The sequence below is a fragment of the Nelumbo nucifera genome, chromosome 1 (genome assembly GCF_055504915.1).
Source record: "Nelumbo nucifera cultivar China Antique chromosome 1, China Antique-T2T, whole genome shotgun sequence".
Taxonomy (NCBI): domain Eukaryota; kingdom Viridiplantae; phylum Streptophyta; class Magnoliopsida; order Proteales; family Nelumbonaceae; genus Nelumbo; species Nelumbo nucifera.
The window spans coordinates 69,693,873-69,765,649 of NC_142649.1; the positions used below are offsets into that span (position 1 = coordinate 69,693,873).

Consider the following 71,777-nt stretch of genomic DNA (forward strand, 5'->3'; position numbering starts at 1 on the left):
TGACTTTGTGTTGGCTTTGAAACGCGTCTGAGCGCGTTAAGTGTCAAATTACGAAGTTAAAATTTCAAATCTAAAAACAGATTTCAGATTGATTTTCAGACGCAACACCAAACAAATCTGGTGTCTGAAAAGCAAGTTTTTCAAACACCAGAACTCTAAAAAGTGTTATCAAACACCACCTAAGAGGTTCCTCCAACAAAGTTTTGATCACCACTAACACATTTCCCTTGACCAAACTCTCATGATACCTAGCTCCAATGTAGAAAACTTCGATCTCTATAAACACCATCGCCTCGTTTTCGGAATCCAGGTTTTGGCATCCTTACAAATTTGACCCCACACCGTTCTCACAATATTTTCAAACATGCATTCAGAACATCTTCCCACAAATGAAAGTATGTGAAGTAGAGATATTCTCTTTACACATGTGCAAATATTGTAATGATGGTGTGAGGACCGAGGGCCAATTTTGTATTCCCGTTTTTAGGCTCGGTGAGAAGCGAAATCTGCTCCTTACAAATGGACGCCTCACAGGCACATTCATTGTGCATCGGGAATCCGTAGATGGTAGGATGTGCGTATGAGTCCGGATCTGCTTCTCATGCCGACCTCACAGCATGTACCAGCCATATATCGGAACATCTTCCATACTACACGTTAGTAATATACGGTGGATGATGTGATTAACGCTCTGTGAGGAGAAGATCCCCTATTCCTATCGAAAGATCATTGCAACCATACATGATACATGGATAACATTTATCATCAATGTCAAAAGGAGATATTCCAATGTGTGGCCGCAGTGGTAGGTTGGGACAGTTTTGACAGCGTCTTATTGGTGGCAGATCCCACCTCGTTCGTTTTTTCGGTACGTCTGAGGAGCTGCTTGGTCCACCTGATTGATTACCATTTTTGTGAGACTGCTTGATATCATGGTGGGTGGAACCCACCACCAATCGCCATTCGCCAAAAAGGTAAAGAGAGAGAAAGGAAGAGAGGCAAAGCATAATGTGGTGTGGCGTGTGAAGTTACCCAAAAAGCCAGATACATGCTTAACCGACACGTAATCCATCGTCAGTTTCAAACCCAACCAACGATAAATAACGATAGTCGCGGGGAACGCCTTAAGGCTTAAGCATCGATCAGCCCAGCTCCAGCATCGAATTAAAACAAAATAAAATTGGGTTTCGTATAAGGAGCTACAAGATTATGTTGCTTCGTCCATCGATGCTCTGATTACGGCATTATAACCCAAGGCGGAGCATTTTATTAGTTATATACCGTTAGGTACAATATTGAAGCTCTTAACAACATCTTGTTCTTTGTCAGTTAATCTGACGGTTGAGATTGGAAAGTCTCCTCCAAGTCCTCCTCTTCTCTTACTAGAGGACTGGTAGGTGGTAGCTGAGCTAGGTGCTTTTGGAAAAGTTGTTTTCAGTTTCTCCCTCTTTTATCCCTTTGTCTTTCTTCCTTTCTTCCATCCTCTCCTCCTTCCCTCTCTTCGTTTTCCCTGCAAGACTTCTTCATCTTCAACGCATCAGATCGGTAATAAGCTTTCTTTCCTTCTTTCCCTTCCTCTTCCACTGTAACTGACTGGAACTCTTTTTTGTATTTTTAGTTTTTCGATTCGGTTCCGTGGGTTTTTTTACTTTTTTTTTTCTGTAATTTCTTTGGTGCTAACTTGCTTTCTTCCATCTAAAACTTTACTCTTCTTTTTTTTATATAATTTCTTTGGTGCTAATTTTTCTTTAATTTGCTTGAATTATCCTCAATTTCCTCTTTTCTTTTTCTTTTGCTTGCGAAGATGAAATCTATGCTTATTGAGTGGTAGTTACTGGTTTCCTTTTAATTTCTAGGGTTTCTCCACCTTTGTTCTGCTTGTTCGTGCATGTTTTACAGTAATACGTTACGGCCTTGGTTTCTAATTAGGACTTTGGCATTTTGCTATTCGTCGATCCTTCCTATTAAGCTCCATGGTGTTTATATTTGTTTAGTTTCTGAAAATTTTATTTTTTCTTTTGATCAGGTAGTGTTCGATCGCAATATGGTTTCTTCTTGTTTCCCTATATTTCATCGACAATTTTGCATCTGTCTTTTATGTTTTTCATTACGCAATTTCTTTTGGAAACCTTTCATGCTTCTCCGTTTAGTATTATGCGTCCAACGACCTTCCTGGGGTATGATAATTTGTGTCTGAGCTTGTATCCACGGATTAAGGTTTTCTTGTCCTGCATACTCTATTATTTGATGGCCTCTGATCATACTGCTGCTAAGCTTCCATTTTAACGTCTTCCCTCTTTTCCCTATTAGGGTTTTATTTTTATTTACTGATATTTTGGTTTATGGGTAACGGTCCGAGTGTGTTTTGCTGACCTTTAAGAAATAATTTTCATTTATTTGCAGGTTAATATGGGAACCAGATACAAAACTACCGTGGTCGCTCTTTTCCTTTCGTTCCTTTTGTTTCCTCTGGTCTTCTCTGCTTCTAATGATGGGCTGCTTAGAATCGGACTGAAGAAACGGAAATTCGATCAGAATAACCTGCTTGCTGCTCGACTTGAGTCCGAGGGAGGGGAGCCTCTGAAAGCTTCCATTCGGAAGTATCGTCTCCGTGGAAACCTTGGAGATTCTGGTGACACTGATATGGTGTCGCTGAAAAACTACATGGATGCTCAGTATTTCGGAGAGATTGGTGTTGGTACCCCTCCTCAGAAGTTCACTGTGATATTTGACACTGGCAGTTCTAATCTGTGGGTACCCTCTGCCAAGTGTTACTTCTCGGTAGGTTGCTGTAAACATGCATGCTTACTACATGGAATTTTCTCCTTTGGAAGTTTGCATCTTATCTCATTGGGTACATGAGAAATATATTCTTGTATTTTGGCACAGGTCGCTTGTTATTTCCATTCCAAGTACAAGTCTAGCCAATCAACCACCTACAAGAAAAATGGTTTGTTTTTCTTCCTTATTGCATTAACCACAATGATATTTTTGTTCAGTTCAGTGTTTTATATAGACTTCCAATTCCTTGAGTCTGAATTTTGGCAATTTTTGTTAGAAACGTATATTTTTTATACTCAGCTAAAAAATTAAAGAAAAGAAGAAAGTCATAACTCAGTAGATTGAAAACATTCTAGGTATAGTGATCTTAGTATTGGATAAGAGCTCAGTATGCATTATTTGTTCCTATTGTATGTCTGTGTACACAAAGGTCTGTTACCATGTATGTTATATCTTAACATGAATATTGGAACTTAGGTCAGAGATGCCCTTTATGATATAAAGTTGAAGTTAACCTCATTTGTACTCACCAATAGAAAAGGGGAGAAAAGAAAAAGTATGGAATCGAGTAATTATATATATATATACTAGTAAACGTGTACGTGCATTTGAATGTGGCAGTATCTCTAAGACAAAACTATTTATAATTCATGGGCAGTTTCTAAAGTGAGAATAAAGGACGTATATGCACTCTTTATGTTCGCTGTGTGCTTAGACAAGAGGGGTAGAAAACGTCCGATGAAAATTCCAGAAAAAAGGGGAATTCTCTCTTTTATAGGTAGTCTAGATATATATGATTATTAGTACCCTGGTGTTCAGCATTAATTTAGATGATGATATGAACCAACATAAGGGAAGAATTTTACAACTCTTCAGGTAATACTCTGACTGGTATCTTGCTATTAAGTTAGAATGCTTGATATCATGACTTTACATGCCTGGAAAACAAGGGGTTCAGATTCTGTGTCCTGTTAAGGAAGGATTGCTTGTACATGTAAGTTTTATATGGTGAATATTCAGGAATATGCATTTGATAGGGATAATTCTTGATTGGCCAGATGAATGGTTCCCTTGGCAAAACTCTTTCAACCTATCTATTTCTCTATGTACCCATTGTGCTGCTGTATGTCATATTTGGACAACTATTGTCATATGTAAAAGCCTTCCATAACAGGAAACAAGATTGATTGTGCCATGAAGTTCTTATGCATGCCGTCATCTCATATTATAGTTCATTATCACAACATTGTTCTTGAAGAAAAATGTTTTTAATATTTTATAGTCCAATTTATCATGTAGGGAAATCTGCTGAGATTCACTATGGGACTGGAGCTATTGCCGGTTTCTTTAGTGAAGACACTGTGAAAGTTGGTGACCTCATTGTTAAAAACCAGGTAAGTATATTTCATCTTGTTCAAGCCTGTAATTCATTTAGAGTTTGCCTGCACTAATATTTGTGATCCTTTACAGGAATTCATTGAGGCAACAAGAGAGCCCAGTATCACATTTTTGGTAGCCAAGTTTGATGGCATACTTGGACTTGGATTTCAAGAGATTTCAGTTGGGAATGCTGTCCCTGTTTGGTATGTTTGCATATTTTAGCTATTAATGTGTTAAAAGATCCTTTAGAAGGGCAACAAATCAATGTTTTTCCAGATATGGCAAGGACACAATTGGACAAGGTGTCAGATATGAAATTTACACTAAAAACTATAGTATATAACATGATATGACACCTTTGTACAGGTATCTGGTATCATAAAGAAAAATTGAAGAAAATTTAGAGAAAGTATATAGTATGGCAATACTTGGTTAAATATTTAATTAATTGGAGTTCTGATCTCTGCAATGTCTATGCCAGCTGGTTGAATCAGACAATTAGCTTCTCTTCATGAGCTAAAATTAAACTTGCAATTATTTATAACATCTGCTGATTTAACTGCAATTTCTTTAGGTACAACATGGTTAATCAAGGTCTTGTTAAAGAACCTATTTTCTCATTTTGGTTCAACCGAAATGCACAAGAAGAAGAAGGGGGAGAACTTGTGTTTGGTGGAGTTGATCCAAATCATTTCAAGGGCACACATACGTTTGTTCCAGTGACCCAGAAAGGCTATTGGCAGGTAGGCAGCATTACTCTGTTGCATTCTTACTCAATAAAAGATGAATTGTGTTGTTATGAGGAGCTAATAAAATTATTGCCTTTCTTTCTGGGCATTTTTCTAATCTTCTGTATCATCTTATTCTCAGTTCGATATGGGTGATGTCCTGATTGGTGGTAAAACAACTGGTATGTAAAAGAGAACTTCACATCATATTTTTGTCCCTTTTATAGACAGAGAATATCCTTTACTGCTGTTTCTGATATAATGATGTTGGTTTCAGGATTCTGTGCTGGTGGTTGTTCAGCTATTGCTGATTCTGGAACCTCTTTGTTGGCGGGTCCAACGGTATGTTTTTTATTCTGTTCAACGATTCTGAGTTTTGAAGACCAGTGATATAGGGTAGAAGGATACACAATTACACATAGACATGTAGAACACATACACAAAAAGAAAGACAAAGGAGAACAGAGAATAAAACAAGGAGAAAAAGAACCATGTCTTCGTTCCATTGGATTGAGAAAAAAATTTTTGTTAGCATTTCTTATAATCTGTCTCACTGTTATTGAGAATCAAAGTAATTATTAAAAGATAAATATTATTGGAATTAAGCCTAACAAATCCAGAATTATCACATAACCATTTATTGATGTGGCTTCCCTCTAAAATCAATTTTCGTAATATGGAAAGATAAATATATTGCTGAATAAATAAAATCTAAGTATCATAGGTGACATTCCATTATATCCAATGAACCCTTTTCTAAATTTTTCATTTGCAGACAATTATTACTCAAATCAACCACGGCATTGGAGCTACTGGGGTTGTTAGCCAGGAATGCAAGGCAGTTGTTGCACAATATGGGGAAACGATATTAGAGCTGCTATTAGCTGAGGTATGCAATATGCCATTGTGTCCAACACCCCCACCCTTGCCAAGAAAGAAAAAAAAATGCCCGTCTTTCGCTGTTTCCCTTTATTTTATACCATACTAAAAGTGCATATTCTACATATAAATAAAAGGATGTTGTCTTAAACAATGGTCTGATTTCTGTTCCATTGGCTGTATTTGACAGACACAACCAATGAAAGTATGTTCCCAGATTGGTTTATGTACTTTTGATGGGACTCGAGGTGTTAGGTCAGGGAAGCCATTTCTTTTCATTTTTATTATTGTTTTTGTTCATCAGTATTCCATAATTCTGTTTGAAGCAGAAATCGGTAAATTGGATTTTATGATCGTCTTTTCAGTACTGGCATTGAGAGTGTGGTAGATGAGAAGAATGGCAAATCTTCTGGTTTCCTGCATGATGCCATGTGCTCTGCTTGTGAGATGGCTGTTGTGTGGATGCAAAATCAGCTTAGACAAAACCAAACACAGGATCGTATATTGAGCTATGCCAATGAGGTGAAGTGTTTGACCTTATGGTTTGTATTTCTTAATGAGTTTTGATTTGAAGTGTTTCTCACACAATTTGCTGAGATTGCAGCTCTGTGATCGTTTGCCTAGTCCAATGGGAGAATCTGCTGTTGATTGTGATAAACTATCTTCCATGCCTGTTGTTTCTATTACTATTGGTGGTAAAGTGTTTGACCTCACTCCCGAGGAGGTATGTTCTCAAACTGGTTTTGTTTGAGAATCATGTGGAATTGGGATCATCTCATTTGAGTTCTTAATACCAATATGTGAATGCAGAACTTCATCATTGATGCATATTTATTACAGAGATTTAGAACTTCAACAATGACCATCTTTCTTGTTTACAATTTGGATTGGATCCAAATCCAACTTTATGTGCTCAAAAACTAGAATGAAATGATTGCTGTCCATGTAGTTAAGAAACGAGAAAAGTTGTCTGTTTTCATACGAGCATATGGACTTGTGATGTTGGTACAATTTATTCATGCTTATTCATGTATGGTTTCAAGTGGAAAGTATTTAGTGTCATGTTGGCCATCCCCTTTTCCCCTTTATGGATGTTTATTATATGGCTTTGTTCTTGCGTTATGACCTACTATCATCCGTGTTTATTTACTCGTTTATTTTGATGTGATCAGTACATCCTCAAAGTGGGTGAGGGACCTGTAACTCAGTGCATCAGTGGATTTACAGCTTTGGATGTTCCTCCTCCTCGTGGACCTCTTTGGTAGGGTTTCTCACTGCTGGTCTTTGATCTTCTTCCTTGGCGTTGCATATGTGCTGACCATGATATTGATGATGGTGCCGTTGTATTATATACTCGAAATCGTCACTAGCACTAGGGATATGTAATAACTGGTAATTATTCTTGAAGATCTAACCCATGGAGATTATAATATGCAGGATCCTGGGAGATGTCTTTATGGGCCGTTACCACACCGTATTCGACTACGGCAATATGAGGGTTGGATTTGCAGAAGCGGCATAAGTTGATCTGGCTCTTCCATGCCCCTCCTTGACTTGTCCTATTCTCTTCCCTGCTGTCATATATTACCATTACCATGCGAACTTGAAAAAACAGGCCGTCTCATCAAACACTAGCCCACCAGAGACATGGTGGCCTTGAACTAGGATCTTAGTGTTTGTAAATATTTTCAGGCGTGATAGTTGTGTTTATAAAATCTAAAGACCTACATTGCCACACTTGCTTGCTCTTTTGTGTATTCTATTATGTCGTCAGCTCTGTTTCTCCTATACATGCATCTGATTATATTTCATTACCACTGATAGCGTCATATCATTAAGTAGTTGTTTCGCGAGTATTGATTATTCATTTCACGAAGGTGATGTTTGGCATTGATGATGATTTATCTTTATTAATTATCCAGAAATCTCACCGGAATCAGTGACTTGAAAAATCATCAAAAATTGTTGTTTGGTATCATTTATGGTTTATGCTATGTAAGTTTTTTTTTGAGAAATGGGCTTTGAGTTTGTTTGGTATTTGATTTTAAAGACCAATGCCATGTTGGATGTCATGCCACTCATCCTCAAAAGATCAAAATCAGTTAAAAATCAAGAAATCACCAGAAAAGGTAATCCCTAAAAAGAGTTTATTTTAATAATCAATTTTTGGTTTATTTTTCAGAAATTAGCATAATCAGTCGACCAAACAAGAAAAAAATCATCGGTTCTTCAAATTTTGATATAGATCCTGTGTGGCACAGATTTCTGGCAAATCATCATTGATGTTAAACATCACCAAAAAATGGTTACTGTTGAGAGATCAATACCAAATCTTGGTCCCAGTCATCTGGGTTCTTGGGGAGGATATATTGGATGCGGTTTTTACCTTTGGCATTCTTGAAAAGACTACAAATGCAAATATGTACAGTGCAAATACAGTGCACTCTAAATGGTTGTATTTGTAATCCTTCCATGCTGAGCCTAAAGCTGTGTTTGGTTACAGCACGTTTATTTGTGCTAATGCAAAATTATGATGGTGCAAATTTAGTGTAAATTCTGATTTATTTTTGTTTCAAATTTTACTTATTTTGTTTCATTATAGTACAAATGATATAAAATAAGACCTGAAGCAGAATAAATTAAAACTGAACAAAATTAAATCGGAATTTACATTCTTTTCATTTGCACTCCCATGCATCTGTATTAGTGCAAATAAAATTGGACTGCAATCAAATGCAGCCTAAGGGAAAATCTATAGTACATAAACTGTACTGTAAATCAAAACAAATGAACCAGTGTTAAAATGATATTACAATTGACACTTGAGGTGTTTTTAACGTGAAACATGAATCAATAAAACATAAATTATGTGATGTTTTAACGTGCTTGCACCTTTACCACCTCGGCTATATTGTCATTTACATTAGTTTTGATTTGAAATTGAGGGATGAAATTCATCCAGAGTTTGATTCCAAACATAAGTGCAGTTTTTGCCATAGAAATATAAGTTATGCTTCACTAGGTTTACAGAAGTCTTGGCCATCACACACACACTGGTCATGAAACCAATATAATGTGTGATGATCCATACATGATACACCAAAAAGGAAAAAAGAAAAACTTTTTTGGCATGCGTATGCAGCATCTGGCCCCCAATGGGGCGGGGAAAAAACCAGCTTGATTGGATTTGGATGCATTTAACCAGCACATAAATAGATCCCTTTGTTGTAGAAATCAAACAAATACATCAGCTTTTGAAGGAAAAGAAAACTGAATCATTGTTTCTGTAATTAATGTTTTTTCTTATAAAATCAATTCCATATTGCAATTGGCTCAATGTGGAATAATCACATTGCGCCCACAGAAAAATGGATGGTCAAGAGGTTATATATCTCATAAAGAAATCCTACAAAATGTTTTCCCCTAATGTTGTAGAGATAGACTGCAAGATGACCAAAGACGATTTTACAAGGGGCAAAATGAAGTTCTAAGCACCATAAGGATTGTGATGTCCATATTAAACAAGGCCAAAACATTTTTTTGCACAATGGGAGAGATGGGAGAGAAAGGTGATTACCCTAATTAAGTAAAGAAATCACCTGATTGCAAAATTCATGTCATTTAACCATCAAATCAGCATTATCATAGTCCAATAAATTAGACTACCAAGCTGTTAGCAACCAAGGGGGAAAATGAAAAGGTCTTTTAGCAAAACAATGTGCAAGCATCATAGAAGATAGAGCTGTTCCAACTTCCAAAAGCATTTTCTTTCTGTTATGGGTACTGCAAAAGCATTTTCTTTGAAACAAAATGTATATTTTCTTCTTTTGATTCTAAAAGTATACGAGCATCCTTCTCTGGTTATTAATAGTCAGTCACGGAGTTCTTTTTCACCAGAAGCACCAGAATGATCTAATAGAAGTAAAACAAATGCTTCTAAAGAAAAGCAAGAATTTTGCTTTTGACTTTACTAGAAAAGGGAACTTCTATAACTATGAAACCAAATACATCTTTCAACTTTTTTTGCTTCTGCAAGTAAAATGTAAAATAGCTGCTTTTCATGATCCCAACAACTAGTAAGTGCAGCTGATGAAAAGGGATAGGATGTAAATCAATTGAAAGAGAACCATCAGAAAAAGTACGTTGACATTGCTTGCCTTGGCAAAAATCATTTCAGAATAAATAATTTCCCTACCTTTTTCAGTGAAAAAGGAAAGAATCAATTCTTTGTACAAACAGTCGGCAAGGCCTAACCTTCAGCTAGAAATGTATGAAACAAAACAGAAGAACCACATTTACCTCATTTGCATGATAAAATTACTATCATCCATGTAGATAGGAAGGTGGTTAAGATAGAAAATCAACCATATTCTCCTTGAATGCAGAAAATAATATTTTCACCTAACGTCGCCGCAGATCCCGCTGGAAAACAGAAAATGATCAAAAGATAGAAACTATGGTAGAGTTCTTTTTTATCAGTATAGCAGAGTTTTCATTTTCAACTCCATTATCTAAAATAGGAGCTAAGATATGAAGTTCCTAGAAACAAATGAACTGTTATTATGGCAATTCGGCAAAAGAAACAACCAGAACAAGAATAATAAACTTTACGTAAAATTAGGTATCAAACACAGCAACAACCATAGAAAGCCAAAATCTGAATTTCTGCATAATTTAATTAAATATAATGGGATATCTTCTAAAGTGTTCTGGTTCATGTTATTGGTTAAGAGATAGTAACTGAGATGAGATGATGCTCATAAAAGATTAAATACATGGCATACAAATTAGAGTTGGAAACAATAAATATATCATAAATTTTGTAATAAATCTGATACATGTATATATGAAGGTTGTCATGTCTTCCCAAAACTCTGAAAATATAATACCTTATATATAATCAAGAAATGCACTTTTAAGTTAAATGATACTCTAGGTTGGAGGCATAAATACTAGAATAAATGCAGGTAATTCCTCGGGCCTGATAGAGCCTGCAGATTTTTTTTTGTCAGAACATGTTATGTTCTTATTTTCTTTTTTTCTTCTACTCATTTCCTACATGTACATGCCACATCTCAGCAAAACCTAGTGACTCAACTAAGATTCTAGACCAAAATATTCTCATTTTTATTCTAGAAACTCATATAGACAAGATGAACTTTTCCGATGAGATTATCTAAAATCCCCCCAACTAGTGATACATCTAATACCAGCAAACCATTAAAGTCCCTTACAATTTCAATTCTATATTTTGTTAAATTTAAAATTTACTGGATATGTGAAGTGATGGTTGGAGATACACTGATGAAGTTTAAAACTTACTCTTGGACCCCGATCAGCTACTTGTGGCGGTCTGTTTGCTGCTGTGTCTGGATGTTGTATCATCTGTGGACTATCATGCTTATAGAAAGCCTGCAGGGTTCTCACAACAAATGGCCGAACTATATTGACTTCCATTGCAGATAGATTTTTAAGCTGCAATTTATGGAAATAACGGGTGTAAAGGAACAAATATATGAAGAAAAATATATAAATTAGTCTTTTGGAATATGTAGTCGGATAACAAAAAGCAGTTTGTGTATAGTGCACACTTTTTCATGGCTTCAACTAGAACCTCTTAAGTGTTAAAGTTGAGGTCCAGGTAGGAGAAAATCATGCATACTATATACTTCTAGGAAAAATACATGATATTAGATTTGATGCATTAGTAAAAACATATGTACAATACAAACCCCTACATTATAAAAGAAGCACATGTGCAACACAGAGAACACTATCATCATGATGATACCAAGGTATGAGACATCTTAGATCAATTAATTCTAGTTGTCAACCATCCAAGATAATCTCATTTATACTAGTTAACATATTTTACCATTTTGTACATCAAAGAAAACAAAATCATTTGGACATGTTAAATAATGCCAAAATTTACTGACAGTGACCTAAAAGATCCTTCCCTGTGCTACTTGAGCGATATCTCCATGTCTATCAGCAAGTTCCCCACATTTAAACACAAGTCAGAAAGTTGGGAATTGCTTCTCAGAAAATGAATCCAGTTTTCCTTGTATCAAGAAGATAACAGTAACATCTAATTTAATTTTCTTTTTTCACAAGACTATAGAAACCTTGCTTTTATATCATGTGTGATACAACCCTTCATTTTTCAAAGAATTTATGTGGCTAAGTGCCATTAAGTTAGAGTTCAGTCATCAATGAGCATGTATTTTGAAGGGAAAGACAAGCATACTTTGACAGCATGTGTACGACCAGAAATTGTCTCCAGCCCGGACTCAACCTTACTAAACCGTACATACCTGATGTCCTCAATTAGAGATCTCACCTGTAAAAAGGTATACATCAAATATGACCTTTGAAAAAAAATTCTAAAATGATGAATATAGAAGCAAAAAGTCCTCAAAACAATCTCTAAGCATACCATGTATACGTCTGGGATGTCATCACGCGCACTGTTGTCAGAAAAATAAATCAGAAAGATCCTCCAAGTAATTAGTGTCAAAAAGGTAAAGAGAGAAACATGTGTACATACTGGTCAAACAGAAGCCTTGAAATTTCCACATAATGGAATGGTAATGGCTGAAATTCTCTAGGAGAATCTCGTTCAGCTTCTAAGACCTGTGTCAACTTTTCTGCCCATGAGTATACAAAATAATAATTGTCAAACACAATAAGGAGATCTCAAATGGTATCTGCTCGTATATCTAGACAAAGCAGAGGAAATGAAAAACAGGTACATAATCCTCCAGGCAACATCCAAACATATGCACAACTTGCCCAAGCAAGCTAAAGATAATTTTGGTACAATATAGAAAACCTTCAAGCACAGTACACAAATTACAGATAGAATAAAGAAATACCATTTGAATCTTGACATCTGACTGAGGACAAAGAAAAAAAAAAGTGCCACCCATCTAAGAGCACCAGTCCTACTGGTTGGATTTGAATTTTCAATTTCCTTGGTTTCAACTTTTCTCAAACCTTTTTCCCTTGGGGAAACTTTGTATTTTTGTGCATGATCAATTCATATCCCTCTCAAATTCAGTCCTTTCTCATTATTGTCTATTATAATTCATCCTACAAAAAGAGAAAAAAAGCATAATGTTCAGAAATCTTGGGTTTCTTTCCTTGAAGAAACATTTTCATCCTTTTGTGCCCAAAATATTAAGTAGTCAGAACCCGTTCAAATTAAATCACCCCATGCATTTCCCTATTCCAAGTTTGTGTATAAAAAGTAGATGTTCAAGACTGCTATCAGCCTTGAACTCCCTTCCATGGGTGGGTACAAATATTTCTTGTTATTTGTTGATGACCATACCCGTTTTTCTTGGGTTTATCTCATGCGTTCACAAGATGAGGTTCCTGCCCTGACCCAAAACTTTCACCAAATGATCCTAACCCAATTTAATGCCAAGATCAAAGTTCTTCGATCCGATAACACAAAGGAATACTTTGCTGAACCATTGGCATCTTACCTTCTTAATCATGGGGTTATACACCAGAGCTCTTGCCCTCATACACCTCAGCAGAATGGAGTTGCAGAAAGGAAGAATAGGCACATCTTGGAGGTGGCTAGAAGTCTTATGTTTACCTCCAATGTCCCTATTCGCTTCTGGGGTGATGCTATCCTCACGGCAGTATATCTTATTAATCGGGTTCTTTCCCGAGTCTTTGATATGAGATCTCCTTTTTCCCTTCTATACCCAAGTGAGGAGTTGTTTTCTATTCCCCTTAAAACATTTGGTTGTACCTGCTTTGTTCAGCTTCTCGGACCCCATCACTCCAAGTTCGAACCCAAGGCCTCCAAATGCATTTTCCTTGGTTATGCACAAACTCAAAAGGGTTATTGCTGCTATGATCCTATCTCAGGGAGGAAGTTTGTCTCCATGGATGTCACTTTCTTTGAGGAGACACCCTATTATCCTCGGGTTTCTCCTCAGGGGGAGAACAGTGAGAGTGGGGGTTTGAGTCCTTTTCTTCAGGGGGAGAGTAGTGAGAGGGGGGCAGTTTCTTTACCTATTCCATTGGGCGATGAGAGCTGCAATGGTGAGGGTGGTCAGAGGGATCAGGAGTTGAGGGTCTATCACAGGCGATGCAGGCAGGTTGATCCTGGTCATTAGCAGTCCAGGCCAGCTCCAATCTCATCTGCAGCTCCAAGTCCAAGTATTACAATCCCAGGGCCCACAGAGACTTCCTCTATTGTTGCCATTTCACCTCCTGCAGATGACCTTGACCTTCCGATTGCCATCTGTAAAGGGAAACGACATTGTACCACATCTACAACCCATTGTATTTCCCAGTTTTTATCCTATGATCGCCTATCTCCTACCTACAGGTCCTACCTTAGTTCCATTGCCAATGTCCCTATTCCAAGAATAGTGCAAGAAGCCCTATCCGTCCCAGAATGGAAAGATGTAATGCATGTTGAGATGGATCCCCTGTTGAAAAATAACACCTGGGAGCTAGTTGATCTGCCCAAAGGAAAGAAACCAGTTGGCTGCAGATGGGTATTTACCGTGAAACACAATGCAAATGGATCCATTGAGAGGTATAAAGCTCGGTTAGTTGCAAAAGGGTTCACCCAGACTTATGGTATAGATTACTTGGAGACCTTTGCCCCGGTAGCCAAGATGACCACCTTCAAGTCCTATTATCCCTTGCAGCAAGTCACACTTGGCCTTTATACCAAATGGACGTGAAAAATGCTTTTTTGAATGGAGACCTGTAGGAAGAGGTTTACATGCGTTTGCCTCCTGGATTCTATGATGCAGAAACAGGTAAGAAGGTCTGCCGGCTCAACAAGGCTTTGTATGGTTTGAAGCAGTCACCTAGGGCTTGGTTCGATAAATTCAGACTAGCCCTTGTGAAGTTCGGTTACGTACAGGCCCAGTCAGATCATACTCTATTCATCAAGAGGGTAGAGTCCTCCTTGACACTACTTGCAGTATATGTTGATGATATTGTGGTGACAGGGAATGATAGCCATGAGGTTGAGTCCCTTAAACAGCTCCTTCATCAAGAATTTGAGGTGAAAGACCTTGGTGTACTTCGGTATTTTTTGGATATTGAGGTTGCTAGATCCAAACAGGGGATCTTTATCTCTCAGAGGAAATATGTCCTAGATCTGCTAGCAGAAACTGGAAAGTTAGGTGTTAGGCTGTGGATACACCCATTGAACAGAACCACAAGATTAGTGCAGAGAGTGGGGAGCCTCTTGAAGACAAGGTTATGTTCCAGTGATTGGTAGAAAAGCTCCTATATCTCTGTCTCACTCGGCCAGATATTACTTATGCTGTTAGTGTTGTCAGCCAGTACATGCATTCTCCTAGAACTACACATCTTGCGGCAGAAAGGATATTAGCATACTTGAAGAGATGCCCGGGTAGGGGTATACTGTTCAAGAACAATAACCACATGAAGGTGGAGGTCTATACGGATGTCGATTGGGCTGGGAGTGTTGATGACAGAATGTCTACCTCAGGATATTGTGCTCTTGTGGGAGGTAATCTTGTCTCTTGGAGAAGTAAGAAACAAAGTGTTTGTTAGACAGTTTTGTATGCCCTTAGCTTCAATCAGAATGATGTACTTTATGAGTTTATTGTAAATGAATAAAGATACATATTTGATTCATGTTCCCTTGGTATGTTTCTGTGTAATACCCTTAAACTGGACACTTAATGAGACTCGTGTTAGTTTAGAATGTTCACAGCCAGTGGGTCGGTCTGGGGAGACCTATCCTGACAAGGCTGACACTGTGGTGCCACCAAGTCGGTTGGGGTGGCCTGTCTCAGCTGCCAGGGTGAGACCCTAGGCACATACAGTGTAGGATTAATTGAATCTTTGAACTGGACCAGATTTCCAGTATTGCCCTGGACCTTGGAGATTGATGGGCAAAACTGGAAAGTTACACCCGACCCCTAGACTCGATTATGATACTACACTAGGTGTCGGATTGGGCTGTCTTTGATGTACCAATCAGTGAGATCCTTAGCGGGGGTCAAAACCTGGGTATGTTGGGACAGTCCAAGAATTCATCTGAGTGGGTGATCATAGTGACAGAATCAGCCCCTTTGTCGGACAAAGGTAATGATCGGGGATGCACTCTCACTGATGGAAACCAAGACTGCCGGCAGCCGATTTCAACCGTTGAGATTTGTTTTGCAAAATATATTTTATATAAGATATAAAAATATATATATTATGGTTTCTGAAATGTTTGCAAAAGGTTTTAATTCCCGGGATCCATATAAGTGGAGAGTGCAACACTGTTCCTTGCAGCCGAGGGAGAGGTCCTCTCTTGTCGGGCAGTGTATGATCATTATGGGCTGAGAGGTTTAAGTGTAAGACCATTGAGGATAATGCCTGATGGGCTAATCTTGCATCTGCCCACAGTCCCTGGGTGTTACAAGGTGGCTTGGCCCAGGGACCACTTAGTGTAAGTGTTGGGCCCATAGAGCTCATTTGATGGGTTTCAGGGGGTACACTGTCTTCAGCAGTGCATTCGGCCAGGCCTTGTAACAAAGGCTGGGCTGAACCCATGTGGCTAATGTGTAGATCAATGCTTGGGTCCCATGCCATACAAGGAAGCCCAACTGGGCAGCAATTTGGAAGCCTTTTGAGTACATAACCTTGAATGGGCCTTAAGCCCATTTCGAACTGGGCTGATTTGATCAGTCATTTAAAGGGGGCAAATTCTGAAGTGGGTCAGCTAAAAGGATTGGGCTTAGACCCTATCCACTCAGAGAGTCCAAGATCTAAATAAGATTTAGATCTGGAAACCTCCTAATTAGATTAGGAGACAGCTGATCTGATTTGCAGATAAGATAAGGATTATCCCTTATCACTAAGGGACTTCTAACCCAAATATGATTTGGATTAGCAGCTCCTAATCTGATTAGGAGCTGATCCCTTTGAGATTATAAAAGGGGAAGGGGGCGGCAGCCTTTTACATCATCAACAGCATTCTTCTCTTAAAGAAAGAGAGATTGAGAGATTTCCTGCATACTGCGAATTCTCTCCTACCGCCACCTTCCTGCCATTGCCATTCCTTCAGTTCGATCTCCAGTTCTTGGGAGCAATCAAGATTGGATCTTGATTTCAATCTTTTATGGAAAAGATTGGCTGGAGCTGTACTCAAGTCGTCCAGTTGATCCTTAAGAAGGGTCAAGTTCTTTTGGAAGAACGTTGCTGATTCTGCTCCACCCTGCACTGCGCCATCTTCAGTGGGAGCAGTCTTTGGATTCTTCCTTGGGCGTGAACACCTCCATTGGGAGATATTACATCTCTGTATCAGGTATATTCCTCTCCCATTATTTTTGGTTCAGATCTGGTTTAGTTTATGGTTCAAGATTGATCCTTGAAAATATGATTTTCTAAATAGGGAATACGATTCCCAGTTGAAGGGAGAGAAAAATTTTTGAAATTCGCCCCTTATTCCGCAATCTTTGGGCGTCCATAGGATGGATCTCTCATCCCTTCAGTGTTGTCTCCCGATCTAGTGCTGAAGCAGAATAGAGGTCAATGGCTAACGGAGTGACTGAAATCCTATGGCTGAGATCTCTACTTGAGGAGTTGGGTATTGAGTATGAGAAGCCCCTGATGCTGTATTGTGATAATCAAGCAGCTATTAATATAGCACATAATCCAATGCAGCATGACAAAACCAAACACATTGAAGTTGACCGACATTTTGTACGAGAGAGGGTCTCATCTCAAGAAGTATGCCTCCCTTACATCACGTCCAGTATGCAACTAGCAGATATCCTCACTAAAGCCGTATCAAGAAAGAAGCTAGAGGCGGATCTATCCAAGTTGGGAATGATAAACATTTATTCCCAACTCGAGGGGGAGCGTAGAGAACACTGATGTGGGCCCCACAACTATGGTCCCACTCTGTCCGTAGGGTAGAATGTGCCCTAGTCATCCTAGGGTTAGCTGATGGTCAATCTGTTATTCCAATTGTTATTTATATTTCGGTTTTATATTGTTTTATGTGTTATGTAAATACCAAGGGTAGATTTGTCCTTTCATGTAACTAGCATAACCTATAAATACTAAATAGAAGTGGCGGCGTCAGAACATTCAGATTCTGTCCTTCCTTTCAATTCTTGTGTTCTACTGCTCTCTCTCTACTCTTTCTCCTCTCTCCTCTATACCTTTTTCTCCTTTTTCGAACATGAAATCTATTTGGGGGCCCCCAAACATCAGTATGCACAATATCAAAAGAATTATTACTCCTTTTATTACTCAATAAATAAGACTTTCTACAATGTTTAGCAAACTCACAATTTTCACACTGCAACTGAGACAACTCAATAGACTCAAATAAAGCAGGAAACAGACTCTTTAGAGACCGAAAGGACAAATGACCCAATCGGTTATGCCAAAGCATAACCGAACTCACACTTGAGAAACAAAAGACATCTTCTCTACTGACTCTTCCTGACGAGACCTCTCCCTGAGCAGATAGATCCCATTCGTCTCACGACCAGTCCCAATCACCTTCTTCGTCTCCAAATCCTGAAAATCACATCGATCAGGGAAGAAGGTTACTGAGCAGTTCATATGCTTGGTAATACTACTGACTGAAAGAAGATTAGTGTCAAGCTTAGGAACGTGCAAAACAGATGACAGGGAGATAGTATCTGATAACTTGATTTCACCATTCCCAGAAATAGGGACCAGGGAGCCATCAGCAATAGATACTTTATCCCTACCCGGAGACAAATGGTAAGTGGTAAATAGTGAAGGCAAGATAGTCATGCGGTCGGATGCACCTGAATCTATTACCCAACAAGGTTCAGTAGTACCTGGAGCTGAGGCATGGTAGGCTGAAGCTCGAGTACCTGAATGTGCGAAGGCGGATGTGGCAGGAGCTGATGGTGACTGCGGTGGCTGAGCTGAACTTCCAACTTCCTTTTCTAACTGTATTAGGGCAGCCCGAACTGCAACTAAGGTCTCTAAAGGTGTTCCTCTTGTGCCAAATGAGGATGCTAAATCATTGTTCACGGCCACATGAGCATTGCCCTTCTTGCTTCTCAACTTTGCCGAAACCAAGTGAGGATGCAGTTTCCAACATGTTTCTTTTGTATGTTTGGGTTTCTTACAATGTTCACATACCACATTCCTTTTGTCTTCCTTCCTCCTGTCCTTCTCTGAATCACCCCCTGAGTTGGTGTGAGAGGCTGAGGTTGCATCATAACTTTCCTTCTGGTCTCTTCACTATCTACTAAGGAGTATGCCTGAGAAAGAGTCACACTGTCTCTAGTCAAAATCTGTTGCCGCACAATATCATACTCTGAATTTAGGCCCGCCAGAAACTCAAACACCCGGTTTGTCTCGACCTGCTTTCTATATATTTGTGCATCTTTGGGACTCTCCCACTCAAGAGTCTCTAAGTGATCAATCTCACGCCACAGAGACTGCAAGGTAGAGAAGTATATTGAAATCGGTTTCTCTCCTTGTTTAAGGTTTTTCACTTCACATTTCAATTCATATGCTCTGGCAACATTAAGGGGTTGGGAATAAGTTTCTTTCATAACATCCCATATCTCCTTAGCTGTCTTTGCCCACAAGTAATTTCGACTAATATGAGGCTGCATAGAATTACACAGCCATGTCATAACCAAGTAGTTTTCTTGGATCCACTTGGTATACGTAGGGTCTCCCTTGGGGGGTTCTTTCATATCTCCCAAGAGGTATCCTAATTACCTCTTCCCCCAATAGCCATCACGGCTGATTGGGCCCATTCCAAATAGTTTGATCCATCAAACTTTACGGTTGTAATCTGACCACCTGTCTCAGAAACACTACCATAACTGTTGTTCCCAAAACTGCCTTCTGCCTGATTTTTAAACTCCATCTCGGTCAAGTCTCAAAAACAGCACTTGGACTACCAATCACAATCAAAACAGTGTAGGACCAATCTATATTCACAGTGTATGTGCACAAAACAAGTATAAATCTGATCTGAAACCAACTAGCAAACACAACAGCAGCAGTCCGTACAGTTCTCACCCCTTAAGAGAGTTTGAAAACCCCAAAAGGATCTGAAAAATCAGCTTAGAAGCAGGTCTGATATGCTTGGCAGAATTAGGGTTTTAATCAGTCCTTAAAGAAAACATTTCAGTTGCACATTCCAATCAGTACCGTACAGATAGACTTGCAGTAGGGTTAATATGAAACCCTAAAAGCTGATCAATGCTAACAAAACTTGAGGACAGCTCCAGGTAAATCGCAAGGTTCAGTCTAACATTAGGGCTTGCCGCAAGCTTATTAGGGTTTGCCACAAGATCACTTTCAAACCCTAGAGTAGGAGAAAAGAACCCTAAGGCAGTTCGGCCCAACAGTATGGTTTGCTGTAAAACCCTAGAGAATAGAAGGGAGAAAACCCTAGAATGGTTCGGCCGCCCTTTCCAGATAGGTCCAACCTATCCTCTCTGATAGTACTTCTCTTAGAAAATAGATAACTTACAAGAAAAAACTGTTCGCTGCCTTCCAAGGTTACCCGAACCCTAGTCTTCTCTGATTCTTCCTGATCACCAACACTCTTCAACCGTGACAAGTCTTCAACAACTGCTAAACCCTCTGGCGATCTCCAAGAATCAGTCCACGAACTCCACTTTCTCAGCTTCCAACCCTAGGGGATTCTCATGTGGTCGGCTGGACTAGACTCACATGAGAAACCCTAACCTTGCTCTGATACCAAGTAGATGTTCAAGACTGCTATCAGCCTTGAACCCTAATAGATTTCAGGTTCGAAAAAGGAGAAAAAAGTATAGAGGAGAGAGGGGAAAGAGTAGAGAGAGAGCAGTAGAACACAATAATTGAGAGGAATGACAGAATCTGAATGTTCTGCCACTGCCACTTCTATTTAGTATTTATAGGTTATGCTAGTTACATGAAAGGACAAATCTGCCCTTGCTATTTACATAACACATAAAACAATATAAAACTGAAATATAAATAACAACTGGAATAACAGATTGACCATCAACTAACCCTAGGATGATTAGGGCACATTCTACCCTACGGACAGAGTGGGACCACAGCTGTGGGGCCCACATCAGTGTTCTCTACATAAAAAAATCCATAGAATGATTCCATTCCTAGACTTATTTTCTTAGCTCTTGCAATTTGTCGGTTCAGTAAGAAATCAATAAATTGCTGAATCTCACATCAAACCCTTGTTGAAACTGTCAGTCTTCTTTATTTTAGTGCCGCAGAGGCACATGTGTAATTTTCTTCCCATTTATTATTAGTGTGGACCGCCCTAATATAAATACTAAAGCTGGCACGCCAGTAGAGATTTTTTACTCCAAAGTCTCTTTCTCTCCTCTCTCTTCTCTCTGTTCTCATCTTCTACTGACATTTTACCAAGAAAACATGGTATCAGAACAGCAGAACTGGGATTAGCAGCAGTGCGATCAGTTTTTTTCTCAGAACCTTTTTTTTTTCTGTCTCTTGTGGATCGAATCCAAGAAAGGGTGCATTGGGTTGACCTGAAAGGAACTTCTGTGTAATTCTTCCCTTTCCCTCTTGGTCGTGTGCCAAAAAAAAACCCAAGGGAAGGGAAGTCAAATGCTGTGAAGGTGGATTCTGTCTGTTTTCTCTCAATTTTGTGGATTGAGTGATCCTTCTGTACCCAGGTAAGTAGGTTATGTAGGTCTGATGACCCATGGCTGCTGTGAAGGTGTGTTTTCTCAGCTTGTGTGGATCAAGTGATCCTTTTTGGTTCCCTGAAGGGTGGGATGTTCAGGTCTGAATGATCTGAAACTGCTGTAACAGCAGTTTTTTCTTCTTATGTGTTAAAGCTACAGTAGTCATCTGGCAAAAAATCTGGTGAGTTGTTACTTGTAGGGACTGTTCAGACCTAAAATACATCTGTTTTTTGTCTCTGGAACTGGTTCAGTAGTGTGGTAGTCTGAGAACAAGTGTTGTGTGATACTGTGATCATATAGTGCTGTTGTGTGAGAACAAGGACTGAATTGTGCCTAAACTGTGACTGAACTGAGAATAAGTACCTTGACTGAACTGTGAGTCTGTGACTGAACTGAGAACAAGTACCATGTCTTCTGAGGATTCTAGTATGTTTGGTGTGACCTCTAGTCAAGATGGAGTGAGTGGAGGATTTGACATGAGTTTTCCCACAGCTGTGATCCCCTTTGATGTTCTCAATTACCTATGGTCAAGGGGAATCAAGCTTTACATAACTGCAAGGGGGGAAAGTTGGGTATATTAATGGTAAAGTCAAAGAACTGAAGTCTGGAGGTGCACAACATGATAGGTTGGACCAGGAAAACAGCATCATGATGTCGCTGTTATTGTCTATGCTGCCACAAGGAAGACCTTCATGTGGGCAGAAGCAGCTCATGAGATTTGGGAGCAAGCTAAATCTACATATTCAGAACAACGGCATTATGAAAAAATCTATCAGTTGGAAGCTGCATCCTCAACTTGTATGCAGGGGGAGATGAGTCTCTCTGTCTACTATTTAGATTTGACCTCAATTTGGAAAGAACTAAACCATTATCAAAACATAGACTGGAAATGTGATGCAGATGCTAAAGCCTACAAGTCTCTGGTTTCCCAACAACGGGGCTTTGCCTTTCTCTTGGGGCTGAACTCTACATATGAATCTATCAGGGTTCAGATATTGGGGAGTAAAGATCTCCCATCAGTGCAAGAAATGCATGCCCTAGTACAGTCAAAAGAGAGCAGACAGAATGTGATGAATAATTCTGAGGGGGAGCAGATTGCCTTGATGCAGATGCTAAAGCCTACAAGTCTCGTGGAGGTAAGAAGTCAAGAACTCTTGATCAAGGAGAAATGGGGTTCGTGCAAGCAGGTCGGTGGAGGAGATCTTTGAAGGTAGAAGCAAAAAACATTTTGATCGAAGAAATGAGAATCAAAGGGAAGGTAAGTCTGAAGGTAAGGGAAGTAAAAAAGGGTACAATACTGCTGGAAGGATTAGAAGTGGTTTAGTGGCCAAGAGTTTTCATAGCTGGAGCCTGCTCAAAAGGCAAGCAGATAAACTGGCAAGAACTTAGTACATTAGAAGGGAGAAAATGTAAGAGGAATACAAAAGGATCCTTCATAGCTTTGACTGAATATTTTGGCAAGGGACAAAGGCAACTGGTGTGTCTGCTAGCAGGAAAACAGAGCCAAGGATGGGGAGAAGTTGACAGGTTGCTCAAAGAGCATCAAATGAAAAAGAAGCTTTCACAAGGGAGGAGAAGGAATGCCAGAGCAACAACAGGGTAGAGGAAGAGCCAGTGATCACGGCAAAAACAAAAGGCCAATGCAGAATGGTGGGTGGTCTAGAGAGAAAAGATTGGGACAGTAAGTTTGTGATACAAGCCAAGGAACAGGTCAGTGATTGGAGGAGGGTAGTTGATTTACTGACAGCTAGGTTGAAGCTGAAAAGAGTCTTCATAGTAACCCCCTTCAATAACTGTAAAGCCCTCTTAGATCCAGTAGAGAATGAAGTGGAATGTTTAGCCCTCAATGTTCAGGATGAGTTCAGATCATTCAGTCTTCAAATGGAGTCCAACATCCAACTCCAAGGACTTCTTTGTCAAAGATGGTGTGGTGGTGCGTGTAATAGGCCTGCTATTTCATCTGTGGAAACAAGTAGCAGAACCTATAGCAATATTGTGTGGAGGAAACTTAGAAGGAGCATTTTGGGATGATCTTTATTCAGCAGCAATTATGCCAAGTGGTGTGAAGCCAGAAGATATTCCACGAAAGGTAGAGGTACGAACAGAGGGAAGTTTCGTCTCTGTGGCTAGCATCCTCCATTGAAGCAGGGTTGTGGAAGGAGACTCGCATGGAAGGAGGTGAAAAGGAGGAAGAAGAAGCTTTACGTGGATTTATGAGATTGGCTAGTTCAAATGGGAAGGAATGTTTCACGAAAAAGGGCCAACAAATTCTAGGAAGCCAAAAAGTTTTGGGGCAGATGGAAGGTCAAACCCATAGAAAGCAAGGAAACCTTCTGACATCTGGCAAATCTTATGTGCAGGTGGCTTCAAGGGAAAAAGACAAAAATTTCCAAGTGGGTGAGGGGGGAGGGTTGAACCAGCAACCTCAAACTGGTTCAAAAGGGAAGGTTGCTGGTTCGACTTTTAAAACAGGGGGGTGTGACCTTTTAAAAGGTCACGTGGGAGGAAAAGAAGTAGGAAGTGGGCCCATTCGAGTGGATCCCATTCCTGGTGGGCCGGAGAAAACAGCCCAAGTAAAATCAAGTGCTCCATTTAAAAGGTTCGAGCCCAAGGCCCAATCCAGGAAAGATGGGCCAAGGTAGACTTTAAGTACTCACGTGATTGGGAGGAGGGATGAGTTGATGGACGATAATAAGCGTCTATCTTCTTCTACTTCAAATCCCTCCTTTCGGTTGAATGCTTCAGGCACAAGGTCTCAAGCTTCTCAGTCTCAAGGCTCTCTACAGTGGGTCCCCTCCAACACGGCGAACCATCTCTCACCTGATGGGCGCAACCCAAGATGTCTGAAACTTAGAGATACTAACAAAACAGAGTTCGAAGACTGGTCAAGTGAACAAGACGGCAGTGACAATTCTGATAGTGATGAAACTGTAAGTTTGGGAAGTGTGACTCTGAAAAGCAACAACGAGCTACTTGAAACAGAAAGTTTGCATACAGAGTTACTGTTCATAGAGGAAGAAATCGAAGTTGTAGGTCGTGGGAAGATTAGAAATGGTGAAGACATTGGTCCTAAAGCTGCGCAAGCTCCCCTCCCCTCCACCGAGGGAGCTGACCCTGAGTCTAATGAAATGCAGGAAATTGGTGGAGAGGGACAAAAATCTGCTGTGAGGGTGGATGTGGGTAATCTAGTGTCGAAAACACAGAGAAAGGAATTCCAAGTGGGTAGGTTGTCAGGAAGTGATACTTTCACTACGTCTACTTCACAACATTGTCCAGAAAGGGGAAAGGCCTTTAAACCAAATGAAGACTGTCAGCAACTCAAATCCAGTGATCCTAATCCTACCCTCGTCCTACCAGGTATGGGTGTCATTTCTTTTTTGGGTACTGACTTGTGTGCTATATCTATAACAGATATTCCAGCTTCCCATCCAGGAGGTGTTGATGTAAGAGAGACAGTAATAGTGGAAGGAGGAAAGAGGATGGTGGAAGGAAGTAGTAAGAGGGAGGCAAATAGAATCTGGAATTTGATTTGTACAGTGCTGGAGGAACTAAAAAAGAAGGAAGAAGTAATAGAGAGCTGTTATAGCCAAAATGAGTGTGAGCATGGTAAAATTCTACTTCAGACAGTGGCTGGAAGGATGGAGAGAAGGAAGAGGATGCTTATTGTATCAGGAAGGGGGGGAAGGAATAAAGAAGAAAAAAATATCTGAAGTGAAAAGGCTAATCTCAGACATTGAGGGAGATTTAGAATTTAGTGGCAGAGAGGAGAGGAGGAAGGGTCTAAAATAAGGAGATTAAGGCTTCTTCATGGGTGTTTTGCTATTTTTGTCTCGATGAAAATTATCAGCTGGAATTTAAGAGGTCTAGGGAGTGCAAGAAAGAGAAGGGTGATCAAAGATTTACTCCAAAGGGAAAAACCCGGCATTGTGCTGTTACAAGAATCCAAACTGATGGAATTAGACGGGAGATGGGTTAGGAGTTTCTAGAGGTTTAGAGGTGTAGGTTGGACTTCGTCTCCTTCCTGGAGAGCCTTGAGGGGGATCGTAACACTGTGGAGGGAGAATGTGGTGGAAGTAGTGGAAGAATTGATAGGCAGATTCTCCGTTTCCATTAAGTTTAAGAATGTAGAGGATGGGTGTGTATGGGTTCTAACCAACGTTTATGTCCCCAACTCCTATAGAGAGATAAATGAGATGTGGGAGGAATCATATGCAATCAAGGAGTTATGGGATGGCCCTTGGTGCCTAGGCGGGGATTTTAAGGTCATTAGATTCTTTGAAGAAACTAGTAATCCCCAATAGGTAATCACAACAAGTATGAGGAAATTTAATGGTATCATTGAAGATTGTGAGTTAAAGGAAATACCTCTGCTACAAACTAGTTTTACTTGGTCCAGCCTTCAAGAAACCCCTTTGTGTTCGAAGTTGGACAGATTTTTTATTTAACCCTGCCTGGGAGAATTGTTTGGAAAACTTGGTTGCTAGAGCATTACCTAGGGTCACCTCTTATCATTGTTCTATCCAGATAGGCACTGAGACTTTTCCTACTGGACCCAAACCTTTTAGATTTGAAAATATGTGGCTTACCCATCCAGATTTTGTGAAAAAAGTGAAGGAATGGTGGGATGAGGAGGTGAGGGGGGTAAGATGGAAGGGGGTCAAGTTTCATAAGAAGTTAAAGAGGTTGAGAGACAAAATAAAAGAATGGAATAGAGAACATTTTGGCAGAATTGAGGAGCAAAAAATGAGCCTAATCTTTCGAATAGAAAACTTGGATGTAAAGGAATCTATTAACAACCGAACAGAGGAGAAGAGAGGAAGAGAGGAGAGAAGAGGAAGAGAGGAGAGAGATTTGGAGTAAACTACTGTTATTGGCAGCACCAGTTTATATTAATATATAGGGAAAGGACCCTTATGCCCCTACTTAAGTTACAACATAAAAAACAAAAAAAATTGCTTTAACTAGCCTAAACGGACCCTAACTCAGCAGAATACAAAGATAAGAAATAAAACTAATTCCAACACTCCCCCTCAAGTTGGGACATGGATGTCAATCATGCCCAACTTGTCACACAAATTATTATGTTGCACGTGATGAAGGCCCTTGGTGAAGATGTCGGCAAATTGTTCCTCTGAACTGACATAAGGAGTGCACACTTCTCCGCTCACAAATTTTTCTCTAATAAAATGCTTGTCCACTTCAATATGTTTTGTTATATCGTGGAGGATTGGGTTAGCAACAATATCGATAGCAGCTTTGTTGTCACAGTAGAGTGACATAAATTTATTAACTACAAAACCCAGTTCTCCAAACAAGTTTTTTATCCACATCATTTCAGCAACTCCATGAGACATGGCTCTGTATTGTGCCTCAGCACTGGATCTAGCCACCACACCTTGCTTCTTACTTCTCCAAGTGACTAGGTTTCCTCCCACAAAGGTACAATACCCACTGGTAGATTTTCTGTCATCGATTGCCCCTGCCCAATCAACACCTGTATATGCCTCCACTTTCAAATGACTATGTTTCTGGAAAAGCAAACTAGCTCCTGGGAACTTCTTGAGGTATCTAAGGATTCTTTATGCAGCTTCAAAGTGAGTTGCCTTAGGATTATGCATGAACTGACTAAGAACACCCACTGTATAGGCAATATCAGGTCTGGTCATAGACAAATATAAGAGTCTCCCTACAAGTCTCTGGAACTTCTTCACATCTTTGAAACGCTCCCCCTGACTGTCTCCTAGCTGATGGTTGGGTTCAATGGGTGAATCAATTGGTTTCACTCCCAACTTGCATGTATCCTCTAATAACGTAAGGGACCTAGATCTTTCACCTCAAATTAAGTGGCTAGGAATTTCTTCAGCTTCTGTATTTCAGTCTTCCAGTCTCCAGTGATTACTATGTCATCAACATACACAATTAAAGCTGCAATTTTCCCTTCACCTTTCTTCACAAATAAAGTATGACCTGACTGGCATTGTTTGAACCCCATCTGTTGCACTACTAAATGAAACCTACTAAACCCTACTCTCCATGGTTGAACCTGAGTGTGTTTCTCCTCAACCCTACTCTCCCCATGAGGAGAGACCAAGAAGAAAGGTTGACTCTCAAAGAATGATACATCCATGGAGATATAGTACTTGCGTGAAGCAGGATCATAGCAACGGTAACCCTTTTGAGATAATGGATAACCAAGAAAAACACAAGGAGTAATACTACTAATGGAAACACAAGGAGTAATATGGATAACGTAGAGGCCATCCACCATGCTTCTTCTACCAATCGTCTCCCCCGAGGTCAAATCCTGAAACACGCACAAAGGAAAGAAGGTTACTGAACAATTCAAGGAATGAATAATACTACCAATGGAAACAAAACTAATAGGTGATTTAGAAACATGCAACACATTAGAGAGGGTAAGACCAAGAGGAAGGGAGATGGTTCCTTGACCGGCTATGGTGGAAAAAGATCCATCAACTAGTCTCACCTTATCTCTCCTAGAGAGGAAGTTATACGCCTGAAATAAATTTGACTTACCAATTATGTGGTTTGAGGCTCCAGAATCAATTATCCAAAGGGAATCAGATGTATGAGATGACACATGGAAAGTAGTGGCAGTGTTACCTGATGTAGACACAAAGGAGGTAGGAGTAGGGCCAAAATCCATCTGGTGAAGTATCCTACCATATAATTCCAAGTGGTCACGAAAGGAATTGATGATCTCTTCCTTAGGGTCAGAACTAGAGTGTCGCTCCTGGGGTACCATGGGACTACTCTCTTGAGATGCCACATTTGCTGAGTTATATTTCTTCTGACTCTGTTGGGTTGGCTTCTTACTCTGATCAAACTTCTTACTCAATTCTTGAGCCCATTTAGGCTTGCCATGAAGATCCCAACATGTGTCTCTAGTGTGCCTGGATTTTTAACAATGACTGCACCAAAGTTTGCCTTTGTCATCCACTCTCTTCTTTGAATCACCCTTTCTAAAAGAACCTCCAACATTTGAACTTGTACCCCCTTGGACAGCTAGTGCAATCAGTTCCCCTTTTGTACAATTCATCACACTTCTACTCTCTTCAGACTAAACTAGGGCATAAACTTCTTGAACTGAAGGTAGGTTCTTACTTCCTAAGATTTGTACCATCATGGATTCATATGTAGGATTCAGCCCCAAAAGAAAAGCAAACACCCGTTGCAGGGAAACAAGTGATTTTTAGGCCTTTGCATCCTCATCACACTTCCAATTCACATTTTGATAATGATCCAGTTCCTTCCAAATTGATGTCAAATCTGAATAGTACACCGAGAGACTCCTCTCCCCCTACTTGCAAGTGGAGGATTTAGTTTGTAATTGATATATCTTTGCATAGTGTCTCTGTTCCGAATAGGTAGATTTTGCTTGTTCCCATATTTCATAAACTGCTTCAGCCCACATAAGTCTTTCTTACTTGTGGCAGCATGGAAACCAAGAACCATGACATCACCATACTACTTTCTTGGTCCCATCTGTCATGTTCAGCACTACCAATCTTTGGTTCCTTGACTTTACCATTAATATACCCAATTTTTCCTCTAGCAGTACTATAAAGTTTAATTCCCCTAGACCATTCAAGATAGTTCAGTCCCATCAAAGGGGATTACAACCATGGGGAAAATCATATCCATCCCCCCACTCGTTCCATTTTGACCTCTTGAAATTCCTGAAGTTGCAGAAATCTCAGAGGACATGATTCAAACACCTTTCAGACCTTACACACACCTTATGATCCCTCCTATCACCAGAAAACAATCCTAGAAACACACCAAGGATGAAGCCCACATGTACACACTGCAATCTGGACACAATCTGACCACAAACCAGCTTAGATTGTCTAAAAAAGGCAAGATCTTAGGGTGATCTCAGAGCTGAACCTAGCAATCACACTCCACCAACTTCCTGACCACCCAAACACATCAACTGCTAGGAGGGGTCATAAACCAGTATGGTTACACCACAAGGGGTAAAAAATCAGGTCATCCACGACCTACAGATCTGAATTCTCAGATATGATCACATGATCCATAAAAAAAAGTTCGAACCTCATAGCTTCTCAAAAGACATTCAGCAGTCTAGATTCATATAGTTTCTTCTAGGTACACGACCAACGTAAAAAAAATTTGTACCAGTCATAAGTCTATACTTTTGATCTCAGTTGAAGAAGACAGCAGGTTGAAACTTGTTCGATCTACTCACAAGCCTAGCAGAACCGCTCTGATACCATATTAACAGCTGAACAGAGGAGAAGAAAGGAAGGAAAAGAGAAGAGGAAGATGAAGAGAGGAGAGAAGAGAAAAGAAAGATTTGGACCCTTATGCCCCTACTTAAGTTACAACATAAAAAACAAAAGAAAAAACCGCTTTAAATAGTCCAAACAGACCCTAACTCAGCAGAATACAAATATAAGAAATAAAACTAACATTCCAACAAAATCCCAAAATGGTTTGACTGAGGATGAGAAAGTGTTAAGGAGATAATCGAAAAAAGATTGGGAAGAGGCGTTTTTGAAGGAAGAAATTAGTTAGAGACAAAAATCTAGACACAAGTGGATTAAGGAAGGCGATGGGAAAACTAGATTTTTCCATGACTTGGCCAATGGGAGACGAAGAAAGAATTTTGTGACCAAGCTAGAGATAGGAGAGGAGATGATTACCAACCAGGATGATATAGCCAGAAAATTTGTGGACCACTTCAAATCGATCTATAGAAGACCTTTAAGTGAGAGAGCAGTCGTGGGAGGGATGGAATGGCCAAGAATTGAGGACAGAATGGCAAGGTGGTTGGAAAGGAATTTTGAGGAAGAAGAGAATAAGAAAGTTGTCTTTTTAATGGATAGGTCCGAGGCTCCAGGTCCAGATGGCTTTACAATGGGCTTTTATCAAGATTGTTGGGAGGTGTTGAAAGAGGATTTAGTTGAAGTGTTTAAGGAATTTGCAGATAATCATGTAATAAGCCCTGGAATCAATGCCACTTATTTGGCCTTGATTCCTAAGAACATTGATGCCAACCACCCAAAAGATTATAGGCCTATTAGTCTGGTGACAAGCACCTATAAAATTCTGGCTAAAGTGCTTTCTTTGAGGATCAAAACAGTTCTCCCTTCTATTGTTAGTGAAACTCAAGGGGCCTTCATTCAAGGGTGACAAATAACAAATCAGATCCTAATTGCGAATGAGTGTGTGGAGGAATGAAAAGGTCTAGGCAAAGAGGTTTTATTTGTAAATTGGATCTTGAAAAGGCCTCTGACTTGGTAGATTGGGAGTTTTTACTAGAGGTGATGAGAAATTGTGGATTTGGGGACAAGTGGTGTAGTTGGATATCTGGGTGTATCAATACCTATCACTACTCCATTCTAGTAAATGGTGTGGTGAGGGACTTTTTTCCAGCTTGCAGGGGTGTCAGGCAAGGGGATCTACTCTCACCCTTCCTTTTTACATTAGTAGCCGATGTGATTAGTAAGATCATTACTAAGGTTGATAGTAAAGATGCCAATAGGGGTTGAAAGGACTTCTAATCTGAAAATAAATCTGGAAAATAGTTGCATAGCGGGTGTAAACTTGGAGGATGGGGAGGTCGAGGTTATTGCGGAATGTCTTGAGTGTTCCATCTCTACCTGGCCTATGTCATACTTCGGACTTCCATTAGGGGCAAACCCTAGGGAGAGCAGATTTTGGACCCCAGTGCTAGAAAAGTTTGAGAAGAGACTAGCCTCATGGAAGAAGAATTATCTCTTTGGGAGGGAGAATTACTTTAATAAGAGCCACGTTGGCTAACTTACCTACTTACTCTTTGTCTGTCTTCAGGATACCAGCTAGGGAAGCTAGGAAATTGGAGAAGCTGATGAGAGACTTCTTGTGGGAGACGGGACGAGAAAAAAAGGATCATTTGGTTAGTTGGGAAATTGTTTGCAAAAGTAAAGAAGAGGGGGGTTTGGGACTTGGGAGGGCGATTGAAAAAAACCAAGCTCTGCTAGGGAAATGGTTGTGACGATGGTCATTGGAAAGTGAGAGGTTGTGGCATGAGGTGGTGGAAAGCATTCATGGGAGATCAGAGAATGGATGGGATGCTGGTGTATCAAGGCAGGCTAACCTGGCAGCACCTTGGAAGGCCATTCACAACACCCTTCCTCAATTTTTTAATTTTATCAAGTATGAAGTTTGTTCTGGCAATGTTGTTCACTTTTGGGAGGATATCTAGTTAGGAGATACCCCCCTAAAGGACCTTTTCCCTTTGCAATTTTCTATTTCCTTGTATAAAAAAGAGGTGGTCTCAAAATTTGTCTCATCATTGGGAACACCCTTGGCTCCTAATTGGGATTTTGGGTTTCGTAGGGGACTAAGGGATGATGAAATTGAATCTCTCTTTGACTTGCTATATTGCCTTAATCAGGTTTGCTTGGATCCCTCCAAGCCCGATAAAAGGGTGTGGACTCCTAGACCCAAAGGAACCTTTACTTGTGCTTCTTACTTCAAGTCCATCTCTCAGCATTCTGCTTAACATCCTTTTCCGTCAAAGGAAATTTGGTGTAGGCCCATTCCCCCAAAGATTATGGCGTTCTGTTGGGAAGTATTCTATGGGAAAGTAAACACTCTTGATAACCTACGAAAGAGAAGACCCTTCCTCTGTATTTCTCCCAATTGGTATATCCTCTGTAGAGCTCACGGGGAGGATTATTACCATCTACTAATATCTTGTCCTTTTTTCTGTAGACCTTTGGGTTTGGCCACTTTCGTTGTTTGGGAGTACTTGAAGTATACCAGCAAAAGTTCACATGATCTTTAACCATTCTACTTTCTCTTGGCCTACAAAAAGGAATGCTAGAATCTTTGGGAAGAAAGGAATGCTAGAATCTTTCAAGAAAAGGAAAGGAGCAATCAGGAATTGAAAGACTGTGTGTTGCATAGGGCAATCTTTCATCAATTCTCCTTTAATGACCTTTGGAGAAACTGGTCAGCAGTTGCAAGGTGTTCATCCTTGAAGGATAAGCCAATTACAAGCTTGTCTCCATCTGAAGGCTCATTGAACCTGAACTTTGATGGAAGTAGCATGGGTAACCCAGGATTATCCGGAATGGGGGTGTCTTGAGAAATGAGAAGGGAGAGATTTTGTTGCTCTACTTGGGTCCTTTAGGAGTTGGACACTCCATCAGGGCAGAGCTATTAGTTGTTGCCTGTACAAGGAGTGCAATTTGCAAACCAGTTTGGGGTACAAGAATGAAATGAAGAAATTCAATTGGTTGACAAGGAATATGTTGGTCGCTTTCAGTGTTTTAAAAGTCGCGCCTAGGCGCAGAGGCGAGGTGCATTCTAGGCCTTGCGCCTTGCCTAGACTAAGGCACATTCACCTCACGAAGGTGCTCGCCTTAGCGCCTAGGCATGCGCCTTGGGCCAGGCGCCAAGCAGCCCAGGCGAGCGCCTTATCACAATTTTCAGATGTTTTTATATTTTTGTTAAATAGATTATCGTTAGCATCTATAAAAAGTGTTTTTCTTTTATTTTTTTTAATCCTATTGCATATCATATAGTAAAAATAATAAAAAATAGGGGGAAAGTATAAAAAAAAAACTACCTAAAACAAGAAAAAAAGGAGGCATATGAACCGTTTTCTTCGAAAGGCTGGAAGAGGAAGAAACTCTCAGGAAGAACAACAATTGCATGGTCAAACTCCAGGAGGAACAGCAGCGTACTATTGCCATATTCAATCAAAAATAGGTATTCTCCTCCTCCTCCTTCTTCTTCTTCCAGAACTGTTTTGGATTGTGAAACAGGGGCTCTGCCCTAGCCTTCTTCTTCTTCCAGTTCATTTGTGTTTTTCCAGTTCGTTTTCTTCGTTGTGTATTTGCTTTTTTTTTCCTTTTTGCTCTCTGGTTTGCGCCAAAAACAGGGGCTCCGCCCCTCCTCTTTCTTCCTTAATCATCATTGATTCATTTCATTGTTTTTTTTTCATTGCTGTTCTAAACCGAAAACAGGGGCTCCGCCTCTCCTCCTCTTTCTTCCTTATTCTTTGTTTTATTTCTTTTTTCATTGCTGTTTTAAACCGAAAACAGGGGCTCCGCTCTTTCTTCTTCTTCACTGTGTTTGTACCAAAAAACAGGGGCGGAGCCCCTTCTTTTTCACTGTGTTTGCACCAAAAACAAGGGCTCCACCCCTTCTTTTTTGCCCTCTGGTTTGTGCCAAAAACAGGGGCTCCGCCTCTCCTCTTTCTTCCTTATTCTTTGTTTTATTTTTTTTTTCGTTGCTGTTTTAAACCGAAAACAGGGGCTCCGCTCCTTCTTCTTCTTCACTGTGTTTGTACCAAAAAACAGGGGCGGAGCCCCTTCTTCTTTTTCACTGTGTTTGCACCAAAAACAAGGGCTCTGCCCCTTCTTTTTTGCTCTCTGGTTTGCGCCAAAAACAGGGGCTCCGCCCTTCTTCCTCTTTCTTCCTTAATCATTGTTTTTATTTTATTTTTTTCATTGCTGTTTTAAACCGAGAACAGGAGCTCCGCCCCTTCTTCTTCTTCACTGTGTTTGTACCAAAAAACAGGGGCGGAGTCCCTTCTTCTTTTTCACTGTGTTTGCACCAAAAACAGGGGCTACACCCCTTCATCTTCTTCACTGTAACATTGAATTTTTCTAAAAAAGAATAAACAGCATACAACCTTTTCATATAACTTTTTATCAGTATTATTCATCAAAAGCAGCACTCTGGGCTTCACAAGAACTTGATTCTGTTTTTTTTTCTTTCACAATTCCACACTTCCACTTTATTTTTATTTCTTCCACAGTTGCTGTTTGCACTGAAAACAGCCTCCTTCTTCTTCTTCCTCCCTTCTTTCTTTCTTTCTTTCTTAGTTTTTTATTCTTTCCACTGGTTTCCTGTTTCCATTAATTTTATCATTTTACACATTATTTATTTATTTCTTCTACTGATTTATTTTAATTTTATCATCAATGTTTTGTAGTTCCGTGCAAGAATATTTCATAAGAAATGGCTGATGTGAGTGCTAGTCAGGAGGAAAGCCAAGGAACTCAAGTAGAAGGGATCCAGCTTGGAAATATTGTCACTTGCAAGATCCCAAAAATACCAATGCAGTGACATGTAATTTTTGTGGAAAAATTACTAATGGGGGAATTTATAGAGCCAAGGAATACATCATTTGTAGTTCCGTGCAAGAATATTTCATAAGAAATGGCTGATGTGAATGCTAGTCAGGAGGAATACAAAAGCTTGAACAAAAAAAAAATCTGTAAAAGAAAGAATGAGTGGGGAAGAAAAGGGCACTTGCATCTTAGATTTTGATGACTTTGAGAATATGATTGAAGATGAAGATGATTTGGGAGATGATGTTCACATACTTGGAACTAGTGGCCAAGGGAGATCTGGTAGTGGTGTAAATGCAACTTCAAAAACTAGGCCTTTGGGGTCTATGACCAAGGAATCAACTTCTAAACCCAATAGGCCACCACCCATAAAACGACAAAGAGGCCCCATGGATAGATTTATTTCTACACCTAGCCCAAAACAAGTTGTGGAAATGAGAAGAGAGCAGAAGAAATTAAAGCAAACAACCATTAGTGATGCATATAACAAAGAGGCAAGAGAACAAGTTTCTATACGCATTGCTAGATGGTTCTATCAAGCAGGTATTCCCTTAAATACCATTCGTTTAAAAAATTTTGAGGCAATGTTGGAGGAAGTTGGGCAACATTGGCTGGGATACAAACCCCCAAGTTATTATGAGATGTGAGTTGCTCTTTTGAAGAAAGAAGTGGAACACACAAAGACATTTACTGCAACACCACAAGGAGGCGTGGGAAAAGTGGGGCTGTTCTTTAATATCTGATGGGTGGACGGACAGAAAAGATAGGACCCTCATAAACTTTTTGGTCCATAGTCGTGCTGGGACCATGTTTATAGAAAGTATCGATGCTTCAAATGAAGTGAAAACAGCTGACAAGTTGTTTTTATTACTTGACAAGATGGTGGAGAAAATAGGGGCAAAAAATGTTCTTCAAGTGATCACAGACAATGCTTCAAACTATGTTTTAGCTGGTAAGATTTTTTACTTTTATAATTTCTTTATTGTTATTTGTTATTATTTTTTGTAGTCTTTAACTTTTCAATTTACACATGTTTGACTATTTTATTGTGTTATTGCCTTTAGGGAAATATTTAATGGCAAAACACCCACATTTAACTTGGACCCCATGTGCTGCTCACTGTCTGGATTTGATTTTGGAAGATACTGGAAAGTTGCCAGTTATAAGGAAAACAATTGAAAGGGCTATTGCACTTACAGGATATATTTATAATCACCCGGGGTTGTTAAATTTAATGAAGAAGTACACAAACCAGAGAGAGTTACTCCAGCTAGCAAAGACCCGCTTTGCCACTTCCTTTCTCACTCTGCAGAGCATTTATAAACAGAAGAACTTGAGAGATCTTTTTAATTCAAAGGATCGGAATGAAAGCAAGTGGGTGAAGGAAATAAAGGGGAAAAGGGTAGGGGAAACGGTGATGATGCCCACTTTTTGGAACGTCATCTTCACACTTAAGGTGTGTAGTCCACTTGTGTGGGTCTTGAGATTGGTGGACCATGGGAACAAGCCTTCAATGGGTTACATTTATGAAGCCATGGATAGGGCAAAGGAAGCCATTGCAAGTGCATTTGGAGGACATGAGGAAATATATAAACACAGTTTTGAAATCATTGATAAGAGGTGGGAGTGTCAACTCCACCAACCATTGCACGCAGCAGGCTTTTATTTAAATCCAGAGTTTTACTACGATGATGCTGAAAGGATTGATTCAAATGAAGAAATCATCACTGGGCTTTATAAAGTAATTGAATTGTTTGAAAAGGACAGAAACAAGATCAATGCAATCACTGATGAGATAAACAAATATAAAAATGCAAAGGGTGTTTTTGGTCTTAATATGGCTATTTGGCAGAGAAAGGTGAAAGCACCGGGTAAGTAACACTACTTAATAGTTTGTTTATTTAATTATTTAGTACTTTTTATGTATTTAAATAAAATTTTAATTAATATTTTGTTATTATTTAATTTTTTACAGCTGATTGGTGGGTTTCATATGGTGTTTCGGCTCCAAATTTACAAAAGATTGCAATCAAAGTTCTTAGTTTGGCATGCAGTGCATCTGGATGTGAGAGAAATTGGAGTGTATTTGAGCATGTAAACAAAACTTCACTTATGTTGATACTTTTAGTTTTTAAACTTATTTTTATTAATCAATCTTATGTTTTATGAATTTATGCAGATCCATACCAAAAAAAGGAATCCGTTGGATCAAAAGTGCTTGAATGCCTTAGTCTTCATTACATTCAACCAATTGCTTAAAGAGAACTTTGATTCACGTAGTGCCATTGACCCTATATCTTTGAAAGATATAGATGAAAGTAACAAATGGTTATTAGGGGAGATGACACATGAAGATGGTGGAGCTGAAAATGATTTGGTATTTGACGGTGATTCTTTAACATGGGGAGATGTGGCTCTTGCTTTGGGAGTTGAAGAGCCAATAAGGACCACAAGAAATAGAGGTTCAGGTGTAGCATGCAAGAGCAACAACATCAGCCAATGCAAGAAGGTCTAGAGGGGGTTCAAATTCTCAACTTTGTTTGGAAGATGAAGAATTTGAGGAAGAAGAATTGGAAGAGAGGTTGGGAGACTATAATTCTAATGAAGAGGATGATGAAGTTGAACGTCCGAATGAAGAAGATGATGAGGAAGAAGATGATGGAAATGAAGAGTGTGTTAAGAGTGCTCGAGTCAGGGATATTTTGGTCATTCTGGTTTATCTTCTTGAAAGTGAAAGGTCTATTGTATCTGAGTTTAAGTTATGTGTCCCATCTTATATGAGGGACAAAACTATCTTTCTTGTAACTCCAAGTTTTATGAATAAAATCCAAGTGGGTTGGCTAGGAGAGTGATTTTTTCATATTCTCTCTTCTAGTCTGGCCGAACATTCTTCTCCTTCTTTCTCTTTCCTTTCTTCTTCCTTCTTCTCTACTTTGACCTAGAATCAACTAGGGTTTATTCACATGGTATCAGAGCTGTAAGGTCGTATCCTTATTTCTTTATTGTTGCTGTTCTCTTTCTGGGTTCGCCGCCAGCTTTCACAGTCGTCTTCTTTTTCGATTGACCTGAGTGGAGGTTCGATAAGGGGCTGAAAAGGAGCTGTCGTTTTGTGGGTCTGGAGGTGAGAATGCTTCCAGTCGTTGCTGTGGTGGTCGTTGAAGTGGTATACTAAACCCTCTATTCAGTATCGAAGAGGGCTGAATGTGGACAGGTATGAACACTACTGTTGTTTGTCCAAGTAAGGAACTGTAAATGTTTTCTTGTTGCTTCAAAAGTTGGTTGTGGTGATGCTCGGTGTGACTGATATGCATTTCAGTCGTATTCCTCTGCATTTCTCTTCATATGTATGCTAAAAGAAGAGTTGTCGACTGCTGAAGTTCACAACAACAGTAGATTGGTGGTGGTTGTGTCGTGGTGATTGGTGGTGGTGGTGGTTGTGTCCTAGACCTTGTGTGTAATCAGTTCTGCAGTGTGCAGGCCAAGTGTTTGATGTGAAGACTGAGTGATTTCAGTTTTAGTGTGTGGTGGTGAATGGTTTTGCAGTGTGCAGCTCAGGTGTTTGATGTGAAGACTGAGTGATTTCAGCTTTAGTGTGTGGTGTGTAATGTGTATTTAAAGCTGAGGTTGGTGGTGCTATAAGTGAGATAAGCCGTGTGAAAGAGTGTGTGGTTGTGTTGTATACTTGAAGGTGAAATAATGGAGATGGCTTCTTCCGTAAATGGGAATGACAACAAAACCAACATCATGCTTTCTTCAGATTATATAAGTGTTCAAATGACATCCATCAAGTTGAATGGTGAGAACTATGTACCATGGGCAAAATCTGTGGAGGTGTTCTTGAAGGCCAAGAGGAAAGTAAAACATGTGAGGGAGGAGAAACTTTCCTCTAATTCTCCTGGGTTCGGTGATTGGGAACAAGATGATGCACAGATAATGACATGGCTTTGGAACAGCATGGAACCAAAGATTAGTGTGAACTTCATGTTCCTAGATACAGCCAAAGAGATCTGGGATCATGCTAAAAAGTTGTACTCTGGACAAGACAACACAACTAGGGTATATCAGTTATACCAAGAGTACTTCAATTTGAAGCAAGGAAGTCAAAGCTTAGAGGAGTATTATGCAAGTTTGAGGAACATCCGCAATGAGCTAAATGTGTATCACCCTCTAACATCAGATGTCCAGATCCAACAAAAGCAACGTGAACAGCTTGATGTGACTAGGTTTCTTGTGGGCTTGAAGGCTAAGTATGAGCCTGTTAGAGCACAAATATTGGGGGGATCAGCTCCCCCTTCACTTGAAGAAGCTTTTGCCCGTCTTAAAAGGACATCCATTGAGCCGGTGGAACATTCTTCCTTCTCTGATAGATCTGGTTTGGTAGTGACTAAAGGGAGTGGCCGTGGAAGTAGAAGTGGTGGTGGCAACAGTGGCCCTCCAAGCAACCGTGGTGGACACATGTTTAACCGGGCTAGTGGCCGGACTGGAGGCCGAGAGTCAGGGGGAGGCCGTGGAAGAGGGAGTAATGCTCAGAGAAAATGTACACATTGTGGCTTAGAGGGGCACACAGTTAATTTCTGCTATGATTTGCGTAGTCCACCCAACACTTGGGCTAACCATGCTACATCTAAGAGCAGTAGCACATTTACTGAAAGCCAGCAAACTGCCCCAACCCCCTCCACACCCGCTTGTGCTTCCGGGCAGGAAATGGTGAGTGTACCACGGGCAGTATATGAGCAGTTCCTTCAAACATCTCAGTAGAACACAGCTACACTTGCCAATTCAGGTATGGCTTGCTTAGCTTCCAAAGCCTCACCCTAGATCATTGGTTCCGGACCATATGTCTGGGACTCTTGATGTATTTTCTTCCCTTTCTCGCTCCTCCACATCTCAATCAGTTACTCTTGCTAATGGTTCTACATCTCCTATTTGTGGTGTTGGTGATGTTGATTTCTCCTCCTTGTCTTTAGCATCTGTTTTATATGTTCCTAAGTTCCCGTTTAATCTTATGTATGTTAGCAGATTAACCAAGTCTCTATATTGTTCTGTAACCTTCTATCCTTCTTCTTGTGTGTTTCAGGATCTCAAGACGGGGAAGAAGATTGGTGGAGGGCATGAAGCAGGTGGTTTGTATTACCTTGATGGTGGTGGCCCCCCAATGGCTTTTCAGTCGTCTCTTACTCCTCTCCAATGGCACTGCAGACTCAGTCATCCCTCTCTCAAGGCTTTGAAGCTGCTAGTTCCTTCTTTGAGTCATCTTTCATCGTTAGATTGTGAGTCATGTCAATTGGGAAAACATCATTGAGTCTCATTTAGTCCAAGAATTGATAGTCGTGTCTCTGGTCCTTTTGCTTTAGTTCATTCTGATGTATGGGGTCCAGTTAAAGTTGTGTCATACAATGGGTTTAAGTACTTTGTAATCTTTGTTGGTGACTTTTCAAGGATGACATGGATCTACCTTATGAAAGACCGCAGTGAATTGTTCTCTATTTTTCAGAAATTTCATGTTGAAATACGCACTCAATTTGATGTTCATATGAAAATACTTCGCTCTGATAGTGCCAAAGAATACATCTCCTCACCAATTCAGCAATACCTAGAACATCATGGAATAATTCATCAAACTTCTTGTGCCTACACCCCGCAACAAAACGGTGTAGCTGAACGGAAAAATAGACATCTTCTTGAAACTGCTCGGTCCTTGATGATCAATATGCATGTCCCAAAGCATTTTTGGAGTGATGCCGTTCTTACATCCTGTTTTTTGATAAATCGGATGCCCATGTCAATCCTTGGAAGTCAATCCCCTTTCTCCGTGTTGTTTCTCACTTTGTCTCCATTTCCTCTCACCCCAAGAGTCTTTGGTTGTGTTTGTTTTGTTCAACACTTGGGGCCTGGAGTAGACAAGCTAGATGCTCGAGCTACGAAGTGTATTTTTCTTGACTACTCGAGGACTGAAAGGGTATGTGTTATAACCCAAAATTTCATAAATCGTTTGTGTGCTCTGATGTCACCTTCTTTGAATCAGTTACATTTTTCTCAGATGTCGGGGTCTCTTCTTCTCCCTCTGTGGTTCCTCTTCCTGTACCGGTTATGGACCCTCTCCCCATAGCTCCCATTCCTACTGCAGATGCACATCATATGCCTATTACTACAGAGAGGCCGCCAATTACTCAAGTGTATACCCGCAGAAGTGCTTCGGCCCCTCCTCCACTTCAGCACCTGTCGACAGATCCTGCTACTACTCCTTCTCCCTCAGATCTTGATCTTCCTATTGCTTTGTGGAAAGGTAAACGTACTTGTACTTCTCATCCCATTTCAGACTATGTTTCCACTGCTCACCTTTCTGCTTCTCATTGCAAATTTATATCATTACTCTCATCGGTTCCCATTCCCAAGACTACAGGAAGCCTTTACCTCCCCAAGGTGGAGGCAAGCCATGGAAGAAGAACTCTCTGCTCTACAACATAATCACACGTGGGAACTCACCACCCTTCCTCCTGGTAAGCACACTGTTGGGTGTAAATGGGTCTATACAGTGAAGCATCTTCCTGATGGCAGTGTGGAACGATTGAAGGCACGGTTAGTGGCCAAGGGCTATTCTCAATTATATGGTGTGGACTATATGGAGACATTCTCTCTTGTGGCTAAAATTGGTTCAGTTCGGGTGTTAATCTCATTAGTTGCTATGTATGATTGGCCTCTTGTGCAACTTGACATCAAAAATGCCTTCCTACATGGTGATCTTGTTGAGGATGTGTATATGGTGCAACCACCAGGGTTTGTTGCTCAGGGGGAGGCTGGTAAGGTGTGCAGGCTCAAAAAGGCAATCTATGGACTGAAACAATCTCCACGTGCATGGTTTGGCAGGTTCAGTGAAGTGGTGAAGGCCTTTGGGATGAAACAGTGTCAGGTTGATCATTCTGTGTTCAGCCATAACTCAAAGGATGGGACAATCTTGCTAGTCGTGTATGTAGATGATATTGTCATAACTGGAAGTGACAACAATGGCATTGACAGGCTGAAAAAATTCTTACAGGACCACTTCAATACGAAAGATCTAGGGAAGCTAAAGTATTTCCTAGGGATTGAGGTTGCGAGGTCAAAACAGGGGATCAACCTATGTCAGAGAAAATATGTTCTTGATCTACTTGAAGAAACAGGGTTGTTAGGTGCTAAACCAGCAGAGACTCCTATGGAACTCAATGCCAAGTTAAGTGTGGATGTCGGTGAAGAGTTTGATGATCCTGGAAGATACAAAAGGTTGGTGGGAAAGTTGAACTATCTGACCATTACCCGACCAGATATATCATTTGCTGTGAGTGTGGTGAGTCAGTTTATGCAACGTCCCCGGGTTCCTCACTGGGAAGCTGATATGAGAATTGTTAGGTACCTAAAGGGTGCTCCAGGTCGTGGTTTGTTATACCAAAAGAGGGGAACTCTTGAGATAATAGGATACACAGATGCTGACTGGGCTGACTCTATATCAGACAGGAGGTCAACCACAAGGTATTGTACCTTCCTGGGTGGCAATCTTGTAACTTGGAAGAGCAAGAAGCAAACAGTGGTGGCAAGAAGTAGTGCAGAAGCAGAGTACAGGGCTATGGCCCATACCACATGTGAACTAGTATGGCTGAAGAACTTACTACAGAAGATGGGGTTCTAAATTGACAAACCCATGAAACTATACTGTGATAACCAAGCTGCTGTTCACATCTCATCCAATCCCGTCTTCCATGAAAGAACTAAACATATTGAGGTGGATTGCCACTTTGTGAGAGAGAAAGTGATAAGTGGGGTAATTACTACATCTCATGTGAGCTCAGGAAATCAGTGGGCAGATCTCTTCACAAAGGGATTGTCTCGGGGAAGAATAGATTACATTTGTAACAAGCTGGGACTATATGATATATACTCTCCAGCTTGAGGGGGAGTGTTAGAGTGCTCGAGTCAGGGGTATTTTGGTCATTCTGGTTTATCTTCTTGAAAGTGAAAGGTCTATTGTATCTGAGTTTAAGTTATGTGTCTCATCTTATATGAGGGACAAAACTGTCTTTCTTGTAACTCCAAGTTTTATGAATAAAATCCAAGTGGGTCGGCTAGGAGAGTGATTTTTTCATATTCTCTCTTCTAGTCTAGCCGAACATTCTTCTCCTTCTTTCTCTTTTCTTTCTTCTTCCTTCTCTGCTTTGACCTAGAATCAACTAGGGTTTATTCACAGAGTGAATGAGTGACTTGTGTTTTTTTTTAAAGGCTTGAAGAATGAAGATCAACTCTTTCTTTGTTTGTTTTGTTTAAGATTGAGTCTGACGTGTTTTTTTATCCATATTCCATACTTGTTTTTTGTTAATAATGAGTATTGATCTTGAATCTTGATCAACCATCAAGTGATGTGAATGTGAATTTGTGTCATGTGTGAATTTACTGATTTTACTTACTAGATATTTAATATTAGATTAGATGTAGTGATTTCAGATTTAGTGATTGTGATAAGCAGCTAAGTCATAAGTGGTATTGAGTATTGACTATTGACTACTAAGATTTGGGGCTTAATTTTTAACTTTAACACCATGAAGAGTGGAGACTTGGACTTGGAGACTTAGAGAGGTAAGTGTCTTTTTAACTTCTTTTATATTTGTATTTTTGTATCTTATCTTATTCATGAATCATGATATTTAAATTATTTGTATTATAAAAGCACATTGGTGACAATGGCATTGCTTTAACATCTTTTTATATTTGAATAATATGATTATTTTTATTTCATTATTTGAATCATTGATAGTTTGATTGTTTGAATTTGATAATTGACACTATGTTAGACACTTAGACTAACTATTAGTTATTAGTAACCAACTTAGTATGTTATTTTAATTATTTAATTGTTTAAAACTTTAGAGTTTAGACTTTAGACTTTAGAATAGAAATTAGAATTTTAGATTGCATTGTCATACTCATATCTTAACTCTCAACTCATGGAAATTTAGATTGTATTGTTTTTGTATTTTTTCTGATTTTTTTTAATTTTTATGTATTTTTTCAATTTTTTTACATTTCCTAAAAATTCTGTGTGCCTTTTGCGCGCCTCACCTTGCGCCTTGCGCCTCGGGCGCAAATTGGCCCCTACATCTTTTTTGCGCCTTGCGCTTTTAAAACACTAGTATCTTTACAGTGGGTGGGGAGATCAGCAAATACTTTATCCAATGTGTTAGCTAAGCAAGTGGTAAATCGGGAAGAATTGTTTTGGGCTCAGTTTGATTCTTGTATTTCTTTCCTAGCTTACTTGTAAGATTCAAGGAGGGGCTGCAGCTCGCACCTCTGCTTGGGATGTTGTATAAATTCACAACTCTAAATCAGCTTTTGAACTAATAAAATTTACTATTATTCATAAAAAAAGCCTACAAGTATTTGGTTTCCCAACAACGGGTTTTTGCTTTCCTCTTAGGGCTAAACTTTACATATGAGTCTATCAAGGTTTAGATATTGGGAAGTAAAGATCTCCCATTAGTGCAAGAAGTGTATGCCCTAGTACAGTCAGCAGAGAGCAGACAGAATGTGATGAATAATTCTAAGGGGGAACAGATTGCCTTAGTAGCTAAAGGGAGTGTAGTTGGTGGTAATTCCTTTAAGAAGAGTGACTTCCAAAAGAAAGCTAATGACAAGGATAAACTATGGTGCACTCATTGTTAGAAGTCTAGACACACTTGGGATACATGTTGGGAACTTCATTGGAAGCCAAAGTGGGCCAAGAGCTAAGTAAAAAATCAAACCAGAAAAAGAAACTAGGACAGCAAGGTCAAAAGAAGTTTAATGCAACAAATTTGGCCTCTCAAGAATCTCAACCATCAACCACTGCCTTGAGCCAGGACCGCCCCACCGTAACTGATCCCAGGGGAGATATCGTTAATTCTTTCCGTGACCATTTGGAGTTGTATGGGAAGGCAATCCGCCAGATGGATTTTGCTCCTCCTCCCTCGACAGCTCAACTTCCTTTGCATCTACATCAAGTAATGGTAATTCTACTACAGCTTTCCATGTGTCCTCTCATCCCTCAAACTCCCCTTGGATAATAGATTCTAGAGCCTCAAACCATATGACTGGTAAGTCAAATTATTTTCAATCTTATCATCTTTTATCTGGCAGGGACAAGGTGAGACTAGCTAATGGCTCTTTATCCACCATAGCTGGTCAAGGAACCATCTCCCTTCCTCTTGAACTTACCCTTTCTAATGTGCTACATGTTCCATAACTACCTATAAATTTGTTCTTTGTTAGTAGTATAACAAATTCGTTAAACTGCTCAATAACATGTTTCTCTTATTCTTGTGTGATATAGGATTTGGCCTCGAGGAAGATGATTGGTAGAGGTCGTATGGTGAGTGATCTCTACATGTTGGAGAATAAAGCCAGTCTTGTGATTATTAAGCCAAGAGCCAGTCTAGTAAGAGTCAAGTCTATTTATGGCATAGTCGTTTAGGTCATTTCTCTTTTGAGTTGTTAAAAGTTTTGTTTCAAGATTTGTTTAAATCAATGTTAATGTCTGGTTCACATGTCAAACTTGTCAGTTGAGCAAACATTGTAGAAATCATTTTGCTTCAAGGAATAATATATTTGATTTTCCTTTTCATATTGTTTATTTTGATATTTGGTGCCCTATTACATTTACTATCTGAGACTGGCTATAAATATTTCATTACACTTATTGATGACTACTCCAGATATACATGGGTGTATCCCATGCGGTCCAGAGATGAAGTACCCAAAATTATAAAAGATTTTCAATGCTTGATATTTACTCAATTTCAAACAGATATCCAAATTTTCCAATCAGACAATGCCAAAGAGTATTTTCATAGTGATCTCACGGGGTTTTTGGCTTCGTGTGGGTCCATCCATCATAGATCTTGTGCTAAAACCCCCCAACAGAATGGTGTTGTAGAAAGAAAAAACTGTTATCTCCTTGAAGTTGCTCATGGGTTATTCATACACATGAATGTTCCAAAATGTTTTGGTTCAATGTTGTATTATGTGTTGCCTACCTTATCAACCATATGCCATCTCGCTTGTTAAGGTACAAGGCCCCTCATAAGCTCCTATTTCCCAAAGTTCCCTTCTTCTCTATTCCTATCTGTGTGTTTGGTTGTCGTTGTTTTGTTCAATACTTGTTTCCTACTCATGGTAAACTTGATCCCCGTACTATTCCCTGTGTATTCTTGGGTTACCCTTCTTCTCAAAAGGTTATCGGTGTTTCAACCCTATTTCAAAAAATAATATGATTCTACAAATGTATCTTTCTTTGAGAGTGCTCACACTTTCCCTATTTCTCCATAGGGTGGAGGAGAAACAAGTCCAAATTCTTCCTCCCCTGCTTGACCCTCCTCCGTTCTGTGTTTTCCTTCGTCGCAAGGGCTAGCCGAGTTCAAGAGTTGTAGGGCAACTTGAAGTTGTACCACCAACATCATTAGTTTCACCGAGGATAAATCCTATCCAACCAGGTACTCTTATTCTTGTTGATGTTTCTAACCCTATTGCAATTGATAATTCATCTGCTAATAACCTAGACATCCTATTACACAAAGGAAGGGAGTTAGGTCTTGTACCACAAAGCATCCTATCTCCCATTTTGTCTCCAAGGAGAACATCTCATCCTCATTCTATGCCTTCCTTTTTTTTTTGATAAATCATTTTATGCCTTCCATTCTTCCATTGGCAATGTCCCTATCCCTAAAAATGTGGCAGAGGCCCTCTCAGTACCTAAATGGACAGATGCAATGAAAGAAAAGATAAATGCCTTACATAAAAATGGTACATGGGAGTTAGTGGATATTCCTGAAGATAAGGGATTGATAGGGTGTAAGTGGGTGTTCGCAATGAAGCACAGGGCTAATGGCACAATAGAAAGGTATAAAGCCTGATTAGTGGCAAAAGGGTTTACTCAAGTGTATGGAGTAGATTATGCAGAGACATTTTCTCCTTTTTTTTGAAAAGAGGTAAGGTAAAATTTATTTATGATGAGAAGATAATTATACAAGAATGGGGGAAACCACAAGCCAATTAGCCCCCAAAGGATATGATCATAACTCCCACAGACTAACTGAGACTTTTGTTCCAATAAATAAGATGAATTCTATCAGAGTTCTTTTCTCCCTTACTACTAACCTTAATTGGGATCTTCATCAACTAGACATTAAAAATACCTTCTTGAATGGTGACCTTAAAGAAGAGGTGTACATGGTACAACCCCCTAGCTTTAGTGCCCAAGGCAAAGAACATAAAGTGTGCAAGTTAAAGAAGTCCTTGTATGGACTAAAACAATCACCAACTTGGTTTAGCAAGTTTCATCTGGTTATGCACATAGTTGTCAAGGCGACTAGGCGGTTTTTGAAGGTCGCCTCGCCCAAACGCCATAAGTTTTGCGCACTAGGCACCCACCCAAAGACTTAGGCGGGCGCCTAATGTATTTAAAATAATTATTTTTTTTATTTATTAGTTTGATATTTCATTGGTTGTTGTATTCCTTTAAAATAAACCTTGTTACACTGTATCAGTTTAGTATTAAGACAACTATAGAATAGTGTATACAACTAAACTAAGACAAGGGTTTTGGTTCGACTGGAGAGGGAGGAGAACCGAATAGGCGAACTCTGCAAACTCAAGCAGCCCAGCTCCATCGCACTCGCACTTGCACCTTAGTTCAAGCAGATACTTCTTCAGATTTCAGAGTTTCAGCATTTTCTACTTTTTTACTTTTTTTTTTCGAAAAACAGAGGCTCCGACAGTCCTCCCTTCTTCTTCTCCTCCTCCTTTCTCTTCTCAGATATCAGTTCAGTTGAGAAAACAGGGGCTCGCCAGTCCTTTTCTTTTTTTTCGAAAAAAAAGGCGTTCCGCCCCTATACTCCTCAGTCCTCCCTTTCTCCACTTCCACCCACCCCATGAGTGGTGTTCTCGGTCAGTCACTCTCACTCTCAATCATCAGTCTGCCCCATGAGTCCCCGTTTTTTTTGAAAAAAAAACAGGGGCTCCGCCCTACTCTTCTCCTCCCTTCAGTCATTCACAATTTCACACTTGAAGTCTTGAATCATCTCAGTTTTTAATCTCTTCTTTAATTCTTCTTCTTCTCGTTCAATTTTTTTTGTTTATATCAATAGTATATATGATTATGTGGCTGATTTTTTTATGGCTGAAATAAATGTCTTGAATCTGAAACTTGAATAAAATGTTTATGGCTGATTCTTCTTCTCATTCAATTTTTTTATGGCTGATTTAGTGATTGTATGGCTGAATTGAATCAAATGTTTTTTTTTATGGCTGAATTACATGTCCGAAAAGCATATATAAAGTAAAAACTCAATAAAACAAGCATTTTAAAATTCCAACGCCTAGGCGCCTGGGCGCCCTGTGGTCACCTAGCCTCGCCTAGGCGCCTTGAAAACTATGGTTATGCAGCAGATTGGCTACAAACAGTGCCAAATTGACCATACATTATTTGTGAAAAGAGGAGAAGGAAAGATTGCAGCCTTGATAGTGTATGTTGATGACATAGTGATCACAGGTGATTGGAAAGTTGAAATTCAAAGGCTAAAGGACCTCTTGGCCACTCAATTTGATTTGAAGGATCTAGGTCCCTTACGGTATTTCCTTGAAAGTCAAGTGGCCCGCTCACAAAAGGAGATCTTTATTTCTCAAAGGAAATACATCCTAGGTTTGTTACAGGATTCGGGAAAACTAGGGGATAAGCCAGCTAACTCTCCCATTGATCCAAACCACAGACTGGGTAACTGTTGTGGTGAGATTATCAAGGATGTAAATCAATTCCAGAGACTTGTGGGAAGGCTCTTGTATTTGTCCATGACCCAACCAGACATTACTTATGCCGTGGGTGTTCTTAGTCAGTTCTTGCATGCTCCTAAGACCACATACTTAGAGGTAGCTGAGAGAATCCTTAGGTATCTAAAGAAGTTTCCAATAACTGGTTTACTATGGGCATTTGAAGGTTGAAGTATATACAGATGTTGACTGGGACAGATCAGTTGATGACAGAAAGTCCACTAGTGGGTTTGTACCTTTGTGGGAGGAAACCTAGTCACATGGAAAAGCAAGAAACAAAGTATTGTGGCTAGGTCTAGTGCTAAGCTAAGTATAGAGCAATGTCCCATGGAGCAGCTGAAGTTATGTGGATAAAGAATTTGTTGAGTGAGTTGGGTTTTACAGTTGAGCCCCATGTCCTTGTATTATGATAACAAGGCTGCCATCAACATTGCAGTCAACCCAATTGTTCATGATAGAACTAAACATATTAAGGTAGACAAACACTTTATCAAGGAGAAAATTATTAATGGGGAAGTGTGTACTCCATATGTTAGTTCCAAGGAGCAACTTGCAGACATATTTACAAAGGGCTTACATCACTTGCAACACAATGACCTATGTGACAAGTTGGGCATGATTGATATCTATGTCCCAACTTGAGGGGGAGTGTTGAAACTGTCAGTCTTTTCTTTATTTTAGCGTCACAGAGGCACATGTGTAATTTTCTTCCCATTTATTATTAGAGTGGGTGGCCCTAATATAAATACTAAAGCTGGTGCCGCCAGCTAGAGATTTTTTACTCCAAAATCTCTTTATCTCCTCTCTCCTCTCTGTTCTAATCTTCTACTGATATTTTACCAAGAAAACAACCCTTTATATGTCAAATCAGGTGTCTTAGGTAGCTTCAATAAACTCATCTAAAGATGTAATTTATCCCCTTGAGACATTCCTTTAAGTTCCTAGCCCACTTAGCTCGCATAGGGCTACCCATCCAATATCATAATAATTTTGAAATCTGAATTCCATTGGATAATTTATTGTGGACATTTCAAGCCCATAGAAAGTTGGCAGAAGTGAGTCTACTCACTAGTTCTCAATTAAACCATTATGGAGAATGTCAAAGCAACAAAGTAAAACTGCAAGTCTGTAATATAGAATATCTAAGAGAAAGAAGGGAAGAAAGAACATAAACAGTGAATGTTATACTGATGCCACACTATATTATCTGGTAATCATTTTATATTGATATTTTGAAGAAAAGCATGTCAGTCTAAGAGGATCTATCATTGTTGTTAGATCTTTAAAAATACAAACAGGTAAAGAACAAGAAAAAGAGAAGAAGTGTCACCCTCAATTTCTGTAACACAAGAGGTTTAAGCTTTCCAGGAAAGGATAAATCACAATATCTTTCTTCCAGAAAGCAACAGAAAAATGGCAATTTGCAATTGAGTTGTTTGAGAAGAATGGAACCAAGGCGTGGTAGCTTCCATAAAACAGTAAAACAGAACCACTAACTCCATGCCACCAAAAACCAAACCAGATCATAAATGATACTTAAAACCATGCTGAAATGATGAAAAGACATACCATATGGCACAAAAGGTCACATTCTTTCCTAAACCTATAATCCAGCAATAGACAAACCCAAAGCTAAGTTGGCCTTAGTGCTGTACTCAAGGTTCAAAGTATCGATACACCTCTGTGTGTTGGCAGAGGTGTATCAGTACAAAAATCCTTGTGTGTTTATATTTTTTTAGCTTTTTTTTCAAAAATTATTATATATATATATATGTATATATATATATATAAGAGGGGTCTCAAAACACCTGTTTTGATCCTTGGCTGTAATATGCACCTGGTTAAACAAGTAGAGTTTTATTTAAGATTTTGTGGTTTCTTCATATATCTCCTTTTTTTCTTAAGAAATTTAACAGGTATAAGGGAGATATTTAAATACAAAACAGTTTATAATCTTTTATATGTATATAGTCAAAGAAAAGAGCTGTTACTCGCTCACCAGATTGATCCACAAATAACATGTATTCTTCTTGGTTGAGAAACTAGCAAAATAAAGTTTTGCTACATCTGCTACTGAGTTTTTCTTGAGGTGTAATTCATCCATGTTGATTGATCCAGCATCATTGATCACTATTTTTGGTTTGACACTGTTCCAAGTCCATTTTGGTTTGTCTTTACTTAATTCCTTTATTGATCATTTAGCTGAAAAATCTTATCCCTAATATTTTTTTCCAACCCACCCTCTTTCACAAACAAACACTCACAATATGATAGTATGATAGATCATAACAATTCTTCCACTGCCATTAATTTCAAGACATCAAATCCATGACAGTGTCAAGCAACTTTATTTGTAAATAGGCCAACTGAATTATGGTTGTGCAAAGGGTACATGCAAGGATGTACAAAGTTACACAAAGAATGGACATCCAGCACCTACTAGTGCAATTGAACTTCTGACTGTTTGGTTATGATGTAGTACATTAGCCACGTTAACCAATTTATCTAAAGGTCTAACTACAGCCTTTCTTTTTTAATGTTTATAGTGATATTTTTAGAATATAACATCCAAGCGCAAGTGTGATGGGAATGGAAAAGAAAAATAAATTAAATATAAAAATCTCACCAACAGACAACCACTGGGGTGGTCGAATTGTACATTTTCCCCTCTTCTTCAAAGCTACTGCAAGCCATAGCGGCACTTCAGTTGCAATTTGTGGACGAAAAGGACCAAAGTCACCCTATTAATGGATCAACTCAATCGTCAATTGAAAAAATAGAGAGTCCAAATTCCAAAATGAAAAGAATAAAAGAAATAGATAAGAAAGTAGATAATTACACAAATAAAATTTAGAGGGCCCATTTTCATGTTGGGAACAATCTCTACCATTTCATCTTCTGCAAGAAACTCTACCTATAATACCAATTCCTTTCAAATAATCAGCCTCAGAGCCTAGCATCACTCCAATACGTAAGAGAATAACAGGTTTTCATATAAAAGATGAAACATTAGAATCCAAATCTAAAATGAAGGGTGCTAAGAAAGGAGAGAGTAAAGGAAAGAAGAAAGGAGAGAATGTCAGAGACCTCAGCTGCAGAAAAAACTGATAAGTGAGGGTCAGATTGTCCAGCCATTCCTGAAATTTGGTGATTGAAGGAGTCTGCGTCTACAATGCTGCAACTATATGATTGCACTAACCTGGAATAATGACAGATGAAATGGTATGAAATCCTCATAAAAATTAAAGAGAAAGCAAGGAAATGCAGATGAGGAAGTAAATAGAAGAAGGTGACAGTAGTTGCACAGACGACGGGGTAGAAGCAAAATCGATACCAGGCTTACCAGCAAGGGTTGGAGGAGAAGTGATTTCAGTCCACAGTCCAGACAGTTTCGGAGTTTAGGGCTGCAAACAGTGAGCACAAATTATCTAAACCTGATAGCTGTGTCAAAAGCTGTGTAACTAATAATAACGCCGCACGTCAGAAGCTCTGCAACCATAATAACGTCCCACATCAGTCATGCATTTGAAGAGAGAAAGAGAGAGAGCTCTAAAATTTGATACACTTGGTTAGTCTCGGGTGCAGCTGGGCATGGGTGGGTTAATTAGTCCATACAAAAAATTGATATATGTGTGTGTATATGTATGTATATATGTATGTATGCATACATGTATAGTTTATTGAAAAAAAAAAATATATGCATATATGCACGTATGCATACAAATATGTATCTACATATGCACATATATATGTATATAGTCGGGTCAGGCTTGGGTTGGGGTAAGGTTGGGCCGATTTGGGTTGGCTTCGGGCTTCTAAGGGCTATGCCCTAGCCCCGCCCAAAAAATAAGCCAAAACTTTTGAGCCCAGAACCAGCCCAAGGACCAAAAATTTAAGCTTAGCCTGTGTAAACTTGTGGGTTGGACCGGTCTAGGTTCGGATTGGGCCCACCCAAGTTGCACCCCTACTGATAACAACAGCTGTTTAGCAGGTTATGGAACCAATAATAACACTCCACACCAATCATAAAATACAAGACTCACAACCATTCAACAGTTCACTATGTCCCATGTAATTTTCTACTTGCGTAGGGTGTTACCCTTGGGCCCTGTTCTTTTTTCGGAAACATATTTACCTGGGTAAATGTACTTACCTAGGTAAGTGTTTCCCATGTTCCTTTGCAACACCCATGCACTTACCCAGGAAACACTTACCTAGGTAAGTGCATTTACCCATGTTCTTTTGCAACACCCACTTTCCTGGGTAAAATGGTAAATTGTTATTTTTTTCATCTCTTGCCAATTTTACCCTTTGGCCCAGATCTATGTTATTTGGATTTTTTTGTCTCATTAATACATAACCTGTCCAAATAACAGGTTCAACTATAATCTGTCCCAAACAATAACTGTGGAGGAAAGATAAACAAGAACATGTAATAACTTGATCAGCTCTGTGTTGATTAATGATTGGCAGGCCTTTTTTTTATAAATGATAGCATTTTATTAAAAAAGAGGGATTACATCAAGATTTAGAAGACAAACTATCCCAATAGGGATGCGAGGTGCAGCCCCATTCTACAATGACCCAAATTACAACTGAGCCAAGAACAGTTCAGACTTAAACACCCCCATCTTCGCAAAATAATCAGCCATTTCATTTGCAGACCGCCTTTCCCATTTCACAAGAACTGTCATGTCTCTAACTAGCCATTTGAACTTTTTCATAGATTCGTTGTACTTCCAACTCACTGTTTCTGGTTCCTTCAGCCACCCTATTATCAATTTAGAGTCACCTTCAATGAGCAGTCTATCAAAATTTAGCTGTCTCGCAATCTGTACTCCTTGCAAGACTGCTTGAAACTCTGCAGAAGCTGAGTCCCCTATTCCAATTGGCAGGCCTAATTTAGCCAACCAAGCATTTTCCTAAAATCTCTGCTGCAACTATCTATCTCATAGAAGAATATAGACAAACATCCATGCTTAACCACATAAAACTGCTGATGTTGGTTGTATTAAAAAATGTGAGGCAAATATTATTTTAATACAAAGATTATTTTAATACAAAGCTTATTCAATAAAATTGAAATCCAAATAAAGCTTGATGATAGGGTAATACAGGAGGAATAAACCAGCACACATGCTAGAAAGGAGCTTCAGCATTTAATCTATAAAATACAAGTTGCTCTTCGAAATATGTTGTTTGATCATGCTTCCCCCCGGAAATTAATGGCTAAACAATGCTGGAGTTAGAATTTTGCAAAGAAAGAAAGAACAAAGATCACTCAATCAACAAGAATAAAATGACAAATGGAACATTGTCGTCCTTAGTGAACCCAAACTGTACTGAACCTGAGTTGTTTCCATCCTTGGTGAAACAAAAATTAAAATCAGTTCTCTTGAATGCTTAGACATATTTCTACTCTCATACATAAATATAACATCCAAATTGCAGGTTTGTCATCATGCATAAATAAAACATTATAATCAAAAGATTTACTTATGGGGTTCTGTCAACATATTGCTGGCCATGTTGATCCAGCTGCCTATAAGGAATATCGGCTGTACTTTATATCACTGATATTTCTTATGTGCGGCTTGGTGAATATGGCCAGCAATGTGTTATGGTCAGCAGATCCATACTCAAATGAATGAAAGATGAAAGTACTTTTTATTAAAAATGTGGTGAACTTGGAAGACTAGTGTTTTTATCTAGAGAATCATGATTATATAAACCTATTGCTTCTAGAATTAAGAAAAGCAATATTTTATAAGCTTTGAAACTGTTATGGGCCCGGGCGTAGGATCTCGTCACGGGTCGGTCCACGGGGAGAACCTCTAGCTTCCCCTTGCCCCTCCCTTTGCGTGCAAACCCTATCGTGGCGACCCTAAGGTGATTTGTTCAAGAGATCACCCTAACTCTCCTCTACTCTTCTCTTTGACTGAAACTGAATGCCTTTATTCTCAATTCGCAGCTCCTTAAATAGGAGATTACAAGAGGTGAGAATCCTCTCTGTAGGAGGACTCCCTGTAGAATTCGACTACTTACAGATAAGGCTAAGATAAATCAAACTCTAAGATCAATCAAACTCCTACTTCTAATAGATAAACAAACTCCTACTATTCTTCTAATAGATAAAGTAAGATAAGGGAAACTACTAAGGATAAGATAAGATAAGCTGAGAGTTGATAAGATAAGCTGCCGCCCTATGGGCCCCTCTTTACTGCTGCTGTCGGCGGCTGTACGTCTTCCCCACGAGTGCATCCACAATATTACACCCCTCCTGGGCAACAAGCTTGTCCCCAAGCTCGAGATCTAGGTAGGCGTCTTGAAGAACAGTCCAGGGGATCCAAGTGGCCTCAGCTGATGGTAGGTCGTCCAATTCCACTAGGACTTCGAGAGTACCCCGATTGATGCGAGATCAAACCAGAGCCCGAGGCTGGAGGATGGGTCTGCCGTCCCTTAAGGGTGGTAGGGAAGGTACCTTATCAGGAGGAGTACCTGTAAATGGCTTGAGCAAGGACACATGGAAGGTATCATGGAGTTTGTTGTGCTCTAGTAGCTCGAGCTGATATGCAACTTTCCCGATTCGCCGTAAAACCTTGAAGGGCCCGTAAAAATTGGGAGCCAGTTTAGGGGAAGATCTACTTTTGAGAGAGTGTTGCCGATAGGGTTGGAGCTTCAACCACGCGAACTGTCCGGGCTCGAAAGTTAATTCTCTGTGGCGATGATCGTAGGCATTCTTCATGCGTGTCTGAGCCTGCTGTAAGCGGAGAGCGACTTCGGCCAGGAGGGCATCACAATCTTGTAGACCACGATCGATTTCTTCCAGTTGTGTCGAACCGAGTTCATAGGACAATAGGGGGGGGGTTCCCGACCATAGACAACCTGGAATGGAGTCATGCCAAGAGAAGAGTGATAGGCCGTGTTGTAGCAGTATTCGGCCCACGGAAGGCAATCCACCCAACGTCGTGGCTGGTCACCCACAAAACAACGGAGGTACATCTCTATGGTACGAATTACCACCTCTGTTTTCCCGTCTGTCTGCGGGTGGTAGGCAAAGGAAAAGGCTAGGGTTGTTCCTTGCAATCGAAATAGCTCCTTCCAGAAGGTGCTAGTAAAAACCGGGTCCCTGTCACTGACGATGGATTCGAGTAGCCCATGCAAACGGGAAATATGTGTGAAGAAGACGTGGGCAACCAAAACTGCGCTATATGGGTGGGATAAGGGAATGAAATGAGCATACTTGGAAAAACGATCCACCACCACAAATAAGACCGATTTTCCGCCAACCTTGGGTAGGCCCGCCGGGTGTAAGTTTTTCCATTTTTGTTGTTGGCACATAGAGCAATTCTGGATGAAGTCCCGAATCGAAGCCCGCATACCATGCCAATGGAAATCGACATGGACGCAGTGCAATGTCTTCTGAACACCTTCATGTGTGGAGTCATGAATGCTGGAGATGATGGAGGGGATTAAGGAACAGTCGGCTGGGAGATATACCCGTCCCTTGTATAGTACCAGCTCGTCGTGAATGGACCAGTTCGGGTTGGTTGCTCCGGACTGTATTTTCTGAACAAGGTCCCTCCACTCCGGTGATTAGGGCAGCATGCTTCTAATGCTTTCCAATAGGGTGACGCGGGGCCGAGAGATTGCACAAAGGTGTATAGCATCTTCGTCACGCCTGGACAGGGCATCTACGGCCCGATTTAAGGTCCCTGCCCTGTAGTCTACCCGGAAATCAAACCCAAGCAGTTTACTCGCCCAGTGTTGTTGAGGTGGAGTGGTAAGTCGCTGCTCCAGTAGATACTTGAGACTGTAGTGATATGTCTTGACGATGAAGGGTCTCCCCCACAAGTATGGCCTCCAGTGTTGTACGGCCTTGGCTAGTCCAATCAACTCGCGCTCGTAGGCCGGTAGCTTAAGATGCCGGTCAGCTAGTTTGCAGCTAAAGAAGGCTATGGGGTGTCCTTGTTGTTGCAGTACTGCTCCAATGCCTATACCGGAAGCATCGCATTCAACCGTAAATTCTAGGTCAAAGTTTGGTAACTACAGCACGGGGGTGGAGGAGAGTGCATCCCTTAAGTTTGCGAAGGCGGTGCCAATTGCTTCATCCCACTGGAACGCGTTCTTCTTTAGCATCTTGGTTAATGGGGCAGCCAATAGTCCATAATTCTTTACAAACTTGCGGTAATACCCAGTCAGTCCTAGGAACCCGCGGAGAGCTTTGGTGGACTGAGGTTTGGGCCACTCTTGAATTGCTTGGATTTTGGAGCCATCTACTGAGACACCTTGCCCGCTGATTACATCTCCCAGATAAAGGACCTGGCGCTCCCCGAAGGAACATTTGGGCCGCTTCAGGAAGAGTTTGTGTCGGCGCAGTAGTTCCAGAACAGTTCGTAGGTGACGAACGTGCTCAACCCATGATGTACTGTAAACCAGGATGTCGTCAAAGAATACTAGGATGAATCTGCGAAGGTGGGGCCAAAATACCTCGTTCATTAACGACTGAAATGTGGATGGAGCGTTGGTAGGGCCGAACGGCATGACTAAGAAATTCGAAGTGGTCATGATGCGTCCGGAAGGCTGTTTTTTTCCACATCCTCGGGGGCCATCCGGACTTGAAAGTACCCTGATCTGAGATCTAGCTTCGAGAAGTACTGAGACCCGTGGAGTTCATCCAGCAGTTCGTCTACCACGGGAATCGGAAATTTGTCCTTGAGGGTTCTGTTGTTGAGTTCTTTGTAATCCACACAAAACCTCCAAGTGTTGTCTTGCTTTGGTACCAATAAAACCGGTGAAGAGAAGGGGGAGCGGCTAGGGCGGATGATTCCTTGTTTCAACATTTCCGCACACTGTTTCTCTATCTCATCTTTTTGCAAATGCGGGTAGCGGTATGGCCAGACGACGACGGGTTCTGAACCTGGTATTAAAGGAATCCGATGGTCACACGATCGGGCAGGTGGGAGTCCCTTGGGTTCTTGAAATACGTCCGGGAAGTCGGTGAGAAGTCTCTCCATCTCTGCGGTGTGCATGGTTTCGCCATGGAGAATATACACTTGCGGTCTTTTTGCCTTTACCTTGGTTCCCTGCCAGGTGACTTGTTTTCCATTCAGGCGGAATGACATGGTTGGGGCATTGAAGTCGCATAGGATGGGGCCTAGAGTGATGAGCCACTTAACCCCAAGCACTATATCAAACTCGTCCAGGGGCAGCACAAATAAATCAGCGGAGAAGGGTTCGGATTCGACCTGTATTTGGATGTTCCTACAGATTCCAGGGCTGCGAACTCTCTCCCCATTTGTGACGGCTACCTGTAGTTGCGGTCTGCTTTCCACCGGTAGTTTCAGTTGAAGTGTCGCTTGCTCGCTGACAAAATTGTGCGTGCTTCCCGAGTCCACAAATATACGTACTGGTTTCCCTGCCACCTGTGCCCGCAGCTGCATGGTTTGAGAGTTCTTTATCCCGATGATGGCGTGGAGGGAGATCTCGGGTTCTAGTGCTGTGGGTTCCTCCTCGTCTTCCTCCAGTTCGTCTACCAGGAGGCAGAACAGCCACTTGCATCGGTGCCCGGCTGAGTACAGCCCGTCGCAGTTGAAGCATTGCCCTCTTGCCCGGCGCTCCGCCATCTCAGCTCTAGATAAGCGTTTGATGGGAGGTGTCGTCATGCTGCTTCCTATGCTAGGTGCCGATCTGGAAGTGTTACCTGTGTGAAGCTTTTGTTCCCTGTTGGCTGCCAAAGAAGACCCCCCCTCCAATTGACTTTGGGTTTGTCCATGAAGTCGTTGAACGCCCCATGCTGAAAGATCCTCGGCTAATCTGTAGCTTGCGCCCGAAAGCACGAGCTAGGTTCATGGCGGTGATCAGGTTGGGAGGGCTCTGCATTTCCACATCGACTCTCAGGGGCTCGGCTAATCCAGCAGTGAACATATCCACCTGCTGATCTGGGCATACTGAGGTGGCTCTGGCGAGAAGGGTCTGAAATTGCCGCTGGTACTCTGCTACGGTCCCTGTTTGCTTGAGGTTAATTAACTCTCCCAATGGGTTGGTTGTCAATTGGGGCTCAAACCGGAGGAGGCAATAGGACTTGAATTGGTCCCAGCTGAGTCCTGGTTCCTCCTGCTCTACTCGGTAGAACCAGAGCTGTGCTTCCTCTGTCAGATGAAACGCGGCCAGACTGACCTTATCCCTTTCCTCCGTGCGCTGATTGCGAAAGAATTGCTCGCAGCGGTACAGCCATCCTAGTGGGTCGCCGCTGCCGCTGTATGAAGGAAAGTCCAGCCTACTGTACTTGGGTATGACCGCTGCTGTTGGGGTGGCGATCTGTCATTCGCCGGATGCCTCCGCCAAATCTGGTCGGCAGCTGTTAGTGGTGGTCGCCCCTTCAAGGCTCCTCTCCCTGGTGGAGAAATACGACTCGAGTAGCCGACGAAGCTCTCGGACATCTTCCTTGACTTCTCTCCCTTCCGCGTGGTTCTCCACGAGTCAGTGTTCCAAGTCGTGGACCCTGGATGATAGCTGCTCCATATTGCCCATGACGCTTGGCTCTGATACCAAAATGTTGTGGGCCCGGGCATAGGATCTCGTCACGGGTCAGTCCACGGGGAGAACCTCTAGCTTTCCCTTGCCCCTCCCTTTGCGTGCAGACCCTATCGTGGCGACCCTAAGGTGATTTGTTCAAGAGATCACCCTAACTCTCCTCTACTCTTCTCTTTGACTGAAACTAAATGCCTTTATTCTCAATTCGCAGCTCCTTAAATAGGAGATTACAAGAGGTGAGAATCCTCTCTCTAGGAGGACTCCCTGTAGAATTCGACTACTTACAGATAAGGCTAAGATAAATCAAACTCTAAGATCAATCAAACTCCTACTTCTAATAGATAAACAAACTCCTACTATTCTTCTAATAGATAAAGTAAGATAAGGGAAACTACTAAGGATAAGATAAGATAAGCTGAGAGCTGATAAGATAAGCTGCCGCCCTGTGGGCCTCTCCTTACTGCTGCTGCCGGCGGCTGTACGTCCTCCCCATGAATGCATCCACAACAGAAACCATGTTTGAAAGAAACATGAGATGTAAGAAAAACTCTAATACACCAACATCATCATCATATTGTTATTTGTTTATTCATCAATTCTTCCATGGGACGTCCACAAAGCTAGAAAGTAACAAAAAGATTTGGTTTGTGCTTGAGAGCCCAGGAATTTGACAATTAATATACACAATTGTTATATAATTAAAAGAAAAAGGTATGGGCTTATACTTGATGTTGAAAGAGTTGAATGGAATCTTGGGCTAAACCTCTATGTTTGATCCACCAAATCTTCAGTGCACTTCCAATAATGGCAATCAACAATCCCAAGTAAGCCACCATCTCATTAAACAAATTCACCGTTATAGAGCACCGACATAGGTGTGTTGTCAATGCTACTACATGGAACGAATAGAGTAAGGCACAAAGGGATGTGTGTCTGTCTTTCCTTAAGTCAATTACTTGTGGTTTAAATCATGAGGTGTTAAGGGCCAGTTCTTTGGAGAATTCAACAGATTAGTGTACTTTGTTTAATCTATAAACTTCTGATTAGCAAATGGCGACCCTCTTTTTCTTTTTGGTCTCATGGGACCTGGTTTTAGGCTTTAGACACAATTACTGGGTTAACTAGAAAATGAACAGGGTTCGTGGATGGGGAATATCAGTTATTTGTGCAGATTGGCGTAAAAAAGTTGTTTATGCAGATTGAAGATTAGTGCTTTTCTGGGTATTTCTGTTTATGCAGATTGAAGATTAGTTTAAAATACAATTTGCATTGTTCAAAGAAAGAAAACAACATTCTAGTCGATTCTGGTTATTTCTCAAATGTGTAGAAGACTTCGACAATTCCATAACTTTGGTGGATTGATGTTAGGGGAAAAAGGAAAACAAGAGGAAACAGATCAGACCTAGACTATGCTCTCATGGAAAAATAATAAATTCGAGAAAAAAACAAAAAATACATACCTCGACTTCGATTTGGACTTGAATGCAACGGTCGCAGCACCTGTTCTCCCTGTATTCTTCTTTTTATTCGTTCTCTCTGTCTCCCTATCTTTGGCTTCTCCTCTCTCTCTCTCTACTCTTCTTTGTTCGTTCTCACTGCTTAAGGTTTTGTTCTCCTTCCTTCAGGCTTTTCTTTTTAATCTCTATTCTCTTCTTTCTTCGCGCGCGCGGGCCAATATAATTTTAATTAGGTTTTCGTTTTTAGAATCTGGCTCCTAGTTGTGGGTCAGGGCAGGGATGAGCATAGCCTATCAGTGATACCCAAAAACCCGAGGACCAATCTGACATCCGATCTATGGTTTTCAAAACCGGATCGGATCGGACGGTTAGACCGGAAAAACCGGGAACCGGTCATTTGACCGGTTCTGTTTTCCCCTAAAAACTGCTTTTTCCCCCAAAATCATTTTTTCCCCAAAACCGTTGATTTTGGTCAACAAACCGCTGAACTGGCCGATTAACCATTTGAACCGTTCGAACGGTTTTGACCTTTTTTCAATTTTTTGATTTTTTTAAATTTTTACTTTTTTGTCAAAACAGGCCAATCATTCGGGTCAGACTGTTCAAACCGATAAGCGGACCCCTAACCGGTTTGGTCACCAGGTCGGCTTTAAAAACCATGATCCAATCCGATTATGTACGACTTGGATGGTGTGTATATATGTAACCGGATCATATTTGGGTGTTACAATCTACATTTAATTAATAATAAGATCGGATTCAGATTTGATCCCATCCAATCTGATTATAATATAATATTTATTAATTTTATATATGTTTTATATAATTATATATACAATTATAAAAATATATTCTATATATTATATTATGTGAATATATAAAATAAATTGAGTGTATTATATGTATATTAGTTTATTATATATAAAGGTTAAAAGATAGATAAATTTTTAATATTTTGGTATTTTAGATAATTTACAGCGGAGTCGGATTAAATCTGAATCCGATCCGAATCCGTTAAGATTCAAATTCAAGTCTTTAAATCCTATTAGATTTTGGATTGAATTCAGATGCACGCATGCTATCAGTAATTAGATCGAGATGCAGATTTTGCTATATTCGATCAGAGTCCAATCCGATTACAACCTTAGTTAGGCATCCAAACTTATTCATATTAAATTTATTTATTTATTTAAACTACTGGAACCGTAGAGTGAGGTTTTGGGTGTGGGCCCAGGTAAGGTTAGGCTCAATCTTACTATACTAGAAAGTAGTGTTTTAAAAACCAACCTGGAGGTCAAACTCTTTTTGCCTCTAGGTTGTGGGTCACTAGTGGCATCATCAGCAGCTACACACATTATCAATAAAAGAACGTATAATTGTATTTTATTAATACACATTTTAGTATGCAACCCATGACCAGGTCATCAGGTTTTGACAAACCCGGATTTGAAATTAGGGGTGAGCATTTGGTTTATTCGATTAAAAACAGAACCGAATAAACCAAAATTTTAAAATCAAAATAAAAAATAAAAAACCAAAATCGAATTACAAGAAAACCGAAATAATTGAAGCCAAAATTTTCGATTCAGTTTTTGGTTATTTCAATTAAAACCAAATTTCATTGACGAACACAAAATATTGTATATTATAACGTATAAAATATATTATATATTATGAAACTGAATTTCATTATAATATACTATTAATATATAAATATATAACATATTATATATTATATATTACATGTTACATAATGAATTCTAGTTAATTCGTTTCTTTTTCCAATTAACCAAATTCTTTATTCTGAAAACTGAATTAACCGAACCAAAAAAAAAGAAAAAAATACCAAAATTTTCAGTTCGTTTTTTTGGTTTTATTCAAATAATGCTCACCCCTACCTAGAATCCAAGCTGGGTGACGATTCAAATGATTCAACTGGCCAGGTTAACAGCAAGTTGAAAACGTTGATAGAAAGCAATAAATTAATTAATTTTGGTCTCAGAATAATGGGACTATAGGGTTAATTTGTTTTCAAGTATGGGCTTAGGTGGCCTGTTAATGATACATGGAAATTCAAGGCCAAATCCGACATCCAATACGATCATTTCAGATTTAGATGATGTATTTATGTAATAGGATCAGATTTTGATGTTACAATCTACATCTGATTAATAATTGGATCAGATTTAGATTTGATTGTACCCCTCCAGTCCAATTAAAATCTGAATCCAATTATATTATAATATTTATGAATTTTAATATATAAATTTTATATAATTATATTTGTACAAATATTATATATGAATTTATATATAAAAAAATAAATTTAGTATTTTATATTTATATTAATCTATTATATATAAAAATAAAAAATAAATAAAATTTTAATTCTTCTGATATTTTATAAAATTTATAATGGAGTCGAATTAAATCTAAACCCAATCTGCATCCATTAGGATTCGAATTCGATTAGATTTCATACCAGATTTGAATGCAATCTCTCAATAATCGAATTGGACGCAAAATTTTCTACATCCAAATCTGAGTCCGATCCAATTACAACCCTAGGCTCAAGTAAGATAGGGCACTCGACCTTACCCTTACTGATGTAACCGTTTTTGGTCACATACCATTTTTTGTGATGTATAAATTTTTTGGCTAAGTACCTCGTTGTTTAACCCGGTGGTGACGTGCCTTGGGGATGAGCTACTTGGTGGCGAACTCCCTGGGGGAGAACTGCTTGGTGACGAACTGCTTGGTGGCGAGCTCCCTGGTGGAGAGCTACTTGGTGACGAACTGCCGGGTGGCAAACTGCCTGGTGGCGAGCTGCCTGGTGGCGAGCTCCCTGGTGGAGAGCTACTTGATGACGAACTGCCGGGAGGCGAACTGCCTGGTGGCGAACTCCCTGGTGGAGAGCTACTTGGTGACGAACTGCCGGGTGGCGAACTGCCTGGTGGCGAACTACTTGGTGACGAACTGTCGGGTGGCGAACTGCCTGGTGGCGAGCTGCCTGATGGCGAGCTCCCTGGTGGAGAGCTACTTGGTGACGAACTTCCGGGTGGCGAACTCCCTGGTGGCAAACTGCCTGGGGGCGAACTGCCTGGTGACGAACTGCCTGGGGGCGAACTGCCTGGTGACGAACTGCCTGGGGACGAGTTGCCTGGTGGCGAACTGCCTGGTGGTGAACTGCCAGGTGGTGAACTCCCTGGTATTGAATTGCCTGATGGCGAACTGCCTAGTGGCGAACTGCCTGATGGCGAACTTCCTGGTGGCGAGCTGCCTGATGGCGAACTGCCTGGTGGCGAGCTCCCTAGTGGAGAGCTACTTGGTGACGAACTGTCGGGTGGTGAGCTCCCTGGGGGAGAATAACCTGGTGGACTCGTCACTTGACTTGCTCCTAAGCGACCTGCAACTCAGAGGATGGTGGAGCTCCTTGGTGCAGCGCAACCCGACTACCCTCCACGTGAGGTGATTTTCTCTCCTTTGTAGGCGGCGAGAGCTGAGGGACCTGCGAGAACTGAATCAAAGGACTCGGGGGTATCTTCCCGGCGAGGACTCTCTGATGCCTAAGTTAGCATTCTGATTACAGAGGGTTTGGAGAGAAATGAGAGAGCTAGAGAGAGGGGGTTACCCTCCTTTTTTCCCTTTGGCTTTGGGGGTCGGAGTCCTTATATAGTGGTGCCCTCGCGGGTTAGGTGGGTGAAAAGCCTTCAAACGGTAAGATGTCATATCCCATTAGAACCGGGGTACGGTGATGAACCCCTCGAGGTTGTCAGGTCGGTGCCTGTGTCAGTTGGCGGGTCGGTGTCCGGGCCAGGTTGCCAGGCCGGCGCCTGTGCCAGTCGGTGGGTCGGTGTCCGGGCCAGGTTGCCAGGCCGGCGCCTGTGTCTGTCGACAGGTCGGTGTCCAGGCCAGGTTACCAGGTCGGTGCCTGTGTCCGGGCCAGGTTGCCAGGTCGGCGCCTGTGTCCGGGCCAGGTTGCTAGGTTGGCGCCTGTGTCCGGGCCAGGTTGTCAGGTCGGCGCCTGTGTCCGAGCCAGGTTGCCAGGTCGGCGCCTGTGTCCGGGCTAGGTTGTCAGGTCAGCGCCTGTGTCCGGGGCCAGGTTGTCAGGTCGGCGCCTGTGGTAGGCTGATCCGGCCAGGTCGCACAGGCCGCGCGCAGGTCACGCTAGGTCGCGCGCAGGCCGCGCAAGGTCGCACGCAGGCCGCGCGCAGGCCACGCGTAGTTCGTCACCAAGCAGTTCTCCCCCAGGGAGTTCGCCACCAAGTAGCTCATCACCAAGGCACGTCACCACCGGGTCAAACAACGAGGTACTTAGCCAAAAAATTTATACATCACAAAAAATGGTATGTGACCAAAAACGGTTACATCAATTGGCGCCGTCTGTGGGAACACGCTACGAAAAGCTAAGTTCTCATCCTACAAAAGCTAAGTTCTCATCTTACCAAAGCTAAGTCTTCACTTTTTTGAAGCTATCACTTTATAGTTTACATTTTTTATGAACTCAAAAACTATGCAGGGAGCTAATAGACTAAGTAGCTCTACCAACCTTACTTTCAATTCAGATAATGCCTCATCAATCCTCTCCGCAAGGTCCCCCCTACAAAGATGAGCTCTTCGTGGCTTCCGCGGGAGTTGACGGCCAACAGACTACATAGGCGCCCTTACCGGTCGAGCCTTCCAAGGCTCTCGTGTGAGCTGGCGACCTAAAGTTAGTAGTGCTGCCCCCGAAGGTCGAGCTCCTAGTAGCTTCTTGTAGGAGTGGGTGACCGGCATTACGAAGCTGATGCAGCACAATCATAGCTCGACACCTCACAGGCAAAGCCTACGGGCCACAATACTGCTTAAGACCCGGTCGCCTCTCCGGCACGGGCAAAAGTCAAAAAAGAGTAGACTACGAGTCACTCTTAAAAGCCTACGAGCCACATTACTGCTCAAGACCCGGTCGCCTCTCCGGCACGGGAAAGTCAAAAAGAGTAGACTACGAGTCACTCCCAAAGCCTGCGGGCCACATTACTGCTTAAGACCCGGTCGCCTCTCCGGCACGGGCAAAAGTCAAAAAAGAGTAGACTACGAGTCACTCTTAAAAGCCTATGGGCCACATTACTGCTTAAGACCCGGTCGCCTCTCCGGCATGGGAAAGTCAAAAAGAGTAGACTACAAGTCACTCCCAAAGCCTACGGGCCACATTACTGCTTAAGACCTGATCGCCTCTCTGGCACGGGAAAGTCAAAAAAAAAAAAGAGTAGACTACGAGTCACTCCCAAAGCCTACGGGCCACATTACTGCTTAAGGCCCGATCGCCTGTCCGGCACGAGCAAAAGTCAAAGAAGAGTAGACTACGAGTCACTCCCAAAGCTTGCGGGCCACACTATTGCTAAATATCCAGTCGCTTCCTCAGCAGGAACAAAATCAGCAAAAGTGAACTATAAGTTGCCCTAGAGCCTAAGGGCTACACTACTGAACTAGCGGAGACCCCCTCGTCTTACTGGCAGCTCACCACATACAGGCAGCTCCCAAAGCCTAAAGAATTGGATCAAAACTTACTAGCTTGTCGACTTACGGGCCAAAAGAAATCTACTCCCTTTGCTGAGTTACTCTCAGCTCGGGAGTGGGGGGCAATTGATGAGGGAAGATTTGGCCCTCCAGTGAAATTGCGACATGTGGCACCTTGTGACAACTAGGCAAACACCCAGGCAACAACTTACCAAGTTGGTGTCCCCCCCGGGCACCGGTCTGGCTGGCCTGGCGCGACCTGCACGCGGCCGGCGCAGGTCGTGCGCAGGCCGCACAGGCCGCGTGCAGGCCGCCCATAGACCGCGTGCAAGTCACGCCAGACCAGCCAGACTGGTGCCCGGGGGGGACACCAATTTGGTAGGTTGTTGCCTGGGTGTTTGCCTAGTTGTCACGAGGTGCCATCTGTCGCAATTTCACTGGAGGGCCAAATCTGCCCTCATCACTTACTATTTAATTTTTTTTTCAAACTTGAAATAATGACACCATAGAATCGAGTTCCACCCGTTTTTTTTCAAGCTCAAGTAAGGTATAGATTTTTGGGGCATAGGGGAGTCATGGGTCCCTCGGGTCTCCCCTCGCTCCACCCCTTATAATTGATCAAATAAGAGACTTGATATCAATAAAGCAACAAATACAAAGTGTAGGAAACTTCTAGTTAATTAGGGTTAGCGTTTAGGCAAATCCATTGACATCCTTACCTAATCAAGTATTTCATAAAATATAAAATAATAAAGAAATTTTAAAACTAATTGGTAGAAATGTAAAAGTTAATTAGCAACAATAATAAATTTGCTAAAATTTTCACAAAAAAAAAATTGGTGACATCCCTGCCTAATTAATTAATTGATAAATGGTAGTAAAATATAAAATAGTTGAACAATTTTAAACCTAATTTATAGGAATAAGTTAATTTTTAATAATAACAAATTGCTAATTTTTCCACAAAAATTTTTTTGGTGACGTTTAAAAACGTCGGCCAAATGGTGGAAAAAAACGTTTTTTGTGACGTTTACAAATAAACGTCATTGAAAGCGCTTCGCACGGTGCGAGAAGTGTTATTTTCTGACGTTCCACCTCAACGTCACTATAAATAAATTTAAACGTCACCAAATAATTATTTTTGCGACAGTTTTTAAAGACCGTTGCTAAAACTTCACGAACAAACAACTTTACATAACGGCAAAAGCCCGTTTTTCTGTACTGTGTCTCCTTGCCCAAAAGGTAGAGGTGGATACACATTGGGTTATGAGATTCACCCATTTGGGGGTGGGGGGGAGGGGGGAAGCTAAAGCAATAGGTATGTATTTATCTATTATCTATTGGTGTTTGCAATTAAGTCAAATATTTGGAGGTGGCCATGATGTACTCTATATACCAAATGCATGTCATAACTAAGGTGAAATAATATATATATATATATATAGAGAGAGAGAGAGGTGAAACTGAAGCAATTGCTGTATTACAAACTCTCAAATTTGGTAATTCCCAGCATTTCAATCATCTAAGAAGAAAACACCAAGGATGTTATCCACCTATTTCACTATTTGTGAAATCCTCCACCCTCCCCTGATGGTAGAGGTGTAAAAGAAGTAGTGCCACCCTCAGGAATAATTTGGGGAGTCGGTCTGGCATAGCCTATGGCCCAAGCCCATTGGACCTAGTCAGTTTTTTAAATTCTAAAAAAAAAAATCAATTTAATTGGATTTATCTAAATTGCTGATTCGGAATCCCAATTTGATTTCAATAGTTGAAGCCTTTCAATTCCGAGAGTTTAGGCCTCCCAAATTGCTAATTAACTTGAGATACTTGAGCTAGTTGAGCAAGCCTTCTTCTTGTTTGAACTTCAATAAAATTGAGAAATGGAGAATCAGTCAATCAGAGTTCAAATTTCAAAGAATGTATAACAGTATGAGAGAATAGATTAAGAGAATTGTTGAATTGGTGTGATGAGAATGGTGGATGATAGGGCTATTTATAAGAATTGAAAATAATTCACGAATTGGGAGGGGTATTTTGGTCATTGTAAAGTTATTTATCACTTTATCCAAAATCCCCCCTAAACTAGCTATTAATCTGTTATATAGCTATTGGGGGGCATTTGTGTCATTTTTTCTCTTCCCATAACCAAAATACATAAATACCCCCATATAACTAGTTATATCTGCTAGGGGGTATTTTTGTAAAACCCCCCAACAAGCTGAAACTAGCCGTCGGGGGGGGGGGGGGTCCCCAATTGCTAGTTCTCGAATGGGCCGAGCACGGCCCAGTACGGGCCTGTGGGCCATGTCGGCCCATGGACTTCAAACCTACCCCCATCACGATACGGACCATCGTGCCGGGCCTAGCACAGTCCACATGCCATCGTGCCATACCACGGGCGGTACGACCCGATGGTAATTTGGCAATCAAATTCGTTCGCAGGTTAGGTTGGATTTTGTTAAAATTTTAATGAAACGCTCAGTACAATGCAAAATCTTCAAACTAGCTAGCATCCCTAATCACCGATAGACTATACTCTTGTATTGATGTAAGTAACCCTATATGGTTTTGAAAATCAGACAGGACGGTCGGATTGGTTGACTTGGGAATTGGTCAGGTAAATGATTTTGTTTCGTCCCAATAAAACGGTTCCTAGGCAAAAAACTGTTGATTTGGTTAATGACTGTCACTGATCTAGGCAGTCAAACAGTCGACCCGTTGATCTGGATAATGACTTTTGGCCATTTTTATTTTATTTGTTTTTTAAGTCTAAATGGGTTGTTTGTTTGAACCAGACTATCAGATGGTTCGACCCAAAAAATTAATGGTCAAAACGTTTTTATGCGTGGTCCGGTTTTTAAAACCTTGACCCTATACTATTTTAATTTGTTGTATGAAACTAGCCTTAGCCCTTAGGGCTTTTTTCCACCATGTTTCTTTTGTGTAAAGCAATTCAGAGTAGTATTCTGTTAATGGCTACCAATCACTAAGCGCTGTTTTCATGATTTTAGACTGATTGGCTGAATTAAAAAAATAAAGGGTTGTGAAGCTCCGTAAGAGATCAACAAAGAAAAACTACAACTTAAGTAAGTCAAAAGATGAAAATAAGAAGCTCCACCCCGAGATAATCTATATAATAAAGAGGAAAATGGAAAAACAAAGGATTGTTTTTGAAGTAAAAGAACCTTTCTCAGTAATTTTATTCAACGACACTTAATTATCATATTTAATAATAAAATTAATTAACCACAATATGTTAACAATGGATTCTTCACACCTCTTTGCAGAGTCTTTTATTATATCACTCTCTCCCTCTATAATGTCTTAGCCTCCCTCTCTTTCTCCCACTTCCCTCCACTATTTGTTGGCAACTGCAGGTGGATATGGCATCCAACGTCACCACAAAGATTACAAGATTGATGAGAACAACTCGTTCGGGGTCTGATATAGGCCTTGAAAGTAGCTACTACTACTATCGTGATCTAGATATTTAAACCCTCATTACTCTCATATACTCCTAAATCATGCCCTTAAATTATTGGGAATGTTCCATATGCTTTTTTCTTTATGCAAATTAAAGAGATTTTAACAACAAATAGTAAATATGTAGTAATGAAACAAACAGTCAAACACAAAACAAGTAACAATAGTAGATACTAAGATTTACATAGACAATTTCAATGTGAGGGTAAAAACTACGGGACCAAAATCTAAATCATCTATTACCAGCAATAGTAATGGGATACAATGATTTTCTATCTAGTCACAACTAGATGATGAACATCAAGAAGGTTTTTGGATTCCAATAACAGAAAACATCAATAAAATAGATAATAAACAATAAATCTCTCACCAAATATGGAAGCACAACAATGGAAACAAGAAGAGATGCTGAAAATGGATTTATCTTTTTCATTTCAATTCTTATAAATTTCCTTCTTCTTTCCAAACCCTTATTCTCAAAACCCCTATTTTTTCTCTAATATTTTCTAGAGAGCAATTAGAGTTGAGAGAGTAGAGAATGAACACTTTCCAATTCGTTGGGTAGCTAGAGACACATTAGTTTTCAAGACAAACAAAAAAATACAAAAGACCATTTTCCTTGATTTCCCTTTTTGTCCTTTTCCATTCATTTTGTTTTTATTCATTTATGGGTCCCACCTCATGAGGAGGACAACCCAACATAGAAAGGGAACATATGTTTGTCTATTAATGCAGTACAAAGACTTGTATTTTGTAGTCAATTTTCCTTTTTGTTCATTTGTTTCGGGAAAAATGGATGAAAGGCATATGCAATAAAGTAGGTGATTTTTGTTTTGGTATTTTTCTTTTGACTTTAAAAAATGGACTTTTTATCTAAGTTATTCAATTGGTTGGCTTTTTAAGCTCTTATCTTCATTATTACATTTTTTTTTTATTTTGACTATAATCTGTTGTGAGTAATGTACATGTTTGCACATTTGTTTCAAAGATGGAGGGAGCTTTTTGTAAGGGTGGGAATACAGTAAAGCTTTAAGTCTTTGAGAAATTCAGATAGACAATGACTACTTTAAGAGAATACAAGAAATAATGTCCAAGCTATAAAGCCAAAGTTCGATAAGTTCATGTTCCCTTCAATGCCTTTTTGGTAATCCTTTTTTGTATTTCATCTTCTATTCATTAATTTATTCTGATGCTTTAGGAAAGCATAAAATCACAAAATAGCTGGTTGGAAAGAGAAAAATCTATTGGATTTTGCAAACTTTAACCCAAAATATTTAGGACTTGAACCAAAGGAGATTCTGCACCGTAAACTTGAATCTACTCATATATGTTGTATATTAGCCAGACACTTGTTGTGGTATATTTGTTGGAGTGATATAGGAAGACTAAATTTGTTTTTGTGATGCATTATTTGGACTTTTATTCACAAAGGAAACATGGTCATTTCTTATAAAATGATAAAATTACTCATCCAATTAATGTGTAACGGCTCCAAGTTGCTTTTCTCAAAAACGTGGCTTCCAACGAGCCTCTTGCTTCAACTGCTCTTCTAAATGGGTTGTTTGCTTTGATGATTATCCTTTCTTTTTTCTTGATTTATTGTTTTATTATTCCTTTGCTCAAAAACAAAATAAAACAATAAGAGAAGTGGATATTATCCTTTCCAATTAATTTGTTTGTTGGGTCAAATTGAGTTTATTTTTCTTAATGAATCATCCCCCTTGGTTGGATTTGGATGGTAGATTTGGTTGTTTTTATGGTCTTTTATTTATTTTTATTTTTTTATATTGTGATAATTTGGAGAATTCCTTTAATGGTTATTACTTTCGTTTGTGATAGTTTCCCAAACAAGAGGCTTGAAGCTCCCACAGGGTAGACGTTTACTTCATTATGTAGCAAAAATATTATATATCGTAATTGCTCTAATTGGAAAATTCTCCTTGGTCCTACTTAGATGCTTGGTTATACAAAAGTGGTGAGATTTCTTTTCTTTCTTCATAAAATTTCTTTCTTTCCTTTTTTTTAATCTTTTTTTTTATATTATTTGGTTCATATTTTTTTCTTTATCAAACACTAAGGACTTTACTAAATTTCCTTTATTTTTTGTATTGTTGTAGGCTTGGAGTATACAACCAAATATTAGATTTTTCCTTTGTTCCACAAGTAAATTGCTTTTGATTGTAACATCTTCCATATTTTTTTTTATATTTTTAACATTTTACTATCCAAAATTTTAAACATTCAATACCCATACTCAACTTCAATTAGGGGTGTCAATGGTATTTGAAAATCCGATTTAGAATTCGAGATCAGACACAACCGAATCACATTCGAATATAACGGTCGAATTTGAATTTCTCATTCTTTCCATTTAATTTATTGAATCGAAGTTGGAGTTGAGCTGATCCGATTCAATAA

At 40.3% G+C, this 71,777-nt stretch overlaps 2 protein-coding genes across 7 annotated transcripts; one reads left to right on the plus strand and one right to left on the minus strand.

The window, feature by feature from the left end:
- Positions 1 to 1,114: 1,114 nt before the first annotated feature.
- Positions 1,115 to 7,505, plus strand: LOC104594044 (aspartic proteinase A1-like). 3 transcript variants are annotated; one of them, XM_010254163.3, is made up of 14 exons: positions 1,115 to 1,287; positions 2,404 to 2,781; positions 2,890 to 2,950; positions 4,081 to 4,175; positions 4,252 to 4,364; positions 4,736 to 4,904; positions 5,032 to 5,071; positions 5,167 to 5,231; positions 5,665 to 5,778; positions 5,959 to 6,023; positions 6,134 to 6,290; positions 6,373 to 6,492; positions 6,941 to 7,029; positions 7,206 to 7,505. In XM_010254163.3, exons 2-14 carry the CDS (start codon positions 2,410 to 2,412, stop codon positions 7,288 to 7,290), a joined length of 1,545 nt encoding a protein of 514 aa, XP_010252465.1. In that variant the 5' UTR covers positions 1,115 to 1,287; positions 2,404 to 2,409; the 3' UTR covers positions 7,291 to 7,505. The 3 variants fall into 3 exon arrangements, with proteins under 3 accessions (XP_010252465.1, XP_010252464.1, XP_088758670.1); XM_010254162.3 differs by having other exon boundaries at positions 1,126 to 1,545; XM_088902544.1 differs by having other exon boundaries at positions 1,127 to 1,393.
- Positions 7,506 to 9,883: 2,378 nt separating this feature from the next.
- On the minus strand, positions 9,884 to 60,596 carry PSF2. Of its 4 annotated transcripts, none has more exons than XM_010254157.3 (10): positions 60,384 to 60,596; positions 51,731 to 51,876; positions 51,475 to 51,586; positions 51,227 to 51,301; positions 51,014 to 51,128; positions 12,319 to 12,418; positions 12,208 to 12,238; positions 12,019 to 12,111; positions 11,091 to 11,243; positions 9,884 to 10,190 (listed from the first exon to the last, which is right to left on the minus strand). In XM_010254157.3, the coding sequence occupies exons 3-10, from the start codon at positions 51,520 to 51,522 to the stop codon at positions 10,170 to 10,172; spliced, it is 636 nt and encodes a 211-aa protein (XP_010252459.1). In that variant the 5' UTR covers positions 51,523 to 51,586; positions 51,731 to 51,876; positions 60,384 to 60,596; the 3' UTR covers positions 9,884 to 10,169. The 4 variants fall into 4 exon arrangements, with proteins under 4 accessions (XP_010252459.1, XP_010252462.1, XP_088758682.1 ...); XM_010254160.3 differs by having other exon boundaries at positions 51,731 to 51,791; positions 60,384 to 60,577; XM_088902556.1 differs by lacking the exon at positions 60,384 to 60,596 and having other exon boundaries at positions 51,275 to 51,301; positions 51,731 to 51,869.
- Positions 60,597 to 71,777: the final 11,181 nt, after the last annotated feature.

What these genes read in the sequence shown, in the direction of transcription:
- LOC104594044 (XM_010254163.3), top strand. Translation starts at nt 2,410, where the DNA reads ATGGGAACCAGATACAAAACTACCGTGGTCGCTCTTTTCCTTTCGTTC. An exon ending in AACCACCTACAAGAAAAATG is followed by an intron (nt 2,951 to 4,080) that starts GTTTGTTTTTCT and finishes TTTATCATGTAG; the next exon opens with GGAAATCTGCTGAGATTCAC. An exon ending in GATGGGACTCGAGGTGTTAG is followed by an intron (nt 6,024 to 6,133) that starts GTCAGGGAAGCC and finishes TCGTCTTTTCAG; the next exon opens with TACTGGCATTGAGAGTGTGG.
- PSF2 (XM_010254157.3), bottom strand. Translation starts at nt 51,522, where the DNA reads ATGGCTGGACAATCTGACCCTCACTTATCAGTTTTTTCTGCAGCTGAG. An exon ending in GTCGTACACATGCTGTCAAA is followed by an intron (nt 11,244 to 12,018) that starts GTATGCTTGTCT and finishes CATAAATTGCAG; the next exon opens with CTTAAAAATCTATCTGCAAT. An exon ending in TAGCTGATCGGGGTCCAAGA is followed by an intron (nt 10,191 to 11,090) that starts GTAAGTTTTAAA and finishes TCTGTTTTCCAG; the next exon opens with CGGGATCTGCGGCGACGTTA.